Raw genomic sequence first — 72,089 nt, 5'->3', positions numbered from 1 at the left:
GTTGTTCAGAACTATACCTCCTCAGTCAGCCCCTTGTATCACTTATACCACTACTGCAACACCATGTAGCTATAATCATAGTCACTATCCATCACGTCCTCACTGCTGGGGCACGGGTCCAATGAGGGAAGGGTTTTAGGCTTAGTCCACCATGCTGGCCTAGTTCGGGTTGGTGGACAATAGCTATGAGACAATAGCCCTGTATATCTTGACCTTCGTATTTTGCTTCATAAAAGCCGATGCAGAAAGAAAGCAACTCCATACTATTATCCTAAATATCCTAACTTCCTAACTAATATTATAAATGCGAAAGTAACTGTGTCTGTCTGTCTGTCTGTCTGTCTGTTACTCTTTCACGCCAAAACTACTGAACGGATTTGAATGAAATTTGGTATACATACGGTCTAGACCCTGAGAAAGGACATAGGCTACTTTATCCCGGAATTCCCACGGGAAACCTTTTAAGGCGAAGCGAAGCGCGCGGGAACAGCTAGTAAAATTTAATTTAATGTAACGGGTTGGGGCGCTGCGAGCTGAAACACAGGTTAAAACCTAGTTTAGCAGCAGATGCTACTTACTTGCCATTTTTGTACACATTCATAAGATATTAGCTAATGAGGTAAGTTTTAAGAAATGTATCTTTTTGCAAATAATTAAATAAAAATAAACAGCAAACTTATAAGCGCTTAACTTTTCATACTTTTCCAAACCAGCGTTGATAAACGCGGGTAAAATATTCACAGTAAAGTAAGCGCTCACAAGTTTAAGTACTTTCTGTATACGGCCTAGTTTTAGGATGTCAGAATCCTAATCCTATCCTAACTAATATTATAAATGCGAAAGTAACTGTGTCTGTCGTTCTGTCTGTCTGTTACTCTTTCACGCCAATACTGAACGGATTTGAATGAAATTTGGTATACAGATGGTCTAGCTAGACCCTGAGATAGAACATAGGCTACTTTTTATCCCGGAATTCCCGCGGGAAAACTTTTTAAGGCGAAGCGAAGCTCGCGGGAACAGCTATATAAAATAATGTTTCTACTAAAAAATACATTTTATGAATACAATCTTAAGGTCAGAGTGTGAATGTGTTGGTGGATGCGGCTCGCGGCTCGGCGCGGCGCTCGCGTACCCAAACGGCTGAGAAATAAGTTATGTGCCTTTTGCAAGACTCTATAAAGTTTACAATCGACTGGACTGCAACTCAGGGCTCGCGTTGTGTGTGGGTGATGACGGATTTGTCCACGGAATGGTACGGCTCGGGTTCCGCTCGCGGTGCGTGAAGTGAATGGGGGGCTTAAGAGACGCAAAATGAAGTTTTTCAGGTTTCACAGTGCCTTCAGTATCGCTACCAATGTTACCATGCATGTCGTTTTGTCTTTGCGTATTATACAATAAAGTACAACTTCCTCCACAAATACCTACTCTTTCTGAAACAATTTACCTCAATAAAATTTAGTCATAGAGCGTATAACATTATGTTGCACAAACATAATTCATTCATAACCTCCCATGGTAGGTATTCGTGGTATATCCATCGGACTGTGTGTGGTCCGTAGCACTATCCATATAATTAGTGTGGTCATATTGTGCCGTAAACCTCCTATGTACCTCTTTTCTCCTGGTACCATTGTGTTAGAGCCAATGGCTGAATTATAGAGGAAAATTTGATTGATTATACCGAATTTGAAAGTTCTCTGTAACTTTAATGAGTTTGATGGTTTTTGTGTTATTGACAAAATGAAAGCTTATAAGGATAAATGATCAAAATGTTGTTAGATAAATCCAATGTAGGTATACCTTCCTTAGATACAAATGAAATACCTTTTACACATTTAGTTTGATGCTTAGGATACTGGCCCTTGTTTTCTGAAACTAAAATTGATAAGCATGTAAGTTTCATGTATATGTGGAATTTCACTTCTATCAAAGCATCTATATTAGCCAAATTATGCAAGTTAATGGTACTGCTAGATTAAACAAAAAAACATGTTTTAAACTGTTTTCTGCTCACCATATCCGTATTTACTTAGTTAATTAATCGTGTATATAAAAGCATAACTTCTCTCTATTGCAGCATTTTCTCAATTATAAGTAAAATTCCTAGCCGGTAAAGTAACCATTTAAAACACTTAACGTTGATATGCCTCTATAAATGAATAAAAACAATTAGTAGAAAAAGCGCAGCACACCCCGATTCGACATAAATCGATAACAATACTTATGTAGAATACGTTTTGAACATTTTTAATTACAGAGTATAAAGTTTTCTGTACTTAGTGTTTTATACTTTAAAAGTATACTTATGTAAATAATTAAGTGGGCTTATTTATTCATTTATATTCTCTTATTTCACAGTGTACAAAAGTAATTATGTACCTATAATCGGGGGGACTTCATGCTTAAAGCATTTTATACCAGTTAACCAAGCCTGGAAGCAGGAGGTGGTGGCCCAATATTATTAAAGCCTCCTAGGTCTCAAAAACTAAATTTGTGATGAGACGTACTTATGACAGGAAAAGGTAGAATGGAATAGAAGACAAGCTTTTACCCACCAGTGGGACAAAATTTCTCAAATATAATAACTAATATACTTAGCAATTTTTTCTCACATTTAATTTAATATTTTTTCAAATATTTTGACTATTTTTGACAGAATCGAGCTTTTGTCGAGTCTAGGAATTGAAGTCGAGAAACAAATGTTGTAATTTTACTGCGCCAACTAGAAAAATCATTGCAATGTGTCCAAATCATTAATGGAGTTTGTATGTTTTTTTAATTTTTTTTAAAACTATACCTCCTCCGTCCTATGTACGTCTGTTGAAATTAAAGTAAGTAATATATTATAGAAATTTAATTAAATTAGTTCAGATCCTAGCCAGCAATGCTGTAGGTAACGAAGTAAATACATAATTCAAATATGCCGAATATCAAAAGCTCCAAACCAACACGATTCCGTATCATCGATCGTTTCTGAATCGGCCCCCGTCCGGGGAGGGGTTAATACGGCGGTGAAATGCGGCGAGATCAAAGCGCGCGGCGCCTTTGATCCTCGCTGTGAGGTGCCGGCAATTAGGCCTCCTCGTAATGAGGACCAGGCGCCCCTGATCGCCGGTGGTTGTAGGTTTATGCTCTGTGGTGGACGCCGGCTTCAGGAACAATGGGGCTGAAAAAACAAGGCTTTTGAGGGCGATGGAGGGAGGACGCACGTAGTGTGTGGTTGTAGCTTTTCAGGTAACTATACTGCTTATAGTATCTCATGACATGAGATAACTATGACTATATGTTACAAAGAAAGTGTTGGAAATGAGACCTGAAGGAAGGCGTAAGGGAGGAAGACCAAAAAAGACGTGGCTTGATTGTGTGAAAGAAAATATGAGAGAGTGTGGAGTGAATGAGGATATGACAGAGGATAGGGTAAAATGGCGTGACATGACGCACAAAGCCGACCCTAAATAAGGAAAAGGCTAGCAAGAAGAAGAAGAAGATACTGCTTAATAATACCAGAGCTGGAAGAAGATACGCTTAAAGTAATACGTTATTTATTTCACACGCTCGACCACTGATTATACCCAAATAAAGCATTTAACTTACTCGAAACCTACAACTACAACTCGTACTAATAACTGTACATTAAAATCACCAACTAACCGACGCAATGCTTAACTTTGAAACCTTGTATTCCCCGACAACGAGATTAGCATAGAATAGCGCTTCATGGCTCTATACTCTCTAGTTATCCTTTCAGCGGTCTCAGAGTCTCCGACGCTACTTAAGTGTACTATCGGGAAATCGGCTGATAGCCTACCTTAAGGTATCTATCGGTATCATACGTATCGGACCAAACGGATTTTCATAAATAATGTATGGAGAGACGACGTTGTCAAAGAAGTGGACGCACTTGTCTAAATTTCTATACTTACAAAGAATGCGATGCTTCCGTTGAACGCTTACCTTTTGAGCGCTTCACAAGATTTGTCCTATATGCGATGATGCGTGTTTTGAAACTATACAAGGCCAGAACGCAGAGGTTGGGACTGCTCGCGTATATTTTCAAATTAAAATGGTGCCATGATTTACTTGAAAGTATACAAGGCCATTACGCACTAATCGCGTATATTTTCAAGTAAGTTGGGCCAAAATTATGGCTTGAAAATATACTGCAGCAGTTACCACTGCGTACTAATCGTGTATATTTTCAAGCGCCAAGCGGCAATGCGAGCACTTGAAACTATACGTGATTAGTTACCAGGTAGCCCTTTTTAATTGTTGCTCTCTCTTTCTTTCATGCGAAATAGTAATAAGTCTATTGCTTTCTAAACATTGCATCATCATTCCGCACTAGGCATTAATTTCGTAACGTGTTTTTTGTTTACACCGTAAGTTAAAAAGTAAATTGATATTAAACTGTAGAACTGTTGTTAATAGTAAAAATTATCTCATGAGAGGGTGTAGAACAATTAATAAAAGACAATTACGGTGAATTCAAAACTTGATAAAAAATATGTCTATAATAGGTCTATAGGGTAATACCTACTACACTCACGAGCAATGAATAAGTCCAAGTAGCAAAAAGTCAACACCAAATGACCCTAATTTTTTTAAACCATTAAATTTAAAATTTGATCAAAATTTACTATTTTAGTTGGTTTTAATAATATTTTGATGCGCTGTTAAATGTACTTTAATATTGCCGACGGCGTCATTAAGCTAGTCTTATCCGTTCAGGAGTGTAGTAGGTATTACTCTTAATTCATTTAAATAATAAGATATTAGTAGGTATGCTTACTTGCAAGTATGATTGCTATAAATATCAATTTGTCAATCAAATTAGAGCTTGTTCATCTTCATGTATTATCATTTTATAGGTATGACAGGCAGAACAAGTCAATTGTAGTCATTTACATTTACCGAAATAGTTAAGTAAATTAGAATCAGCATGTAGGTATAAATTATATGCGACAAGTACGCCAATCAAGCAATATGCGTAATAGCAATGTATATTTTCAAGTACGATTCAGTAAATCCCAACTTGAAAGTATACGCGATTAGTACGCACAAATCGTGTATATTTTCAAGTAAAATATTTATTTTTTTCACTTGAAACTATACAGTGCTAGTACACTATGGGTGCGTTCTGGCCTTGTATAGTTTCAAAACACGCTGCGATGATGTGAAAGAAATCCGTTCCCACCAGTGCAATGCTATGTGTGGACTAAAAATGCGATTGATATATATAAAATGCTCTATAGCAACGTAGCATAGCACGTCTCTGGTGGAAAAGCGCATTTATAGCTATATCACCGCTCTTGTTCGCATGTTATTGACAAACGGTGTATGTTTCTTGGTTTCACTCTGTAACTGCCAGTTGCAATAATGACTGGTAACTATAGAGCTTCCATTATGTCATTGTATTTTTGACGTTTCCTTATGTCTGGTAAGTAAAGTTGGTTTTCCTTAGCAGTCATCAAATATGTATGGGATTTCGAATGTCAAAAACCCAATAATATAGTGGACAGAGTATAGTTACTTTCATACGATTTTGACAGGTTGTTACTTTTGATATGTGTCAAAATATTATGAAAGTAACTAAGTACCTACCAGTCATCGGTAGATATAGTTATTGAAACGGGCAGTACATCGACGAACGAAAGAACAAGAAATGTAACACAATAGTTATGTTATATTACGCATGCTGATTGCGTGACAAGTTCGTCGATTTAGAGGGGCAGGTTTTTAAGCCAGGCCTTCAAGGATTTCCTCGATGGTACCTCTTGCCTAAGATCAAAGTCTTCAAACGACGCTTTGCAGTAAGATAATGCATTTGTTTGCATTATTATTACTGTGCATACTTTCCTAAGTGTACAGAGTGTGGAAAAATCGGTAGGTATAGTAGTTCTTATGCTGAAAAGTGATGACTATCACTCACTTCGTTCAGAAATTCTAGTTTGTTGAATGCTTTATCAAGTCTAAAATAATAATATATCTGCAGTTACTGTATTCAATATTTTTGAATAAAAAGTTAAATAACTTAAGGATGCAATATATTTGCCCATCCATATTTTATCTCTTTGGCACCACACTGCTAACGTATTACGCTAAAATATTTCCCTCTCTTTTTCAAATGTCACAGGAACATATCAAAAGGTCCAACAAACGTATTTATACTGTATAAATAACATAATCAGGGCATCCTTTTAGCGCCTCTGTATTTAGGTTTACCCTTCACTGAAAGCAGCCTGCCTGCAAAGAAAAATATCCTTTATTCAGGGGTGTATAGAGGTATTCGTTATCCACAAAAGGGTGAAGGTATAGGTAATAAGTCATAGCCGGGTGTCGCATTATAAGGTCTTTTATGGTTCACAAAAGGAGCGGCTCTGTAGAAGCGTTTACCTCACGCAAGCATCGATTTTTTCAATTTGTCTTCTCCTCGATTCCTTTGGGCTTATACAATTACTTTAAGCTGTTCCCGCGAGCTTCGCTTCGCCTTAAAAAGTTTTCCCGTGGGAATTCCGGGATAAAAAGTAGCGTATGTTCTTTCTCAGGGTCTATAATAAATAAATAAATATGTGGGGACATCTCACACACGGCCATCCGACCCCAAGCTAGGCAGAACCTGTGTCGGACAGCTGATATATCTACACAAATACATAGATAGATAGATACTAAATATAAATATCAACACCCAAGACCCGAGTACAAATATTTGTCTTTAAACAAATATCTGCCCCAGCCGGGAATCGAACCCGGGACCTTCGGCTCAGTAGTCAAGGCCAAACACTATGCCATTCGGTCGTCTATACCATTTATGGATACCAAATTTCATTCAAATCCGTTCAGTATTTTGGCGTGAAAGAGACACAAACAGAAAGACAGATACAGATACTTTCGCATTTATAATATTAGTTAGGATGAGGTAATTGTATGAATATTGACTGAACCATCTGAATCTTCCTTAAAAAAAACACACACACACACACTCACTCAACTCAACTTGTACTTCCTTTTACCTGTAAATTATCTGTTTTATTAGTTCGTTCTAGATTCTATCTTAGAATCGCAGTTCAAGTTCGTCCCGCAAGATTTAGAAAATCATATTAAAAAAAATACTTATTTCCACATGGAACGTGAATAATTCGAATTTAGAATTAAATATATAATAATGTCTACTTTCCTCTACCTTAAACTACCAACAAAATACCCGTAAAAAGCATACCATTGTTACTTTATTTTACGTATAAAAAGCAGTTAATATTCAAAGATCTTCATCACTCAATCATGACATCTATATTTGGTCGACATTTCGTCATCGACATCATTGGATTTGGATCAATCTCGACAAGTCGACAGTAAATGATCCCGTGTCTGGTCATGGGTAATTAGGGGGACATATGGTTCGATGTAGAGTGACCATGTTTATTTATTTATTTATTAAAGATACACCAACAGCATACATATTATTACAGTTTTAAAATATACGTTGAAAGAAGGTCTAGTTTTGTAGTAGAGTCAATTTAATTATTAAAAAGCCGAAAATGTACCTATTTGTCGAGCGTCAAAAGTGACCATTGAAATTATATGATGCTACTTTATCAGTGACCAAAGTCAGTTCGGGTATTAACTTGAAATACTGAGCAGCTTTCAGAATTCAGATAGACTGGTGAGTGAAACTTTATGTAAAAAAATTATAGCTTTATTTACACATTGAATCAGTGTCTAAATAGGTAGGTAGGTACATTATAATTTCTCCAATAAAAGAAACGACTACATTAAAATATTCCAATCATCATATACCTATATCTTATATAAAAGTCCCAAATTTATAACTTAAACCGTAGTCACACTCCAAACAGCAAGTTAACAATACGGGTGATTAGCTCGATCATCATGTCCCACAGACTCAATGACTTATTGTCACCGTGTCTGACGACTCAATAAAGCATTGTCACCCTATTGACGGCCTGTCACCAGCAGCTTTCCACTCCATTCGATATGCATTACCAAAACTGAATTGTATGGAGAGTAACGGTGTTAGTAGGCGCGCGTTTGACTGACTAAAATCATAAAGAAAGAAAAATAAATTGTGTGTTATGTAAGTTTGTGAAAGATACTTGAAGAAAGTATTACTCGTGTATTCTATTCTCGTGGGGTTCTGGTGCGTTAGTTCTGCACCTGGCCCGCTAGAATAAATTATTAGAATATTTCCACTCATCCTCCATTCTATTATACATAAATATAGAGATTCTACAGTATGTTTTCCCCATGACGATGTTTTGCAGCCTTAAAATAATATAAGTAAGTAGGTATTTGATATATGAGGTAAGTCTAGGTAAGTTTCATTCCATAATCCAACCCCACCAACTAAAGGTATTTTGAATTTCTAAACCCCTATTCCACAATTTCAATTGTCCATTGCCATACTATTTCTTCATTTACGTCCCAAAGTTTTTCAGTTACATTACATTGAAGGTGATTCCGACACAAAATTTCCATATCCACCCCTGTAGTTTACAAGTTAAGGTGTACATTCGTTTGGTTTGCGGTTTCAGTTGATTTACCGTTACACCTATCATTTGGAGAATATTGGTTGAGACCTGAAACACATGTAGGGCGCAATTTCAGTCAATTTGTTTAATCTATTTCACTTACACGATATTGTTAGTTATGTATAGTGCCACAATCTTATCTGTTCCGGTGGCGACTTCGCTGTGATCGAATCCAGTGATGCCATCGATTAAATTTTGCCTATTTCTGGTTTAAACGACAATGCATTTCTGCTATTACCTATTGTTATAATTAGGTACATTCATAAGTATACAGGGTGTTGCAAAAAGGGTATACTAAGCCGAAACCTACATGTGCAGCATGGTATATCTAAGCCTGAAACTGAAATCAGAATTTGAAAATTCGCGAAAAAAAATATTTCATTTTCCATAGAAACTTTGTTGGTCACGTGACTATTTACTATGTTTTTTTTTTTTTCGCGAATTTCCAAATTCTGATTTTAGTTTCGGGCTTAGATATACCATGCTGCACATGTAGGTTTCGGCTTAGTATACCAATTTTGCAACACCCTGTAGATAAATCAAAATATAGGGTCGATAGTAAATGAAAGAGGATATAATATATCAAACGACATTTGTTGTATGGAAAATTTGTCCACGGCGAACAGAAATAAAATTAGTTCAGTGCAGCGAGCATAGGATTCGATACTATTTTCGAATCTACACGAAGGGTCACATTTACCAAACGCTAAACGTATTTAATTCAAATTTTAAATACATTTTGTACTAACTGACAGATGTATGACATTCTACTAAATACGTTTAGCGTTTGGTGAAATTCCACCTAACATATGGAAAAAAACAAATGTCACTTTTGGAACTAACTTTGCCTTACATTTTGACAGTGACAGTTGACGATACGCAACGTTAGCGGAGGTTCGAAACTTGTGCTCACGACTCTGATTATGTTCTGATATAGGAGATTAAGGCCCTGTTTCACAATGTCTGGTTAGTGGCTACCTGTGAGATAAAATACATGCTGTCACTCTCTGTTACAATTTTTTTGACAGTGACAGCATGTATTTTATCTCACAGGTAGCCACTAACCAGACATTGTGGAACAAGGCCTAAATCTAGATTACAATGGTATAGGTAATATATGTGGGTCGTGGAAATAACGAGATACGACTTAAAAGAAACTATTAATTATTATTTTTGAACACTTTATTTAACATTTTTAAAGTAAATAGAAACAAGAGCATACAATTAAAAGAAATTCAGACAGTGTGCAAAGGTTAATTCATCATCATCATCATCACGACCCATCACGTCCCCACTGCTGGGGCACGGGTCTCCTTCCAAAGGCTAATTGCCAAAAAGCAATTTCTTTCAGCCAACTCTTGATAGGTTGGGAAAACAATGACATGTCATAAATCATCATTATTTCGTCTAAAATCGCTGCAGGTGCGAGAAATTCTTCTTGGTATACTGCATAAGATTTAAAGTATCATGTCATGTCCCTATCACACCTGTAATCAAAGAAAAATAAAGATTATATACTTTTCATCAAGAGTATCACGACTATTCACGACCCATCCCGTCCCCACTGCTGGGGCACGGGCCTCTCCGCTCTCGGGGAAATATTTAATAAAATTACATGGAGTATATGGGTAAAATTATTCGTCATATTTGGCAACACTAACCTGTAGCCGCTGCAACTCGTTCTTCCAATTTTTCAAACGGAATTAAAGGCGCCTGAATATGTTATTCTTCCTGCATAAAAGCCAATATATATAGTACTACTATTCTTGTATCACATTACAGCGCTTTTGGCATTATTTCACCCAGAAAATCACAAAACAAATTAAATAACGTAGCGTCAGCCTCTTCGCAGAAATTGACAACTCAAATAACGCACAGAGTATGAAATGACGTTTGACAATGACGTCTCGTTAGTTGCACATTTTGACCACCGGAACAGATAAGATTGTGGCACTATATTTCATAATTTCCTAATAGCTAGCTGTCATTATTATTGAAGGTTCACAAACTACGAGGTTTTAAAAGAAACGTATTTTGTATAGAACAATTATTTGTTAAAATGTTCTACATATAAGTATGCTGCCTGTGTCTGACTGACTGGATTTAACGTATAGTATTTAAAAAAACTTCTATTAAAATGGACCATTTTCACGGGCCGGTCTGAATGGGTATAATATTTTAGGTTTTATGTAGGATCAGAAGGTTCTTCATGATATTTTCAGTCCCATTTCCTAATTATTTATTGTAAAAGATAAAGATAAAAATAATACTCTTTATTGCACACAAACAGAAACAGAACATGAAAAGGGGTAAGTAATGTCAGTGTTAATGTAGTGAAAATACTGACCTAACGTGCATGTCAGTTGAACAATATTGTGAGGTTTCCGCGGTAGATCTAATTGACAACAACATAACTGTAGTTTGTATATATAGGACAAATTTAATCAAATCCGTTGATTTTTTGTTACACTTGGAACGTTTGCTCAACAAGATCGGCAACATGCAGTTAAACTGTATTATTGTAGGTGACATGAATGTCGATCTGTTGGTGGACTCCGCCGATAAAAAACATCTTTGCGATATACTGTCGGTTTGCGATGTGAGAAGCGAGGTGGGATTCCCTACGCGTGTGACCGCTACGTCGTCCACATGCCTAGACCATGTATACAGTACCCTGGGCGAGGGCTGCGTGTCCTGCGCGCCGGTCGTGACGCATCTCAGCGACCATCGCGCCGTACGAGCTGTAGTCACGTTTCAACCTCCGCAGACAAAGCCTAAACAGATACTGGTAAGAGAATTATCCTGCATTAACAAGTTAAATTTTATAACGTCCATTAATAGCATCGACTGGGAGGCAATCCTGGTAAGGAGTGACTTGTCGGCTGAGGCTATGGCGATGTCTATAATCAACATTATCCAGACTAAACACGGCATCTGTTTCCCACTCAAACAGAAAACAGTAAAAAGTGACAAATCATGGGTAAGCGACGAAATAAAAAATACTAAATGTTTACTATTTGAAATGAAAGAAGCAGAAGAACTATTTCCTAATAATATGTGCTTAAAATCTATAATAATAGAGCTCAACAATAAGTACGAGCAACTTGTAAAATCGACAAGAGCTAAACACTACGCAAACGTGATCGGTAAAAGTAAAAATATCTGCAAAACTATGTGGCAGGTAGTTAATAAAGAAAGAGGTAAATTAAACCAATCACGCGTCGACTTCATAGACATCGTCGTAGACTCAAACGGCGATAAATTCCCGTCCAAAAAGGCGATTGTAAATTGCATGAATAGTCGTTATGTCGGAGCCGCACTAGCGTCCCGCGCCGAAGTGCAGGCTGCGAGCGCCGGCCTGGGCGCCGCCCGCCCTGCGCCGGACCGCTCCATGCGGCTGATGCACTTCACGGCTCTAGAGGTGCACCGGATCATTAAGCTACGTATACCGCATAAGCCCACAAAAGATATATGACACATCAATGGAGTTGCTCAACGTCATTGCCGAGCCAATCGCTCCAGTATTAGCAACACTATTCAATAAATGTATCCGAGACGGTGTATATCCGGTGCCCTTGAAACAAAGCAAGGTTGCACCTATATATAAAGGTAAAGGCAGAAGAGATGACCTAGACAAATATAGACCTGTATCTGTCGTACCCGCTACCTCGAAAATATTCGAGAAAGGGATAAGTACTAGGCTCACTTCATTTCTGAGTTCGAGTTCGGCGCTGTCCCCTCGTCAGTACGCGTACCGCGAGGGCCACTCCACGGCGCAGCTGGTGCGGGAGGTGGTGGACCGCGTGCTGCGCGCGCGCGACGCTCGCCTGCAGGTGGCCGTGCTCTGCTGCGACCTGTCCAAGGCATTCGACGTCGCCGACCACGACGTCATCGCCGCCAAGCTGCGACACTACGGCATCGGTGGTATGACGTTAGCTCTCCTCTCAGACTTCCTGAGAAATAGATCACAGGTGGTTGTTGGGGATAAAGGTAAGACGAGATCAGACCCACTGAGTACGACAATAGGAGTGGCCCAAGGCTCGTCGGTGTCCAATATACTGTTCTCGCTACTGCTTAACGACCTCCCCGACGCAGTCAGCGGTGGGGAGGTGTTCATGTACGCCGACGACGTGGCGGCGGTAGCCACTGCACCCACTGTCGAGGGCCTCGAAGTGCAGCTGAATGTTACGGCATCTCAGCTGGCTCAGTGGTTCCGACTTAACGGTCTTGTTCTTAACATTGAGAAAACCCATTTCTTACACTTTGACCTATCAGGGCGACCACCGAAGCCAATACATGTCGTAGTCGGTAACTCGAACATAGATCAAGTAGATGTAACTACGTTCCTAGGTTTCGAGATGGACAGAAAACTGACATGGGGGCCGCATATTGATAAGATGTGCGGACGGCTCGGCGGCGCGTGCTTCGCCTTGCGGCGAGTGGCGCGGGCCCTGCCGCGCGAGGCGGCGCGCGCGTGCTACTTCGCGACCGTGCACTCCGTGCTGCAGTACGGCACAGAGCTGTGGGGGCGCGCTGCCGACTGGGAGCGTGCCTTCAGAATGCAAAAGAGGGCAATTAGAGCGCTAGCAGGCGTCTCGTGGGATACCTCAGCCAAGCCGCACTTTAGGTCGCTCGAAATCCTCACGTTGCCGTCGGTACTGATACTGCAGATCGCACTATATGTGAGGCAGAACCTACCCACATACAAGAAGCACAGTGACGCGCACGGATACGCGACCCGGGGCGCCGACAGACTCGCTGAACTGCCGCGAAGACTCGCCAAGTTCTCCAAGACCACTCGCATCGCGGGCCCGGCAGTGTATAACTCTCTGCCAAACGATGTTACGTCCGCCACAAACATACATTGTTTTAAGTCTAGGCTTAAGAAATGGCTTGTTGAGCAAGCGTTCTATACCTTTGATGAATTATTTACTGTATAATTATTCCAAATACCTATCTATGTACTTTGGCTATTTTAATTATTGAATTTATTTTAATCATTGAATTTATTTTAATCATTTTTAATTATTTTAATTATTGTGAGTTTGACTACGGGTACACTCTCTTTTTTTTAATCTATTGTGAACATAATGAATATTATAGTTACTTATAATAAATATAATATTTGTAACATTTTTTTTTGACGTGTAATGTAAAAACTTACCAATAAATATGTTTCAATGTTTCAATGTTTCAATGTAAGTATCGTGTGAAAACAAGAGATATTTATAAACTACAGTAGTTAATATTGTAATATGTCACTGGATTCGAACCTACTTCTCTTTTGTGGGAAGCGGGCGGTTTAGACAAACACCATAGACAACCGCGCAGGGAGAATTATAAAAACAATAATTGAGACGTGTCAGTGATGGGCAATTTCAAAATTGGAACCATTTGGGACCACACGGCTCCCGCGTAAATTATATTAACTTGACGCCCTTCGTGTGGTTTATTTCCGGTAGAAAAGTAGAAAAAAAACCAACACATTTATAAATTGAGATTTCTATTTTGTAAACTATCATCATGGCATTGTTTTTGCGGAAATATTGGATCTTCTATTCCATTTAAAAAAGCCGCTTGTAATTTTGTGTATGTGTGTGTTTATTTTCTTCATTTAATTTCTTAGCATTAAAAAGATTAAGGTTAGGTATAGAGATGTATTTATGTAACTACATAAAACACAATCGAATAAAGTGCTTTTTCGTGATTTTCAACAACAAAAACACATTATGATTCTCCGACTTCCACAGTCTTGCCGAAACAGAATTACAGCTAATAAACACACAGAGAGCCAACATAAAAATCACTCAAAAATATAGGTACACTTTACAGGTTAAGTACAAAATCATGCTCGACCATTTCGCCGTGGGCCGATATGACGAATTTCTAAAATATTTCATTCGAATTCCTAGGTCTCGAATGTTCTCGAATGGTCTCGAATAATGGCCCACCGGGTAGTTCCTCGATGATCACCGGCCACCCGCATGCCCACTTATTACAAGATGTGTTGAAACTTAATTGAGATGTGTTATAACGACTGCACCCGAAATTAGGCTCAGCCGCTGGCTTGGGGTCTGTGCCGTTGTTGTATTGATATTCGGTAATATTGGGGGTTAAAAAGTTACTTTGAATGGACAGAAAATGTTCATGATTAGTTTTAAGTTCCTCTGAAAAGCAGCAATATCATTGTTTACATGTTTTAGAAAACTAGGGCCATATAGGGCCAAATAGGCAGATCTGAAAAGGTTTCGTTTGTGTTGTATTCAATACTGTTATTCTAATAACATAAGATAGGTTGGTATGTATGGTATTTGTTAGTAAATAAGTTTAAATACCACACTTCCATTTATTATTAAAGTTGCGTGTGAAATTTATTAATGCTTTACAATAAACTGAAAAGCTTGCAGTTTTGTTTGTATCATACTAAATATCTTTACTACCACAAAAACCAGCAGGCAATGCGTTTTTTTTGTTCCAACAAAGTTCAAGTGTTCAAAACGAAATTAAACAGATATCGTAGGCTTTTGACATCGCTAAACATCTGTTAAATATGGTCTAAGTTTTTGTGGTAAGGCTCTATGATATTATATCTATCGAATTCCCAAAGCTCAAAGCCATTGTCCGCAACGCGAGTGCCCCACCCCGCGGCTTCCCCTACTAATGACACGACAAAACATATTAGTAATAATAATACGAGTATGTAATCTAATGTACGCCGCTCGTTTCCGTTATCAATTTGTAGGAGGATTCTCGGCACCTTTAACCACAGGGAAGCCGACCGAATGAGCATGCACCTTAAGGTTATGCTGATATGAATCGGCTTGGACACCTTTCAAGATTGGATTTCAAAAGTATTGTTTTTAAAAGCTAGGTATAGGTAGTGTAAAAAAATATTATAGGTATAACTTAACATTGATACATTTTTTTTATATTTTCTATTATATACCTATATATATTTTCTACTACTTACTGTATTTAATGTCTAATTGTAAAGAGTAATGTTTTTAATTGTTACTAACAAATTCTGTAACTCATTTTATGTTTTATCGTCAATGAGCTTAGTAAGCAGGTTGAGTAAGTTAGTGAATTCATGGTTGTATTGAAAATAAATAAAAAAATATTTTTGTAGATCCATTATTACTTTAAAATTAATATTCCTAATAACGCCTCAAAAGCTTAATTGGAACTTGATAAAGTTTCTGCAATGAATACCAGTAATGTAAGTTTAATATTATGGTAATTCATCAATCTCCGTATATTATTATTAATATAGGATATACCAAGGCAATAATAATATATACGCATACCTACACGCAAGGAAGTATTTAAGTAAATCACAAAAAGAGATACAGTTTGCAATATTAAAGGATGTAGGCGTTTTCACAGGAAGGAAGCTGAGAAACATAAACCTGTTAAAATAAGTAGAGCAACTGTGTGCTACATTTCACACGTAAGCCGGGTATTTTCTAATTGTCCGTCTATTCATACGTAACGTAAGTGTCATTAAGTTGTAGTTATTGTAAAACGGGAAGCAATCATGGTTCAAGAACTCGAATTTTGCATGGATTTAAAAGAAATGGCGGACCGAAGACAGACTAGTATTTAGCGTGAAGAAATATAGTTTACAAACAGTTTTTTTTTTGAAGTATAATATCTGCTTCCAATAACTCGCATATTATTAATTATTATTAATTCAAGAAGTAAGTACTTAATAATATATTATGTAATTACATGAGTGTACCTACAGCGTGTTAAAAAAGGATATACATCAGGCTATACCTAGGTACCTACGTGAGGTCACCATAAAAGGCCAGCTGAAAACCAGCGCTGTCCACAGCACATGCTGAGCTGGTGCCGTTTTGAAGCTCTGGACAGTACCTTTGTTTGTTCTGTATTTAGTTATTGATTCTTTTTTTATTTTGTTGTTATGTTTCAGTATGTCAAATAAAATCTTTCTTACTAATCTCTCTGAGCTCCTAGAAAGTCATAAATTATATTCTGTACGATCTATCAAACTTTCATGCACATCAGCTGTTTAATTGTTGATTAAAATGTCATTAATCACCATGAATAATTTCTATTTTATTTAATAATTGTTATTACCTATTGTGTAATTAATTACAATCATAGTTAGATAAAATAAATTATGAAAAGTGAAGTTAATAACAAATTTACAGTGTGTGTTCTTTTGCAATCGAATGTCTCATTGGTTATGTGTTTGTGTAGGGTGACCATGTTTTTGATTAAGGTAAAACATTCCACTTTACTTTAGACTTTAAACATAAATATTCGAGATTCTGATGTTTTTTTCTTAGAAACGTGCTTGGTTAGACTAGTACTAACCCCCATTTCCCGCTCAAACGCATTCTACTTAACACCCTGTATAGTATAATAAGCCGAAAGGGAGAAGATTCTAAGACATTCTGAAGAACTTTTGGTCTCCTTACAACTTTTTAAAATTTGCGAAAAATATTAAGTAGTTTTTACATAGTAACTTTCTGGAATATTTAGGTACTTAGATCAGGAAATTAGATAAGTAGGTACTTACCTACCATCAATGATAATTTCCATACAACCTACATATCGTTACAATGTAACACAAAAACCTAGAGAAAAACCAATATAGCGACTCCGTAATCGTCGAAATTACGACCAATAATAACGTTGTTAATAACTAAAATAATTTACCGGAAATCGACATGATTGGACGTTGTTGCGCGGGAAAATATTCAATATGGCCGACTGTGCCGCCATGCTTTTATTAGCTAATAGAAAATGGAATCGAAATTAATGATTATAGAGCAAGAGGTGAACTTGGGTAATTAGTTTTCGGATCGAATTCATGTTATTATGCGAACTGAGAGCAGATGGTTGGAGAATATGAGTAAATGAAGACTGGAATGTTAGTAGGTATTTATGAGAACCACTGATATTGATGATACCTACTTAAATAATTATCATTATATAATACCTACCTACCTACCTAAATAATAATAATAATGATGATGTTGATGTTCTACATGTTTCTACTAATTGGTTCACGTTAGACTTGGGTCTCAGGACTATCAGTCACAGTCATAAATAAATTGAAGTCCTGAAATACCTCCTTAGGTACCTACCTTATGTATATTTTTGAACTGTTAGTAAGTACAGCCTCAGATGTAGGTACACCGATGTTTTATGAATGTAGCCCAATTAAAGTGATGTATGAATTTAAAAACGAACTTTACATTAACTATCAAATCATAATTATCATCAGTAGGTAAGTTTTAAAAGTTAAATTTCAAAATGTTTACAGGGAACTTCAAAATAATAACATATGTAGGTACGTAACCACATTTATTATTGTGCTTTTGAGGTCTTACACGAGCAAACATAGGCAGTTAAAACAATTACGATTTACCCACAATGAAACCACAAAGTAAACAATACAATAATGCTTCGCAACGGTTTATCAAAGTGACAAATTAAATAAATTAACTTTTTCACATGCGAAGGCGGTAGTCGAATGTAAACAAACAATTCAAAATGGCGATCGGTACCTACAGGGACGCATTCAGGAAGTGAGGGTGGCTAATAATAGTTTAACATGGAACACCTTGCCTTACCGTCCTGTTATTTCCTTACTTAAATATACCCCATTTTGGTACCTTTGTATTCTCAAGCTATATTTTTTAGCTTGTCTGCTTGACGTTTTTTTATAGCTACAAGTAAATAAAAACGTTCTTAACTACTATGTAGTAGTAGTAGTAGGTTTCAAAATAAGTACCTACATATATAGTAGATTACATACATAGAGTTTCAAATACGTATAGTTATTTTTATTTACAAGTATGAAGCAGCTTTCCGCAGGGTCCGGCTGGATAATTCAGATTCTTATTAAACCTGAGCTTTTCCGCGCGAGCTTCAAATTAAAGGATTACCGGTAAGAATGTCAGGACAAAAATCTAAAGAAATTATCTAACACTACTTTACAGGTAGCCCTACACAAGAACGTTTGAAACTTGCGTGGAAGTGCTAGTTAGCTATAGGTACCTAATCAAGAAGGTATACCTACATAAGTTCTAACTACTTACTACAAAATTAGCAATGCAAATAGCGTGTCGATAAGCGCTTTACTAAGTATACCTTCATAAACCTTCATCAGCGACACAATTTCTAATATTCAAAAACTTTTATCGACTTACTATAAATGAAGTAAAATGGCAATTTCTCTAATGACAAACGTCGGCCTTATCGACGGTGAATAATGGAAGGCGTAGTTAGACTCGCGTCTTCATCCCGGTAATTAACTGCCTGCCCCCTCCCCTGGACCCCCCTCGACCAGCTAAATTAATCACACCACGAATCTCGCTCCCCAAACCAGAGCCGGATTAAAAAGTTTTATTGGAGCGCCAAGTGTGACAGCCCGACGCGCCTCGAGCACCTCCCATGACCAATCGCGTCGCTGCGGCAATAAACTGCCGCGCTCCGATTGGCCGAGGCGGGCCTCGCCCCGCCCTCTCCCGCCGCCCTGCCCAGGGCTGTCACCCGCCACGTCAGTTGACCGAAGCGCGTCGACCCGTCAGCCGTATCTCGCGTACCTCCCGCGTCAGTGAAACAAACGGTTCACCCGCAAACTTATCCCGTTCTGTGACTGTTTTGTGATGGATGTGAATTGAACAATGGAGGAGGAGTCGATGTCCGGACATAGTTGTTCTGAGGACGACATCAGCGTGGGGCGGCCGTCGCCGGCGCCGTCGCGCTCGTCATCGCCGCACGACTACTTCAGGCCGTTGAAGCGTTTGAAGATGGCTTCGGAGCCGCAGGAGGAGAGGCGAGGGGACGGAGTGAAGAGTTTCTCTATTCTGGACATATTGTCGCACAGTCCGCGGACGCCGCCGCGTATAGTTCGTCCGTGGGACGCGTCGGGGTTCGAGCGGCTGCAGCGGCTGCAGCGGCTGGCGGGCGCGGCGCTGCTGGACGGGGAGCGCTGGCGGCTGGCGGCGCTCGGGCTGCTGCGGCCGCGGGACCTGGCGCCGGCGGAGTGCTGCGACTCGGCGTCGGAGCGCTCCTCCTCGGCGTCCGACTGCTGCTCGGAGCCGCGCCGCCCCGCGCCCCCCCCGGGCGCGCCGCACACGCCGCTGGACGCGCTCTTCCACATGACCAGCAAGACCTTCGAGGCCAACAACCCCGACAGTCAAGGTACGTTTCTAGTTGGAATTTTGGATGAGGTTTTTGAGTTGTATATAGACAGTTTCAGTGTTTTCAGCGTGGAAAAAAAGTATATTCCATTTTACTGGCTTTGGAACTTTGGAATGGTATAGAGTAAATAAGTATTTATACTTAACGTATTCATATTTTTGACAAAATATGAAATTAGTGCTTATAGGCCAATATTTTTCACAACATAGGTACATCGGTACATTTTCTAACAGAAAACTACTTTATTCTGTATGCAAGTACCTAGTTACCTAGCGAAATACCGAAGTATTAAATACATGTAGGCACCTAGTACCTACCTACTTACTAGGTACTTAGTTATGCGCCTAATTAATGTACTCAGGTGCTATTTACCGCGAGCGATCGAATCAAATCCATCGATCAAACATAAGAAAGGTGCGTGACGTGCCACAATAGCGGATCTATCGCATAATTAAACGTTTATACTCCACTCATTAATTAATAATTGTCTCTACTATTAATGAACTGATAGATTCACTCTATAGACTCATAATAATTAGTATTTTCAACCACGCTATTTTTACTACCTACAGCCTACTGTTTTTATTTTTAATTATCAGCTAGTTAGTTTAGCATAAATTGGTATTATCACCAAGAAAGCTTTTAGTAAAAATATATACATTACTATTTGTCAATATTTATTTGTTGTCCATTAAATATTAGACGTGACATTGAATGGACACAAATTTATGGATGTATAGGTATAGGTAGGTAGGTACCTAATAGAAGCATATTAGATAAAGATATAAATCTCATGGACTAACATAACACTCTGGCGAAAAGTGGGTGCAGTAATGCACCTCTGCCTACCCCGCAAGGGAGTACATTAGAACAAAGCGTAAGTGTGTGTTTTTTTTTTGAAATTTCCTTGAAATAAAAAGCATGAATAAATATAAACATAATTTTATAATTAGGTGCATAGAATAGAGTAAAAAATCCCGGGGAGTTTATAGAGCAAGAGTAGGGGTAGTGAAGCGTCCGTAGTCGAGCGGGCCTCAGTGATCGTAACTGATCACTGAGGTTAAGCAACAACTGACACGGTCAGCCATTGGATGGGTGACCAATTTCAAGTGGTGCTTTTCTGGACGCTTCCGTGCTTCGGACGGCACGTTAAGCCGTGGGTCCCGGTTGCTGCTTCGGCAGCAGTCGTTAAGCCTAGTCAGAGGCCTTCGGTCGGCTTGAAAACATCTGACAGTCGGGTTGCCCACTTACCCGACAACTCTCTCAGCACAAGCTTGCTTGTGTTGGGGTCCACCAACCCGCACTTGGCCAGCGTGGTGGACTAGGCCTAAACCCTTCCTTCATTGGAAGGAGACCCGTGCCCCAGCAGTGGGGACGTAATGGGTCGTGATGATGAGGGGTAGTTACCTACTCTAGCTTACAAAATAGATTGCTCATCACAACTCTAATGCTAAGGATACACCAGTGTGGTAACGTATGGCCGTGTATTCTTAGCATAACAGCATTTTATAGAGCTTCCACTATGTTATTGTATTTTAGACGTTTCCTTATTTCTGGTAGGTAAGTAAAGTTAGTTTTCCTTTGCAGTCATCAAATATGTATGGGATTTCGAATGTCAAAAAACCAATAATATAATGGACAGAGTATAACGAATCGATTGCATGACAGCGTTCATCCGTTCGTTTTATTGTCAATCTAGAATAACCCCCTGTACCTACAAAGTTGGCACAGAAACGGCTAAACATCAATCTACGCCTGCACGTATTGTTTGTATGAATTAATTACATTAATTAGAAGCAATTCGTTGTCAATTGAGCGGAGCCGATGGCTAAGACTTGGAGCCTTATTATCTAGCGTTCAAATCTATAGTAATCACTTTTAGACTGGCAGAAGATTTGTATAGCGAAAAGGATTTTATCTGCTGCTTACAATTTATTTATTATTTAATCCTTTATTGCACAAATATAAAAATAAGTGTACAAAGGGTGGACTTAATGCTACAAGCATTTTCTACCAGTCAACCCACAGGAGGATTTATTGATATACGATTTAAAATAAGCGTGATAATAATGGGTGCAAGGGCCTTATAACTTTGGAGGTCTAGATTTTAATTGAGTACAATCATATGATAAATATGTACCTAATTATGCTGATGTCTCGTGCTAATATTGTTGTTAGTGTTTTGTTTGTCAGCTGACAGCTTTATTTATGGACAACTTACGTGCGTGTTGAAAGAGTAATTACTAATTGTTAAAGCACAACTGGACATGGTCTAATCTGTTCTTCTGTTAGTTACATACACACACACACATCTGTTATCTATCTGTAATACACATCTCATTCTCCTTATGACTAAAAAAAACTCATTATTAACCTGTTTGCTGTCCTAGCGCGGATCCTTCTAAGACATAATACAATTTCAATCACCTATGTCTAATTTACGGCATACCTACAAGCAGTTAGATGAATTTTCTAATAGTTACTTATATCTGAAGTTCAAAATTAACGTACATATATGGGTATTTATATATTTATAAAGGCCTTACTACAGTATAGTTCAGACTACTAAATTGGCCTAATGGCACCATAGTACCTATGAATAAAATAGTCTATTTTTAAGTTCCCTGAAAATATTTATTAAATTTATATTATATTTGTTCATGGTAACAAGTAAGAAAAATAAATTAAGTCATTTGTCATAATTAAATTGAATTGAAAATTTACTGGTTAAGTACCTAATAAAACTAAACTAAACTCAATCGAATTCAAACTCGTGATGTACGGTTCTGATCATTTTGTTTGTAGCCATTATTTCGCAATAGTAATACCTGCCTATATCTAATATGAATTTGATTATTTCTGTTAGAACCTCAAGTAGGTGTTAACTTATTGTGCAATATTTGTTGGAGTGTATGTTAAGTCAGATACATTTATGTTTTTGTTAAGTACATAACATAATATATTGTGAATAGATACCTAATGTGTTTTAAATAGCAGCTTTATTATAGATTAGAGATATATATTATAATGTTTTGACTTAATGTTATTTACCTATTTATTATTTACTTATTAAGATAATAAGCGAATTGCAATGTAACCGTAGATCGTCATGCTAAAATTAGTAGCACTTGTAAATACTTACTAAATAAAATAACACTAACCTTTTTACGGGACCCACTGCAGACGTAGATAAGACATCACTTTATCGCTATTCGCCATCGCAACGGACCCATGCCGCGGAGCCAGAACTTATGTTTCGCTTTCGTTGCTGTGTTTGGCATTGTCATTTTGCGGGACTAGTTTAATGTTTTTAGATTTACTCAAGTGAAACGCAGGGCCTTAGTGTTCACTTATTTTGTATAAAACGGGGCAGGTGTAGGTGACTGCTACAATGCACAAACGTAGGCACTTGTTGGTATTACGTTTATTGACTACGTATTACGCAAGCACCTGTCAATCAGTCAAAACGTAAATGACATTAGCATTGCCCGAAGCAATCACCGATATGCGAATGCCACTTTTGAAAATGCCCGTAATTATCCTACTCTGTTATTGGTCAACTCTTAATGCGGAGGTATTGGTTAATGGCCAAATATCAGTGATTTGTCTGGCGATTACTGCGTTTGCGTGTAGATTACAGGGCGGCGCGCCATTTTGAAATTGAATGATTTGATGCGAGCAAGATGCGCGGGCTTGTAATTTGTACGCTCACCTTTCGGGTGGTCGGTAGATTAGGTAGATTGGGTAGATAAGTTAGGTAGATTGTTTTTAATCTAATTAAAGTAACTAGTGGTTGGATGAGGAAGGCCGAGGACCGAGTGTTGTGGCGCTCCTTACGGACATATATGTCCAGCAGTGGATGATTATTGGCTGATGATGATGAAAGTAACTACACTCGCTTGCAATGAAACTAGTTTCACAAATTACTAGGTTATGGCGTCGTCTGCAACATGGAAGTAGGTACATTTAGTTGCGCATCAGAATATTACCAACTAAAAACGTCAATAAATTATGTTAAAATTTTAAATTAAATTCATGTCCCTATAGTAAAGTCAATTAGGTACATACAACTTATTACGAATAACCTTTCTACGTAGATAGAGTTTAATCTTTTAATAGGTTTAAATTATTATTCTGAGGGCTCCACCCATAAATATGTCCATTGTGCCAAGGTGCCACTTCGAGCCCCCAACACATTTCAAATTAATATCCATTAAGAAAATAATGAACCGCATTCATAAAATAAACCACTTAATAAACGTAACAGAGCAAATCAATGAGCCCTAAACACCCCTAAAATACACGCAGTCATTCACTCCAGTCCCTTTGCCGAAAAAAAAATGACTCTATGAGTGTAATTTACACGGACATTGCAAAAAACCATTGTTGCTGGCATAAAAGAAGACATCATCGGCGCTAACAAATGTGTTCCAAATTCAAAACTTGACAGATGAAGAAAGACACGTAACCGAGAGCGGTGAGGTTCCAATCAACGTTCTCTTTAGGCCCTAATGGTTGGAGTTAGTGGCAAAATTGGCTTGTCTAATGATTTTGGCTTTATGAAACTCATTTTTAGTCTATGCTCCATATGCTAGAAGATTAACACGTTCGTGTAGTCATTTGTCATACCGGCTAGCTTGATTGAGGAAGTTATTTATTGAGAATTTCTAAACGGAAATCACATTTTTTTCCACATCCCCCCGCGTATATGTAACTCTACGGGACATTAGACGGTTAGAACTCATTGTTGGGAGAAATATCTATATCATTATTTCACATGCATTAGATAAATGACTATTCTGAATGTATTAAATATGCTATGGGGTTATGTTTGAGTCATTATGGTATTTATGATACAGGGTGATATTAACATATGGAAGTAATGGTTGAATTGAACGATGAAAATAATGTGATGTACCTACTTATGAATAACATAAGAATAGTCACAAATACGATATTTCCTTGTACATATGTTGGGTGAATGTATGTAAAGAAGTAGGTAGCTTATTGAATATTTTCTCAAAATATTTAAGTATTTTACTGAAAACATAAACTTTGACAAGGTATAATTTTAATACGTAGTTACTTATATCAAAACATAATATTGCATATGACATTAAATATAATATATTCATCAACATATTACGCGTCCTATTCATCCATCATGCACACGATACGATCTAAAATTACTAACTCATTCTAACGACTCCACTTTAAATAATGACTCCATGAAACGTACATAAAAACTCTATGGTTGGACTATTTGGCTGTATGTCCCTACAGTCCATGCCTCGATGACAATAGAATATTAATTATACCATAGACTACTGCGGGAGAGCAGTAGAGTGCGGGGAAGTATACAATTGAGTGTAGAGTAGCTTTACATAAAAAGTTCCAAAAAGTCCGCTACTTACCGAAAATATACTATGCTAGTTAAGTAAGTCAAAATTTGTGTCTTAAATACTTACTCATTTAGAATTAAATATATTTGTATGTACCTAAGTACTTAGGTATAACTACGGTTAAGTACATATAATTCGTCAGTTTTAACATAAAAATGTAACCTAAACCTATTCGTAAAACCTTTGATTAACAACTACCATAGTTTCTTAATGATAACAGCTATAATATAGACACTGTTTCATCCTTGCATTAAATATTTATTACGTTTTATTGCACCGCAAAAGCGCGCCCCGTTTTATAACTGTGTGGGGTCCTTTAAGGTGTCAGTGCCGGCACCTTTTATATTGCCTTTGCCTCTATTATGAAGGAAAAAAAAGAAAAAACAGGCAAAGGCTGCTGCTGCCATTATGCCGCAAAAGGATGCTTTTATAGAAATAAAATTAGAGTTTATAGATGAAATCGCACACTAATTGATTTTATTGGGGCGTTGTTACATTAGGGACTTTAATAGGGTTTTTTTCTATTAGATTAGATTCTCTATGTAATTTTACACGGATTGAAATATTCTAGTAAGATAAGCCTACGTGTAGACAGCTTTTACCAAGTAATAAATTTTCGGTATTTTTTATATTATTTTATTGTGAAATACAAAATAAATTAATTAATCTTTACAACTAACGTTATAATGTATAATGTATCCCAACATGAAGAAATGTTATTTATGTAATTCAGGCCAAATATTAAATGTGTAAACTATACGTTAATTATGAAAAACAACACTTTTACCCAACTTTAATAAACAAAAGATGCCGCATATCAATATCAAAAAGCCATTATAATTACAACCCATCAATTCACACAGAACTGTGACCTCTATATTAGTCCACACAAGGTGGATTTATGTTTCCCTTACTCTTTCTTAAAGTGATATCTTTCATCTCTTTCTAAAAGCCAGGTGATGGCGAGGTGACCTCTGTAATTTAATTACATTTCTTGGATACACCTTCGTTGGTTATCGAGACCATCTGTATTATCTATGGTATACTTCGATTATAGGCCGTTCGATTAGACAGGGTGCGAATTTTGAGGACTTTACATTCTTGCAAAGCTTTTGTCTAAACCGTTTAAAGTTTAGTTTCTTCAGTCGCTATAGCTAGCTAGCTTTCTTGTAAGGAAATATTTGGTATTTATAAGTATATCGTCATAAATTACGAAATATTAATTAAGTTATAAGTACATTTAATGTGATACTTATGACTGAGTGAAGTTAACTAAGCTAACAAATATTAAATAAGTAGTGTATTTAAAATCTAAGTATTAAATAAGTACTTAATTCAGTTTCACTTTAATAACAAATATGGTAACCTGCAGGCTGCAATTTTATTCTACCCACACCTTTCTCGATCGTACAAAAAGTATGATACAAAAGCGGCGGCACTCATTATTTAATAACCCCGAATTAGGCCGGACACCCCGAGAGCCGATTTGGGCCCTGTTTTTGTAAATAAACCGCTGGCTGGAAGAATATAAAAAAGAAGAAAAAAATAGATTATTACTTGCAGAATTGATGTTTGAATAGAATAGAAATGTCTGGCTTTAGGAAATAATTCTATTTTAGTCTACAAGCACTTTGGATAAAATAAAACATGTCTTGTTATACAGTTTATAGTGAATAACACCATAAAATCGAATTCTTACACACCAACTTTACAAACACAGCAAAAAAAATGCAACCAAAATTTAAATTGAAGAGCGCAATCTATGCAATTGAAAATTTTGCATTTGTGTTCACAAAACCGGCGGTTGTACCTACAATGAAGTGGAAAATGATAGCGGAACCACACTCTGAGTATATAGTGCATGCATCGTTGAATAGTGCTTTTAGGGCATAAGGGGGGTCACTCTATATGGGGAAAAACTAAGTTTTGGAGAGCAGCCGCGCGAGCCACGAGCGACTCTATCTCGTTGTATTGAACGTGCCGATTGCACGACAGCTCTCGTTCATTAGTTTTTCGTCAGTATAGAGTAACCCTCCAGGTGTTTCGCCTTTGGCATTCAGCTCGTGTCTTTTGTTACATCTTTCAACGCAAAATGTGATATTTTTTTGTAAAATTCGCAGTTACATGCTACATGCGTCCGACCACCCATGTTTGTGGATTTTTTTACCAGAAAATTCAGGATTTCTTTGTTGTACCACCAAAGTGTAATGACTTGTTTAAGTTAATGTGACGAAAATAAAACATACTTGAGATAAATCCACGTGCAAAGTTGTATGCGTGTTTTGGATTAAAAATACAAACACACATACAATTCATATACAATATAACTGCTTACACCGAGTTTCTACCTGCTGGTCTCAAAGGGGCTATTTAATTTAATACCTATATTATATTGAATAATATTTAAAGGAATTACGTTCTGAACATCTGCCTAGGTAAAAGGGCGTTACCCTGATCATATCGATTGCAGATAAGGTATATATAATCGATTAGGGGTCTATCTTTCAATATGTTATTTTTTTTGCTATCCATTTTTAGGGGTTGATTATGTGCTTAAAGGGCATGGGTGGGGGTCTATTACCGTTTTTATAGAGTCAGGTGTGAGGATCTCTCTTAATTGTTTTAATGTACCTAGTATTTTAAAATACATTCTGTGAAATGACATGAAATAAAATAAAACTTGGTATTGTAAAGCATTTTCTTTACGGAAAAACAGCTATTTAAAAAAAAAAATTGTTTCATGTTCTGGTTTTACTAAATGTTGAGAGCACCATATGGCATACCTATAAATTTTATTAAAATACTATTTATTCATTCCCAATGGCGTATTTCCTCCTTTCGTAGCCTTAATTAGTTATACGATAATGACCTTATATTTCATACGATATTAGTAAAATTATCTCTATAAACCACACCAATTAATAAGCTCCATAATAACTGCCAATTTAAGACCGTATAATATCAAAATTCGAAATAAAAATATTCCTTAAAAGAGGTCTAATTGCACCTTCACTCTTTATTTAAGTTATAAAAGAGCATTAAATGAATACCTATCGAAATTAAAAATAATCTGCACTTGCCAAAAGCATCCTTTATTGCTGCGTCACGACTTTGCCGTCACTTATAAAAACACGCAAACCGCGGTTTTATTCATAAATTTAAAGAAACGAAACATTCATAAGCCGTATCATACATCCCTATTAATTGTTTCATTCGAATAATAAAGAATCGAGGAATCGAATGCACCGATGAAAGACGTGCGAATTTCGAATATCGAACAAAAGGTGAATTGAATTGACCGGCAAAATATGAATTATAATAAATTGAATGTAGAGTTCATTCAAGGTATTGTGAGGCATTGCTCTCTCTTCTCTTTGTTTGACTGTTCGTCACACGCGATGTTATTAAATTATTTCACCACCTACCTACCTATTATTGATTGGAATAAGTGTACTGCGCAACCGCAAATAACTTTAGGAATATTAAACAATAATTTTCGTTTTTTTTATAAATTTTATTTTCACTAAAATAATAATTATGATGTAGTCATCATGTCCTTTTTCCAGAGTTTTTCTCCTTTTTTCAATGCTAATTAAAGAAGGATTCATTAATAATGTCATAATTTGAAATTCGAAAAATTTAAATTATGCTCGCGGCTTCCTTGTCACAAATTGTCTGTGGTTTCCGAAGGCGCAAATGGCGGCAATTTTGACGCAATGAACGGCTGTAGCGAGCCCTTTCTTTTTTAGAAGGTGCCACCACGGGTGTTGCAATAGATAAACACTTTTGCAGCTAGAATTGCCTGTTGAAATCGGCGAATGCGTAATTTCTGAATTCTTCTGTTCACAGTTTTGCTTCATTGTTGTACATTTAATAAGTTTACAGCATTACTTTAATTAGGTACTATGTACTTATTGCAGGCAGTTTGTAAATGGGCACTTATGTCGTATATAGGTATTTAGGAAAAGTTTTAAAAATATATTAATTGTATTGTTTGAGATAATTATAAAATCAATGATACCTACATATAACTACATAGTCAGGTAGTAGGTATAAAATGTATATTAGGTACTTACAATTACAATACTTTGCGATAATGATAACAATCTTTTAATATAACGATTTAAGTAATTACATAATCGATTTAAGTAATAATTAACTTCGACGCCATGATTTACAATTCTTAGCTGGCAAAAAGCTCCATCTCATACCAAAAAGAAAGTTGGTTATGTAAACCTTAAACAAAATTCTTTATTACTGGCTTATTAAGCCTCCGGGGATAAGAAACAGATTATGTTATTGAATATTGCTCATAAAAAAAACAAACAAACACTCACACCTTGTACTAATGTACTCCCTTGCGGGGAAGGCAGAGGTGCATTATCAATTTCTTTTTAAAACTTTTTATTTTGAATTTGTATCGTCACTATTCTTGTTCAAGCTCGTATGAAAAGAGAGCGTTCAATATTGTACGATTGTGCTCTACGGACCCACAAATAGTCTGCGTCTACGATTGAGCAAATAATACATTCTTAGGCACAATAAAGGGTCGATTTGCTCTATAAAGCCACGCTTCAACGCCGGCTACCGACTTGCGGTATTAATAGACCTATTGTTCACAATCTAATGCGTTCATATAGCCACATGTAGTGTTCATGTATTTTACTATTGACTAATCGACTTGTAGAATAACGACGTTATTTGTTAATAATTTGTTTTTTTAGTTTTATTTACAATTTACATTGTTTTCATCGTACAGACAGAGTAGAGCGTGTAGGTATCAAGAAAATACAATTGAGATACTTAGGTATACATATCATGCAAATTTAGATGATTTTATAACAATGTCTAACTATGCAAATCCCAGCCCTTGTCAGACATGCCAGGTCCTAATAACAGATTAAGCCATTCCCGTTTTATCCGAATTTAAACAGTCGTAAAAGAAGCCCAGTTCTCACATGGCGCGCTTAGGCCTTGTAAACCCGAATCAGCTATAACCAAACGCCTCAAACCAATTCTAACCGTAACCCATTACATATAAATGTATTTTCGCCTGAAGGCATCGAGTGATAAGAAGGTACGATGAATTTAATTCGTACAATTAGCCCGCAATGGACCACCGGAGGCGCGCGGCATATGTTCTGATGAAACCGGTCCCTGATGAGTAAAAACATGACGCCTCTTTATGTAGCCTCGTTCGCGGCCGCCGGGTGTCGATGGCCAGTACCTTTTGAAAAAAGAATATTGATACCAATGAGGTAAGTCCATGTAGTACAGTAGCAAAGAGGTCACCTACTGTTGAGTATGTTCTGAGGATTCATCCAATAAGAATACCTTTAAGGTGATGTGTGGTTGGAAGTAAGCCAAAAACATTGTGATTTGTATTAAAGATACATAATTGCATAAAATATATGCGGTAGGTATTCTATTCACTATGCTTGCTTTCTGTTGATGAGAGTGTAATCTATTTTAAAAATCTTAAAGAAGAATTTTATTATAACCAGTTAACCATAATATAAAAATAACCACACGTAACATGAAAGATAAAAACGTCTAAATCACACGATGTAAAACATTATAATTGCCAATACAGGTTAGTTCACTAACAAACAAGCGTTGCAATATCTAGAAGTAACAACAAAAATAGTTATTAGTAGTAAATTTAAAACGATGAAACATCGAGTAACACCGAGAAGCGATTCTTTATCGATTCTAAACACCATTGCGAGCGAATCGATCCCGGATTAAAGACCACCGCCGCGAAGAATATTACGTTCTTTTTTTAAATTAAATTTATCGTTCCACAGATGAACAGTAGCTCATAAATTAATTATCATAGATTAGAATTCTATCGACGGATTTGAAACTACACTATTAGAAATATCGAATGCGATGTAGTTTTAGTAACGATCTTTTGCGAAATCTAATTATTGTGCGAATTTATGTTTTTGAAAGTACAAAATGGCTGTATTCGTATGTTATTAGCATCTACTAATGTGGTAACTATAATTTGTGATAAAAAACAGGCAGACTTCTTACTAAGAATATACTTTTTTCCTTAATAAATTTCTGTATATTTCAAATTAAAATAAACCAACATTACGCTAAAGATATTCCTACTAGTACTTAATACTTTTATTATGAAATAGACGCTTACTACAGTAGTAAGTAGCTTATGTAAATAAATATACAGAATGACGTTTCTCAGGAAGGTACATATCGCGTAGTAACTATTATCTCCAGCATTATCTAGGAATTTCCTATCTTCACGGACAACACTCGTGGCCACAATCGATGAAGATTGAGCCATTTCATCGACGCCCGAGGTCCGATGTTATCTGGACCGATCGATATAAACGGAACATCTCCGTTGCACACAATGAAGATCATATCGGAAAGCAATAAAGATCAAAATCCAATGACAGAACCTCTCCAATAACTTTGCAAAACGTTTTGTTCATTCGTTACGCTTCTTTTTGTTTTCGTATTAAGGTGTTGCAACCACTCATTATGAATTAGAAGCACCCGCGATTAAAAATAGAATGCTCATGTTCCAATTTTGAATTCCTTGCATTTTTCTGTTCAAAAAGTTTAATGTCTTCTTAAAGTTTTGTTGTGTGTGTGCCACTGGCTGGAAACATGTGTCCATAGATGAACCAGCAGACTCAACATAGCAAGAAGGTTCAACCAAGGAGTTTGAAGGTCGTTCCAATTTGCGCTCCCCGTGGCTCCATGCACCCACGTCAAACAACTTTATCACCTCATGCTTTCCTAATCCTTTGAAACCTTCTGTTCCTCAAACCCCAAACCTTTGTTAATCTTCACCGGATTTTATCAAACGGCCCGAAAGAGCCCCGTGTCGAACGATCAAACGCGTTTGCATGACCATAATGATCGTAATCCAACTCTATGTCTCAGATCATAAGATTCAGACGGAATGCACAGCTAATTTGGCACGTCAAGACATGAGAGAAGCCGTTACGAATGTGTACGAAATCGGACTTAGTGTCAACACTTCACGCATAAACGAGGACATAGGGTAACAATGAGGCGGCCTCTTTGTTGTTTTACATCGACGATGTTCGGACGTTTTGCTAATCAATTAATGAGTAGACCTGTTTAGTTCACAAAGAGGATGAGAAAGAAAAATGAGAAGAAACTCTTTTTAAGTGAAGCCAGGTGAAAGTGCAAGTCTTTGTAGTGTAGAGTAAGATAATAAATTAGTATCGTAAACTGTTTCAGGGTATTACTATACTCTTTCAGCGTGGTTCATCACGACCCATCACGTCCCCACTGCTGGGGCACGGGTCTCCTTCCAATGAAGGAAGGGTTTAGGCCTAGTCCACCACGCTGGCCTAGTGCGGGTTGGTGGACTAGTCAGCGTGCGTGGTTATTAAGTTATTAATTTATATTATATATCTTGTAATAGATTTATCCCCCCATTTTATATTTTTAATACACTCGCAAGCAATGAAAAAGTTCCAAAGCCTAAGGCTAGGCTAGCTTAATGACGCCGTCTGTAAAATTTAAGTGCATTTAATGTATATTTTACAAACTTATAATAGTACTTACATACTAATGACGGTTCTAACTAATTAAAACTCCGTTTTACTATAAGTATTTATTAGCATAATCTCTAAAACATATTAAAAAGTCATTACAATAGTGAATTGACCATTAAAAGTATGTTCAATAAACCGGGGACCTGGCTAAGTGCAGTCTCAATGGAATTAATCATCAAAAAGTTGCGCAGGAGTGTCGGAGCCCGTCTAGTATTAATGAGGTATAGTGCTGTTACTGTTAGATCAGGTAAATAAGAAAAACTTAAAATATTAGGACCTTAAAAAGGTAAATAAGTAAAAAGGTGTGATTTAGCGGGTAATTCTGAAACTGTTTGGTTCTACGACTCTTAAAATTTATCGTAATCCTTATTATTTATTTTTTATCACGGCCATGTCGTTTGTGCGTGCATCATACGAGTTGATAGTATTATATAACTACACAGATACAAAATATAGGAATAACATGTATGAAAGAAAAGTCGTTAAACTTGACAACAAAATACCTAAACATGTTACTGTATAGAACTATACATGCACTTCCAACAAAAGCTGAAACAAATGACTACATTCGCAACAACCGCAAGAAAGCTTCAACAAAAAAGACATCACCAATACAACGAGCTTTCCCGCTTTTCCAGGCTCCCCGACTGGCCCTCCTCTACACTGATACCTGCCTAATATAAACGTTGTAAGCGGCGGGCGCGCTTTGATCTGCCGCGCTCTCCAATTAGCGCGCGCGCCGACGCCTTTGGCGTTTGCCGCGGCTTTGATCTCGCCGCCGCGGTCGCGCGCTCTCGCTCACTCCTCTCTCCGTCTCGCTCCCACGTCCCTCCTCCGAAGCCTCTGGATGCCATATTTTGCGGTGGGAAGGCACTAGTATTTTTGTTTCGTATGATTTGTTGTGATTGTGCTGAGAGACCTGAGAGTCCTGTTTTAATGGAAATAGAAAGGGTTGTCGTTGGACTGCGTGGGATGTTTGCGTTTGATTAGATACAGGTTTTAGGTGGATTTGAAAGTTAACTGTAACGTGTCCTGTAAATTCCTGTAAATTTGACTGTCAGTCAATTGGATGGTATTGAAGACTTTTAATATTACTACAGAATAATTAATTACTAAGCAAAGCAAGTTTTATAAAAAGTACTTACACAAATAAAATACAATATTTTATAATACCTAGGTATTTGATTTCGAAACCTATATGTACCTACTGCAAAAAACAGTCCTTTCAATATTAAAACCACTTCAACGATTACAGTAGTTTATCCAAACTAGTACAAATAGAAGGATTATTTAAAAGATTCCTATGGTTAAAGTGAAAAGCCCTAGCATTTAGGCCTATTCCTTCCTACGGAGGCAAAACATTCACTGCAGCGTTAAGAAATAAGCGAAATAATTATTATGCGATGAATAGTTCATAAACTGTAACTAAACAAAACTAAAGTAATAAATATTATAAGATTTTAAACCTACTTTATAGGTACTTAAATTATAATATACATGTTACAACCAAATTTCCCGACGGAAAAATCATTAAAATAACGTTTTTGCGGGTTTTTGCATCAATAATAAACAAAAATAATTAAATAAATCTACTTAGGAAAAGTCTCAAAAGTTGACATTTTAAATTCTCATTAAAAAGACATCAACGCGCGCAATTAAAAAGAAAGTTCTTCCAGTTTTGAGGTTTATAACTGTAATATTAAACATGTTATTTACAAATCTTCTTCTTTTTCCAGTCTTGTTATTTCCATATGAATATTACGGTTACAAATAAATACCTTAAAATGATTAGGTACCATCACTAGTACAATTAAAGTATGAACTTCGGTTACACCGTTTCTTACCTTCATTTTCATTTTGCATATAAATAAAAACTAAATTATTAAAAGCCCTTTGCACCGTCCAGTAGCCGACAATAATATTGTAGCTAATAACAAGAATAAAAAAGCATCATAAATGGTGGGAGGAAAAAGAAAAAAGGTTTTATATCAAAGAGGTCACGTAACGAGCCGGAGGGTTACTCTACACTGACGAAAAAAGATCCAACGAGAGCTGTCGTGCAATCGGCACGTTTAATACAACGGGATAGAGTCGTAGATCCTCCAAAACATAGTTTTTCGTCACATTTATAGCGTGACCCCCCAGGCCAGTTACACGGCGGGTCGCCAGGGAAATTAAAAGTAAAACTTGGGTAGGAAATTACTCACACATTAAAAATAAAATAGCAGGAAGAGGTCTGTGTCAAGCTGTGCGTGATTATTGACTGATGATGATGATGATGATGATGAAACTGTCATTGTATACTCCCTTGCGAGGGTGGGTGCCTCCCCAAGTGACGTAACAACTGCACACAGACAGTCAGTGTCTGACGCTAATCTGACTGACTAATCCTGTCACTATGGTGACAAAACCTAGTCCAGGTCTAGTGCTGGTCACCAACACTCTATGAAAATGTACTGTCTTTCGAGGCAGACAAATTGTATTGAAGCACTCACTTTTCACCAGTGCTATAATAGAAACAATTGTATTTTGTATTTTTTAATAACCCTGTAACTGCACTAGGCGGAAGAATAAAGGTCTTAGGAGGAAGAATAATAGAAACAAAAGCCAAATTAACTGGGAACTGTTGTAAACTTAACATAGAAGGTTATTTTTATGATGATTGTTAATTCACTAAGCAGACAAGTAATACTCGTAAGGAGGCCAAATCCAGTAGCAGTTGAGAAAAACAACCATCTAACTAACAATATTTTATACACCTACCTTCTAATAAGTTAACACAATCAGAAAATCTCATTAGGCATAAATATCGAACTGATATTCTCTAACAATAAGATTAATTTAAAGAAAGATTTAAATGTCGCAAATTTAAATAATCTTAGCTATCAACTTGATTTAACATAAATTTTACAATTTCTTAATCCGATAAGCCTTATTAAAATAGGACCTTATAGCTTTATAAAAACTGCAATATTAATTATGCTTTACCACTCCATGAAATTTTATTAAGGCCAAGTTATTCATAGAGTTTGTAATGTCTTGAATTATTTAAGCAGGTACTATACTTAAATGATTATATGGATTTTTATACTTACATATATTATATTACTTTAATGGGATAAAATTTTATTACGTTTTAAATAGATTTCTACGACTCGCAAGCAGTACCTAATTGACACTGCATTTTTCACATACACTATATTGTTTCTTTATCATACTGCATATACCTATACCTACCTTTCTTTAGATTTATCAAGTTTTTTAAAATTAAAATGCCCAGTAGCAACAAAATCTTCATCGCCACTTTAGCAATATTTGTTATATTTTACTATAAATCTCACTAAAGTAATGACAAAACAAATTTTTGGAGCTCGCCAAAACTATCAAACTTCCCCTTAACAAATTCTCAGCGAGATCACCCACAATGTTCCCTCATTCATAACCCGGCCGGGAGTTCCGACATATTACACAATGGCAGAGAACATCTCCTTTGTGGGCCGCCGCGGCTATTAAACTCCGATTACAGCCGACGCTTCGACTCGCGAGACCATTCGGCTCCCACTTTCGGTTTCGAGTGTTCCAACTTCGAATTTCGAATGATGGATGGCTTGTCTCCTTGCGCGCCTGCTGCCCTGGTATTTTTGCGAAGAGCTTCTTGTATTTATTATTGAATACATTTTTATTTATTCGGGTTTTTAATGTATGTTGTAATTATCGGGCGAGGACTGTTAAGGGTTATTTGGCGGTTTTCAGGTAGCATTAGCATGATACGAATAAAAATATATTGGTCAGCCAACAGACGCCCGGGGAGAACTCAGCAATCGATGATTTTTGCATAAGCACATTTATACTTATAAAGGTCATTTATTATAGAGTCAGAGCTGACTGTAGTCGTCTTCTGAGATCAGATACTTTTGCATGTATTTGAACAAAATCATTCATGCGGTTCCAAATCAAGTAGACAGACATTATTAAAACATAAAATGATTGGCGTCTAGTTAGAAATTCATTGCGTGTGCATCATAAAGTGAGATTTCGAGGCAAATTCAATTACCTATTAAACATCGAATCAACAGTGAGGCAATCTCATCAGATACTTAACCTATTCGCTCAACGAGCCATTACCTGACAATAATCACTAAGTGAGAACCTATCATCATCATTGATAGCCATGAAGCGAGCCATTGGGAAAGCACGCGAAACACTACTTTCTATAACACTACCAATTGAGATATTAACACCAACAACCACCAATTATGTTGGAAAAAAATTACGCGGATAAGTTGAACAGGTTTGATGTTCTCGCTTGATCGCGCCCGCGCTATGGTCATCTGAAAATGGGCGGATTTTACGACTTCCTTGATTCTGGGTACAGGTTACCAGCCGCCGGCTAAAAACTAAATTATCGTTTTTAAACTAGCCTCAATCATTCGTAATGTGTTTTAAATATGTGAAGGCGTTAGTTCATTACTAGCGGTGCTCTTTGATCGCGTTCTGGGAGCGTTTCGGAGCATTGTTTTGGGTTGATGTCATTTTTTGGGGCATCTTGAAGTCTCAGAGTCAATGGGTTGGGTTTCCATTCATATGAGCTCACGCTTTAATCTCACGATTATGCATTCGGATCAGGGATCGGGTCGGATAATTATTAGGATTCGTTAGTCATGGTGGGGTCGATCGAAGACATTTTGGTTACCTATATAGAGGTACGTACTATAGTAATATTGAGTCAAACGGAAACAAGATAACTTCGTCAATAACAATAATAAACAGTAAAAGTTTTTTTGCTCTATTTTTCGGCTTTGTTTTATTAAAATCGGTGATCAACTATTTTTATTCCTGAAAATTCTGATAGAATATTTTTAATAAGAAGGTTGCATGATAATGTACAAAGATATGACGATAATGTTAATAAATACATAATTCTTATCTAATTAATCAGAAATATGCACGTAAATTCTTATAATTATTGTATTCCTTTAAATTGCAAACATTAAACACTTTTCCCTTTTACAAGCTTAAAATTAACACGGTTTTACATTAAACGGTACCATTTTAATTTAAATGAAGAGTTTCATTAATTAAATTATTATTAATATGTGCCATAAAGGATATCCCAAATTCTCGTCGTAAAATGTATGATAATGAAAACGAGGTTCGCATTGACATAATTGGTACAGTCAGCTTAGTTTATAAGTTTTGATACAAGGATTCTTATTGCTGATTATTAAGGTTCAAAATAATAAACGAGTAAATTAGGTATGCTTGAAATTCCCTGACTGTACTTAGCTGTAGTGGTCGGCACTTTTGAATATTATAATCAAGCATATTTTAAGATACAGTTGCAATCACAATGCAATTTGAATTTGCCCTTTTATTTTGCAGATACATTATGTTCTCCTTATTAAGCCTCAATTATTTTTTCGATATTTCCAGATTTTAGGTTTACAGGTACCAGACACATTTATAAAAAAAAGTCTTGCAATTATTAAGAACGGCACGAAGACAAATTGAAACGATATCCATAAAAAAATGCAAGTATATACCCACTTTGCAACACCCTGTATAAATGCATATTGATAGCACAATTATTCAATATAGAATAAGTTACCAGGCTTTCATATCTTCAGAGATGTGGTGCCTATACTGCCTATGCTATGAGCACGTATTTTGAACTCTCACAAGACTCAGTACTGCTATAATAATAGAGGTCGTTTAGTGATGAGACATCTCGAGGCCACATCGCATGCTCCCCTGGTGTTTGTCACTTAACCAGTCACTGCTCCAACTGACATGTGTCTTATTATTAACAGGACAGAGCACATAATTGGTTGTGTAGGCCGCTTGTGCTGGCTAGGGTTGCCAGATTGAACCGATTTTACTTCCAATGATATACGTTTGTCGTTAATTATTATGATTGTATAATATATTGATTATGGCAAATTATTTGAAGAATTAGTAGATATGTCTGAGATACTCCCAAAGAACTAAAGTAACTATCCATAATTTGTATTGCATCTACCATAGAGTTAAATATCCGTAGAGTTATGGTAATTTTAGAACGTGTTTTTCCTACATTAAGTATTTTTTAGGGTTCCGTAGCCAAAATGGCAAAATCGGAACCCTTATAGTTTCGTCATGTCCGTCTGTCCGTCTGTCCGTCTGTCACAGCCGATTTACTCGGAAACTATAAGTACTACAGTGATGAAATTTGATGGGAATATGTGTTGTATGAACCGCTACAAAAATATGACACTAACTAGCAAAAAAAAAAATTGGGGGTGGGGCCCCCCATACATGTAACTGAGGGATGAAATTTTTTTTTTCGATGTACATACCCGTGTGGGGTATCAATGGAAAGGTCTTTTAAAATGATATAAAGTTTTCTAAAAAACATTTTTCTTAAAGTGAACGGTTTTTGAGATATCAGCTCTCAAAGTCGTAAAAAGTATGTCCCCCCCCCCTCTATTTTTATAACTACGGGGTATAAAATTCTAAAAAAAATTGAGGTGATGCATGCTAATTAACTCTTTCAACGATTTTTGGTTTGATCAAAGTATCTCTTATAGTTTTTGAGATAGGTTGATTTAATTGCTGCTACGGAACCCTTTGTGCGCGAGCCCGACTCGCACTTGGCCGGTTTTTGTAAGTAGGTATACTAATTAAAGCACAGTATTTTGCATCTTAGTTCATGCTTTATGATATAGGTAACTTACATTATCGTTAAAAATATAAGTACCTACTTACGAATTTTATAGTAATTACTATTTATATGCATTTAATTATTGTAAATGCAATAAAATGTTATGCTTAAACAGCTATAATATTTTTCCTAGTATACTAATTCAATCAATAAAATTCTATTATACTGACAAGACATAACTTTTAAGCATGATCTGGCAATCTATCAGAAGTCCAATTATAGTATTTGATCATAAACAGTTAAGTACACAGTTCGTAATAAACAAGAATATAAAATTTTGCCAGAAGATTCGTACTTAAAAAAGAACTGTCAAACAATTGTAAATTTGCTAACTTCCAATTTAATTTCATAATATTGTAATGTGATCATGGTCAATGTACTTACTAATTTAAATTATTCTAAGGTGTTTAAATAAATATTTTTGATTTGATTTTATTTTATCTGTAAATTCGTACCCAGTTCATAAGTCTATGGGTGGTAATTTAGCTGTCGCATGTGTTTGGGCCGTAATTCGTTCATAATATTGCTCGGTGAGGCCAGTTTTTATTAATTTATTCCATATTTATGGTAGGCGGCTGTCGCCCTGTGTTGGTCACAGGGTCGTCCATTCATATTTTTATTTTGCACTTTTGGGTTCAGCGACTTACGTTTGGTATATTCGACAGCTATAGATTGGCTTCGATTTCAAGAACGTCCTAAGTACGTACAGTGTTCGATCTTGTGTTATACGATCAATCGGCATTAGATTTCAATTAGGGAACCCCCTATATAATTATGTATAAGACATATCAATATGTATAATTATGTATAAGACATTGAAGGCTAAAATCTTCAATGTTAGTTTTCATCTGTCGACGGAATGGGCACAACGTTCCCATCCTGAATACTCAGTCTAAAAATTAGTTCTGACACAGATATTTGTGTGTGCCTGTGAGTTCTGATTAGGCAATACTCTCATATATCGTATAAACGTATAATGTAATTTTCAACTTCTGGTGAATTCGTCCAAACATCACGTTACACGAGAATAACTATACCGGAATTAAAATTATACGCGAGTAAATATCTAGGATAAGTACATTTGCATTCTACCAAGTTATACCATGATTAAATTGAATGAACGAGGAACAAAACTGTAATGCAACTAAAATAAAAATAGCTGCGTTTCAAAGCATGCAATAGAAATGACATGCCAACTTAGTTTGAATGGATTATAAAAGTATGAAATTGTTTATGTTTTAATATTTTATTCGCTGTTGTTATTCTGAGAATTTGCCTTTTAACGTACTTTTGTTTATGTTTTGACAGATGTGTTTATATGTCATTATGACGGTTTTCTAATCAGCTGATGTGCTGCCGCCATTACAAAATTACTCTCGGATAAGCTCGTTACACGGTCAATTTTGGCGGTATAACATTTTATTCTTGGGATAAGCTAGTTATCTTGGTTTCAGGTTTGGTAGAATGCAAAATCTGCTTACTCGCGAGTAACTGGTACTTTACTCGTGAGTAAAAATTTACTCGACGTTGGTCGAATCCGCCCTTAGAATACAAGGTCTTACACTTACGATCAAGTCACAATACTTACCATTATCGATTACTGCGTAATTTCATGTGACAGGCACCGGCACCGCTTCAAGAGTTCAGCCTTTCCAGTAAAGTTCAGTGTATTAAATACATAATCATGAATTTACTGACAAGTCTCGCATTTATATCGACTAATTATCCGTTCGTACGTAAATTACGCCGTAAGCAGCCACGTCATATTATAATTATACGTTATTAACAGTTGTTTTCATGAAAAGAGACTGGCCTGATGGTTATTTCATCACATTATATTGGTATTTACGATCAATAACTTAGTGGAGGGGCTAATAAATAATTTATTGGTTATCATGAACACAGGGTAAGCATGTTCATTAATATTTATTTTATTAAGGTAACTTTAGGTACCTACCTGCTCACCGTTTACTAAATAGGCATTTACTAAATAAATTATTTTGTTTAATCACCGGACTAACCTACATACTACTAAGTACTAAAGTACTGAATTATATCATAAGTATACCAACATCCGGCAAAATTATTCATATTTAAGCCGCAATTTTCCAGAAAATGAAAGTGAATACTTTTCTTACCCCAAAAGGAGCATTAACTTAACCCAATTTAAAATTTCTAATTTAACTCTAACGATGCAAGTTCACCCTTACTTTCTCATGAAGGTTGCCGTGTATCCCATATCCTATCGCCAGTAACTTGCGAATGGTTGGTGGTCCAAGATAATAATTTTATGCAACTTCTATTTGATTTTATTGCGACATTTATCGTTGTAAATGTTTTTTTTTTTCATTTTTACAGTATTACAATAGTTACTCTTCATTACACTTTACTACTTTTCAATCAGAAAATGTTGCCTCAAGTCACTTTCTCCATAAGTGATTTTATAAGGTTAGTTAACCTATATTTTAAATTTTCAGTAATAACTTTATTTATAATTTGTATCGGTGGAATTTATTATCTAGCGACTTTTCTAGTTTTTCTTCAGACTTTAAGAAGAAAAAAATAATAATATTGAAGCAATCTAACTCTGTTTCCATCCACCTTGTACCAGGAGCGCAGAAATCGGCAGCGACTCATTACGGAGCGAGGCAGGTGAACCCGATCGCATACCTCCGCTCACTACACACGTCCTAATTGTTGCGCACTTTTCTTGCTCTACATTTCACATTGAGCTACGAAGGATAATCTGGTTATGAGCGATTCGGCACACTTGATGACATATAAATATGTATACTTAACTAGAAATATTAAACACAGCAACCAGAATGTTTGTATTCCAATATTACCTATCAATTATATATTTTTTCCTGTAAAACATGCTTATATTATTACGTGACCTATTTTGTTTTCACAGTTTTAATAGCCAACAAACCATTGCCTACCATTAATATTATATCATGCTTCTAATTAGTTTTTCATCGTCCCAGCATCAAAACAATAATAGTTCCTGCTAAGAAATTATGTTTGTACTCTCACATAGAATTTGGCTCAAATTAATTATATATTAATATTAATAAATTAATTAATTAAGTTATTCTTACTTTTTAGTGATTTTTAATGTCCGTTTTTTATCTTATTTTATTTACAAAAATAATAATAACGGCATATCCGCCTGTTAGCACATCCCGAACGCAAGGCGCCCTCCACACACGGGGTCACGCGGTCCGATTACCAATTTGCAACTCTGTAACGAGATCCCAGCTCCGACTCATTAGTCTACACGTTTCTGAACGGATTTCTTATTATAATGCGCGGCTTCAGGTGAGATAGCGTTTTTGAACGAGCAAGGTTTTTAGTTTTAAATAAAATGGAATGGATCCGAACGGATGGCGTTCTGTTTTTGAATCTTGTAATGTGATGAAGAAAATAAGAATTGTATGTGTGGATCGCCTGGATATTTTCAGACTTTAGAGTAGGTAAAAAGGAAAATAGGTGTACTTAATTAACTTTTTTTTGTAATATGTTTAACTTTTTTCAGTAACAGACCTCACTCGAAGTTTGATCATGTTAGCAGCAATATTATGAACAATAGACTCTGAATGAGACAAAAAAAACTGAAATCTTACTGTGTGGTCCAAGGGTCCAACTTGTCTTAAGTTTTAAAAATAAACATCGTTTAAAGAGACACTGTATTGTGCAATATTGTTTACAAAGATGTCTATTGCTAGTATCCGGTGCGTTTTTGTCCAATTTTGGTCAGTATTTATGGGTTGCATATGGAAGCAATTAATATTGTAGGGTTTTCTTGACACATAGGAACAAAATGTTTGAAACACTAAGTGCTATAGTAATCTGAAAAAGTTCAACTCTGTGAAAAACTATATGTAACCCTATAGAGCTTTTTTTTTCTCACCAATTGAACTACTACTACTACTTAGTTATCGGTAGATCAGGGTTGAAACTGCATGGTCATATGGATAATACTTATGACTTTATTCACTTATACATAAATACTAAATATATAATATATAGTGTTATGGCCTGTTGGATTATGAAAATTTGTTTCAAATCTTTTTATCAATACTTACCTAATTAGGTAGGTACTCACAAAAATAAATAATACGAATGGTCGATACTTACCCGCTGCGGTAGAGCAAATCTAGGTGCCTTGCCTTAAGATAGGTAGGTATGGGTTCACAAAAGCACTTAGGTACGAATATAAGAAAATTAATAAATTATCCATCGACCCCATTACCTAATACTAAATCAGTCTTATGTTCGGCACCCCAAAAAGGTTTCTTATCTTACCGCCCACTTAGCAGAATGTCATAATATTGAAACATATTGGGGCGTCTGTTCAGTGTTACAGAAGAACTTCGGATATGTTTAAACTTTAAACAAACATGGCGCCAAAATTTAAGCAAAAAGTTTTTTTAAAATATTTGGCTTTTTTTAAATGCTGTGAAAGTTACATGCCGCCGGCAGCTTTTAAATAGCTTCATTTACAAAAAGAACTTACGTATAATCATTCTAGAAAGAAACAACTTAATTAAAGCCTTTGAATTCATAAGCAGTCTCTACCTCCCCACTTGATTTCTCTAGATTTATTACGCCATTAAAATATGAGCTACCTACTATACTGTGTAGCTATTTCGAGGCTTGGTCTGCTAATAACTCCGTTGCTTCATTATACAATCCCCATAATTCCGCCAACTCATGCGTCCGGTTTTGTTCCGATTTTCTAAACATCATCGTTATGAAAATTACTTTTTTTTATTAATTATCCAAAGCAAACAAGATTTGAAAATTAACGTCGACTCACTGTCGCGATAGTTAAAAAATAAATTAAAAACCCCGTTCTCTTTTCAAACTTGTTCCCCGATTAAGATTTACCGTATATCCGTCCTTGTTTCGTATTTGTTTAGAATCATTAATTATTCCATTTTTAAATTAGGTGCGTTCGGTGGCACCGGGCTCTGTCTGTCTCAGCTTGCCCGTGAGTGGAGTGTATGTTTGTCTCTGTCGCGCGTGTGTCGCGTTCGTTTGTTTTGTCCGTGACGCGCCACGCCCACTGAGTTTTTTCGCGGCGGGCGGCAGAAGTTAGCTTTGACCGGTAGCCGAGCACTCGTTATCATCAAGTTTTTTTTTGGCGGCGGCTTTCTGTCCAGCCAGCCAGCGGCCTAATAAATTTAATAGAGATACCACGAATATTCGGCAAGTATTCGGTATTCGGCCTATTCGGCCAGTTTTTTCAGTATTCGGTATTCGGCCGAATAGTAAGTAGTATTCGGCCGAATACCGAATACTTAAAAAGTTGCAAATATCTTACAAAAGGGAATAAGAAACCAATTTAATCGAAACATTTAACTATCAAACAATCATTAATTGCGAAAAACCTGAATACAACGTCATTATTTTTAATATTTAAAATTAATTTAAGGCAAATTGTTATGAATAGTAAATGACAAGTTTGTCGGCATTTGTTCGTAAGAGACGATTGCGCTTTTTTTCATAAAATATACAATACCTGCTGAGACACAGTTTTTTTTTTAACAAAATATAAAGGTCTGGCTACTGATTCGAGTTGGTTGACCACCATTTGTACGGATCTGCCGTAAGATTAAGAAGAACACTCTTTAAATAAAACTTCCACTTATTGAATTATACTGGATCACCTGCCGAATATTCGGTGGCCGAATATTCGGTATTCGGCTGAGAGCGCCGGCCGAATATTCGGTATTCGGTATTCGGCCAAATCACTATTCGTGGCAACACTAAAATTTAACATATAAAAACAGTTTGTATAGGAGGTGCACAAAGGTCTGTTGTTTCGTTTATTGCTGGCCATACACTGCCGTGCACTAATTACGCTAATACGTCGAGTAAATTTATTTAGGGCTGTAAGTGTGGGCGGACAGATGGGCGCCCGCCATCTTGAATTTTTGTTGACCTTTGACTTGACAGTATTAATTGACTAAGTACAACGAGACGTACGTAGGTTTTAAAAGCAAATTACTGTATATTTTCCATGGCTTAACTTCTAAATTTTACAATCATATGAAACACTGTAACATTTTCTTAGCCAATTAGCATTAAACAAACATAAGGGGGGTCGGTAGGCCCCTCCTCGCAGGGAGGGGTCTAGCTCCAGTGATGGCCGTCTTGTCTAGACAGGGATAACTAGTGTCGTAAAATCTAGATTATTCTAGACTGATACGGGCATTCAAGTAAGAATAAGCACTTATAGGTCAACGAGGCTGTAACACTCTACTAGCGAACTACTTAGTTATTCTGTGCTGCGTTTACCCATTAGCATTTTTGAGTGGTACTTAACTATAAACTTACTATAACTATAAATAAGCGCAAACATAAGTACCAACAGAAAAATAACCTAATAAGCCGGCAGTAATTTACTGAAAGTAGTCACGAGACGCAAATCAACCCATTTTGTTCTCGTTTCAGTGGTAGTTTCAGGTGAAATACAGTTGCTAATGAGGCGGGGCAGTAGTTATAGTGATTTGTCGCAAGATGTCGCGTGCGACGGCGACCGATCGCCGGGCGATAGACACGCGAGCTCTACTCGGTGAAAGGTCACCTTTGTTAAAAACCCTGGGCAGGCTTTATGGTTCAGGGGTTTTTATTTCCTATATCGCTCGAAAATAAGATTTGTGAAGATTGTCATAGCCAGTTGTGTACATCATTAAGTACATAGGTATTAGGTAGGTAAGTATTTAAGTACTTATATATTATTTAGGTACTCAGCGCGAGTACCACTAGGTAGCGATGAGTGCTATGACGCTCCCGCGTCATTCGCGTTTAGTCGCCACTACTCGGCTTAAAACTCGCACTCCGCAAGCAGTGTTTAGTGCCACAAAGTAACGTAAATGACAAAAACAACAAACATGTAAAAAAAACGCTTAGCGCTTTTATAAATAACACACATGACACATACCAACCCAGTAGTTTTCAAAGGCATTTCAAATTGTACAAACATTACACTGTCGCTAATGTTAATGTCCACATTATGCGACTCAGAAGGAGAGAGTTAATGTAAAGGGTGTTTAAGCGAAATTGCAGTTAAACCGTAAAGATAATATTGCAGGGGATCAGAGTAAACAAAGCCCCTAATCTCTGCTAATGTTTTATGGGGCTATAGTGCGGAATGGGGTGATTCGTCGCGCTTTCGCCCGATTGTGCTTTTGAACAAATTTAATTTGACACTTGGATTGGTAAGAATAATCATCCGCTTTTTTTCGCTCAGCCCTTTAATTACTTTGGCCGTTACGTGAGAAATGGTAATGAGAAAGATTTACTTAAGGTACCTATATAATCAAAAACTGTGCTGCGTTACGCAATAAAAAATACGTAAGTATACTGCAACTGCATGGATCAATCAATCCATGTTGACTGTTTATATATCAAAGTTCAGAAAGAACATTCAAAATAAACAACATCAAATATCAAAACAGAGCTACCGACGGCGGATCTTCGAGGGGCAACTACGACAAAAGAGCAATATGTCCGAGCATTGGGTCGGAAAATCACAGAATAACACAGTGTTGCCAACACAAAGAGCGCATTGTGCCGGCGCGGTGGCTCGTCTAAATGCGGCTTCGATATGTGGCGGCTATAACGTTTTATGTGGCGTTATTGAGCCACTGAACCTCTGTTATTGAGGCTTAAAAATAGAATGCCTATATTGCCGACTCAAAAAAAGAATTGGGGTATTATTATTGGGCTGGTGCTGAAAGAGGGAGAAAGATGAAGTTGATTAAACGGTTAACTTTGGCATTTATTATTTTCGGCCATAAATATATATTTCAAAAATATTGTTGATGTTAAAAAAACACCTGTGTAACCCCTCTTATAGTTATCAATTTGTTTTGGACACTTGCTGCGAGAAGTCAATCGTGTGATTTGATTCGACTCCCATGTCTTGTGCAAGGGGGCACTTGTTTGTCCTTTGTAAATATCATATTGAGCGGATTGAGATGTGTACGAGTAATTAACTATTGCAAGTGGTGGAACAAAATACTCCATGGATTGTGCAGTGAATTACCTATGTACGTACAATGTACAAACAGTATATTAAGTAGATTATGACATAGAAGTAGGTATTATTTTCACGCCTTATAAGTATTTACTTTGAGCAGGTGTATTTTTATAAATAGATCCCTATTTACTTCATCTTTTGGATTGTTGGATGTTCGTTCTATTCTGAATAAAGGATTTCCTGATCTCCAACAGTAAATTAATGAAGTCAAACATTGTACACGACAAGTTGCACAGACAGCATCAAACTAAGCAGATAGCATCGTCTCCGTCTAAATTGGTCTCGTTTTCGACTAACGACAGTTTTAACCCGCGCTGATCTGATCATATCTCTACAGAACTTGGCAGGGCTACTATGATTTTTGAAATACAGAGTTACAAGCCACAGGAATAACGGCTTTATTAAGTCGCTCTGAAGGAAGCGATGAGATGGCAGGATTCGGATGTTTTGCATTCGTGAAGTCGGAGTAGGGGCCCTGGCTCGATGCCACGGGGTGCAAATGGGCCGCGAACGGGGCCTGTTTAATTAGTGTCGTTGTGAACGTTTTTTATTCCCGTGGAGTTGGTACAAATGTTGGATCGTATCAGTCTGTTTACATTTTCTTGTTAGGTGTTATTATTGTTATTAGGTATATTTTTGAGCTGGAAAAATCTAAATTTAATAGTAAATTAAATAGGCGTTTTCTAACCAATACCTACGCAACAAAATAGGTTGGTATTGTAGGGCCATCGATTTTTTTGTATCGCAATTCGCAATAGTACCTATGTAGGTATATCATAGGAGTTTATATGTCAGTGAACGCATAAGTAGCATAATATTCAATAAAATTCTCATAAAAACTCCGAAAATTATAAGTAAAAATCTATTAAAATTTTCCATCTTTACAGCCAACATTTGATCCAACTTCTGTCGTTCTAGAATCGGTCCGTATGACAGTTGCAAATTTATATCTCCTCTCCCCGTCACACTCGTTGGAATCGCGATCTCCTCTCCCCGTCACACCCGTTGGAACCGAGGAGCGCGGGCTAAATGTACCCATCTTTAATTATACAACAAATAGCATCAATTATTTTGTCTTCCATTTACTAATTGGTTATTAGCAATCCTGTGATACAAGTGTCGCGCGATTTGCGCTCGTCATTCAGTTTTGTCTGAAATAACCCGATACTCAATTTGATGTCCTTGTATGCGATGGAAACCGGCGAATGCCAGTTACAGTTAATTTGTTAATCCTCTGGCTGTACCGACTTTAGACAGAGAATTGAGGCGTTCCTTGAGATACCTATGTCCAGCTAGTCTAGCACGGGGCGCTCGTCAAGTCGTGACAAAAGTTCTTTCAATTTGCGTTTTAGCTAGAGAAAAAAAAACATTTTTGTCAGACTGTAACCCCAATTCAGCTGTAAAGAAACATTGCTACCTAATAGGTAGCAATAGCCTAGGTACTCCTATACCTATGTATCAACAGTGGTACCACCAGTACACTAGTATAATTTTCAATGATAAACGGCCTTGTTCGTCAACCTACATCTGTCATAGTTAAACTGACATTACAATAGTGGTTGTGACATTATAAGTAAGATAGACGTGGGCGACTGATTGCCCGAAGCCCTAGGTTAATACACATAGTAGTATAAGCACTAGGTATAATGAACCACCTTAAACAGACAGATAAAGCAGATATAAACAAAGAAAACAATAATTAATCAAAAAATATTCTGAAAAATATACATTTAAAATGACTGCTGAATAACCTACCATTTTCGTCATGATAAATTACATCAAAGACAAATATGGTATGGAAACCCTAGACATACCAACATACCAAAAGAAACTTATAAACATATTTATTATTTAACCTAATCTCCATTCCTTGATGACACCTAAGCCTAAGCTAATTATAAATAAAACGGACCAACGAGAAACACCAACCAATAATCGTTTTCTAAATGCAGAATCGCGCTCCAGCGTCTCGACCGTGGAATGACAAATGTGCGACATCTCGCGGCCACTTAGAACAACATACGTTTGGAAACATTAAAGAATCAGTTGGGTAATTTGATTAATTGGACAATTCCGGTCGTTGTCATTTTGGCGGCGAGAAGTTATTACTTCTTTGAAATGAACGATTGAAATATTTTCAGTAAACTGTATTTTTATTTGGCTAAATATTTTCCTGTAGTTAAAGGTTAAGAGTTGACAGGGAGACCCGTGTACTGGTATACCAATGTATAGTAGAGCCATAGTATGTATATAGGTATTATTGGTCTGTGGTAGAGTTAAGGCTTTCAGCTGAAAAGTCGTATCAGAACATATGGCAATATACTTCTTCAGTAATTACCTCGACGAAAAACTGATGACTACTCTTCTTACCATTAAAATAAAGATACTTTTACGTTACTGATGTGATAAAACTACGTAGTGGGAAGCCGCTGTAACGTTTTAAATAGTAATGTAGGTTCCTGTTTAAAATTATATACATAAAAACTTCTTAATCGGACTGTGATTGGTCGTGCCGTGTATTTCCATTACAAATAGATCAATCGAGTCAGTAAGAAATCGGTTAAAAAAAATAAGTAACACTTTATGTAACTGGCATCTTGTTCCCAAAACTAGCAGCCAAGCGTAAATAAAATTCCAAATGCAAACGATCCAATGCTAAGCCGTTACGAATCGGGTGCATTCCAATTTTGATTTTTGAATTGTCATAGCTTCCACCTGCCGGTTGGCACTTGTCACGGGAATCGGTTCGGAATCCCCACCGGGCGTCAGATCGATCCCGCTGTCATCGGCAATCATAATCTGTGAACGCAATAGCTTGAGGAAAAAGCCGCTGACTAAAAATAAAAACAAGTTGAGGTTTACGATTGACAACAATGAGATAATCTTTTTTGTGGTAAATGTAACAAGTTGGTTCGCCTCTAATATTTTACTCATTTATTGAGTTGTTTTTAAAATATTGTTGAGTTAGTTATAGTTTAAATTATAATTTCAGAAGTTGTAAAATAAAAAAAATATGATGCGTTAAAATGTACCAAAAATGTCTTAGGGACACAACAAAAGAATCAATCACTAAAAAGACGGCAGCACACACTCTCACTCTCACACAGGAGTGTTAAATCGAGTCAATTTGTCAGAACCTTTGACTTCCGAATGTCCCCTTCAGCTGAGGGTGCATACAAAGACAGAATAGATCAGCAACATTGTTATGGCGCGAATTCAGACTGCCTGAAGGGTGTGGGTTGTGACAGTTATGACACGACAGGGCGTGTCCGCGACTGCGCCCTTGCTTCATTTGTCGAGCCATTTGCTCGCTGGAATGCAGTGTCATCAGCGGCCAGCCAAGCGTGAAATGGAATACGCCCCTCGGTGACATACCTCCCCTCTCCCCTCCTCACCCCCAGCCCTTAACGCGCGCTAACGAAACTCGTGAATTTGAAAGACGTTCCAAGTTTGAAACCGAGCTTGATATGTCCAAGGAGGCGGTTAGTGTTGATTGTTTCGAGTTTAGTGCTCGAGACGTTCCAAATTTAAAGCGTGACATTTTGTTTGTCGAATTACATTTTAGGTTGATTGCAGAAGTTTCGTCGCAAATAGAAGAGATTCGTTCAAGTAATTTGCTGTCAGGAAGTACGAGGGTTTGTTTCATGCGAAATGCTGACTCATTATACTGGTACTGAATTAGTGAAGGTAGTGATTCGACCTGAAGTGGAGGTAATATTTTTAATTGAATTTAACTATTCAAATTAGATTTCTTGAGTTCAAATACAATCTTAATGAATATTTTATACGGAAAATGTTATGAGTAAATTTTATTACCATATCAACCACATGCTAGTAAAAAGTTATCATAGTAATTATTGTAAAATGAACCACGTAAAGTGACTACAAGTAAAGAATACTATATCTGTATTACATCATCTATGATTATTAGACCCTCAAAAACAGAAACAATTCCCTTAATACTGGCCGACCGAAACGGGCAACCAAACCGAATAAAGATTAAACGCCGTAGTGACGACGACGCCACCCTAATAAATCAAGGGGGCTTCTAAATTTCCTTCAACGAACACCCAGCCGTTTGGCGTAATTGAAACAAATTGCGCCCTGTATCCTCTATTCCCTACACCTCTTGAGCGCGTCACGTTATCTTTTTAAATTGGCAGGATTATACCTAAGTATCTACTTTGTAACCCGGTTGTGTTATTGGTTATTGGGCAAAGGTAATGTTGGAGTTTTATTTATTTGAATAAAGTTGTTTGTGATATTTATTTATTATGTATTAATTACTTTTGTATAGGTATTGTGCAATGAAATTATGTTTTTAATTACGAGTGTTGGCCTTGGGAGAGGCCTATGTCCAGCAGTGGATGATTATTGGCTGACGATGATGATGATGATTATGATATTTATAAAACCTCACTCATAAGATAAAAGAAAGATCTAACTTTGCTGTATTAAAGACAAGTTATGATTGAATTTTACAAGTGTACCTGAGTAAAAGCTAATTTCGAAAGATTTGAGGAAATTTCTCAGTTTTCTCAGTAGATGATGTGGTGTAATTTCGAGCATCTCATTTACACCCTGTATAATCATGGCCATATTTAACACAGACTCAGTTTGGCCAAACATTTTCCTCCGAAATCCGTTTCCGTTAGTCTCAGGGGACGATTTGTTTACTAAGGGACCGGGACGTGACCCGCGTGGAAGTCACCAGAAGATATATTAGCAGTTGGCAGCACTGTTTATTGCCAACCACACGGATTTTATACTGCGTTTAAATAGACACCCGTACCAATTGTCACGTTTTTTGAAAACGAACAACAACAAAAGTTGTTCTGAAATCAGAATGACCCCGAAGTCACCCCCTTTCAGCCTTCTATAAGTAGGTACCACCTGTATTTTTGATATGACTTGAATATAATTTTTCCAATAAGTATAAGATATTTCTTAATAACTTTGGATTATTAGTAGCACTTACAACTTTGTTCGTATTTTTAACATCAATTTTATAATTATAGCTACACAAAACGGCTTTTCAAATGGAAATAATAAAAACACCAACGCCCCGTTTACTTTACTTTAATTTGACATGTTTCGTTCATTCTTTAGATGCATTTTGTTTTACCGCAAATGACACTATCAGGTATAAAGAAGGTGCTAAAACACTGCCCTGGGGGACCACACGTTATTGAGTATCTTTTAAATGCGGTTAACATGTTTTTAAGGACAAAAATAAATCTAAAAAATTTATTAAGTTGTTTTACAAAGAAATTGTAAATCGCTTGGTAAAAAAATATAGTGTGTAAAATTATCTAGATAGCTAGCCTGATCTTATACCTAACTCTATTTAAAATAGATACTCCTTATTCGCGCTATTTTGTCTTCGGACTTTTGACATTAACCAAATTTCGATTAACAGATGCATCGACACAGCCGTAGTTAGTGATTGTATTGTATCGATTGCAGTAAATCGTCTAAATGCCTCGTGACAAATGACAATCTGACATTGATCTAATACAATTGTTGGGGCGGTTATTGATCTAACAATCGGTGGTGAGCTATTCTGTTTGTTAAAAGGAAAAGGTAGAAATCATTCATTTATTGAAACAGTACTATATTCAGTAGATTAGTTTTTCTATTCATAGTCAACCATGTAACCGATACATTTGTTAGTTACCTTAAATTATTGTCTATAATTATTATTATTTCTGGACTCATGCAGAAGCCATACCTCTATTTCATTTCAGTATGTAACGCATCTGTATTAGTTACGCATTGGATAAAATGTCATAGAGGTTAGTTATTAATAATAATTCAGTAATCAACAAAGGTACCAAACCCAATTAATATTTTAAAACAAATATTTGTGTGTAACAGATTACCAGAAATCAGACAAATTGCGGGTAAACATTGTGGGTAGACCACACACTGGACCCAGACATATTGAAGAAATACCACCCTGTAGAGAAGACGCCGGTGGGTCGTCGATATTTATATCAACGCAAACTAACACATGGGAGCATGCTGTATCGAGTATTGACAAGTGATAGGGGCAAGATTGTTGAGACATTCAACTCAAGAAGGTTCTTGTGCAAAACTCACACTTAGTGTACAAAATAACAAAGTTTAAAATTATATTTCTTCGAGCCACTAAAATTTCAAATACTTATACATATACCTATTGAAAGATTCGTAACTCTTGAATGAAGTGCAAAGATTTGTAACTTTCGAATGTTCCGACTTTTGTGTCGAGTCGGTAAGGTTTATTTTTGTGTGCTTTTTTTTTAAAATGAACAAGCTTTTGTCGCTAAATATATCTGTCAATAAAGCGTTTTGTTCCGAATGTTGTGACAGCATGTGGTCTTAATTTGTAAGCTTCGACCGCACACAAAACGTTACAAATGTGTCTATTACACGAAGACACATTTATTGCTTTTGTAAATATTTTAAAGTAAGTATTTATTTGACGACAACTTTGGCGCTTGAATATATATGTTGTACATTAATTAACTACAGTCCATGTATGAAGTCATGAAAACGGAAATGAATCCTTTCTGTATAACTATAAAAAAACAAGTACGTGATTAAATCTAAATTTGACACATTTAGAAGGCGTTTGATAGCCAATTGACAGCATTTAGCATGTGTCTTACTTTTTATGGTCAGGACCTAGTGTTTAAGCCGGTATTAACCGATGTATAACCAGTATTTAAGTACAAGTATAAAATAATTAAAAATGATAATAAGTCTTCATTATCGCCCTATTTATTTTCACTCTATAGATCTAGACTTTTATATATTTTAATAATTGTCCGAATTAAAGTTCGGAGCACTAATGAAACGTTTTAACCAGAAGTAAGCGAAACAATTTATTTAAAAAAGGTCTTTTCCCTCCAACATGAATTACGAGAAAATAGCAAAAATTGCGGGCAAAGATTAGACAGGGCCGCCAATCAATAGATGTACTGTTATCTTTGATTAACCAGATCCAATCTTCTCATAAGCAATAAAGCATCTCAAATGGCCGTTGTAAGCGTAAAATTAGTTCTTTATCTCAATTACTCGGCTCAAGTAGACCCCACACATCCAGCCTTGTGTCTTAATTATAAACCGACGTACAAATAATCATAACTACACCTTTATTGAAATAGATGTAAAATATAAATAAACCCATGTGATCTATGTATTTATTATGTAATTACTAGGTAATTACTGCTCACTAAAATTCTTACCTGCATTCCTAATGATCTTTCAAGTAAATTCGGTAGATATTTTGCGCTGCAGTCATGGAAAACCTATAACATAATAATATACTTACGTACTTATATTGTGTCGAACTGTCGACATTAAAATGTTCACACTTTAGTACTTTACTGTTGAAATGCAAGCAATCGTATTTCAATAATAATTGATTCATTAACACTCTTTAGGGCTTTTTGAAAACTCTAAAATATAAGTACACTGACTAACTTTAAATGTTAACGAATCATCTGTCATTTTAAGTAAGTACCGGCCATACATCACGCTCTGTCTCGCTCGCACGCAAATAAAACAATCGCCAGACAAGAAGCCGACAAATCTTCTGTCTCCCACAGCAATATGTCTTTATTCCCATCTAATAACAATTTAGGCAATTATGTGACAGAAGGAAGCGTTTTCGTCGCACCATTTCTCTTCGAGGTCCCTTCTGCTTTGATACAACATCTTTGCCGGTGATTTTTGTAGCTTTTTTTACGTTGACAGTAGACTGCGTATAAATATTTACTAACATGTAGTATACTGTAAGAATCTACTACTTATTATATTTATTCTATCAGCTATAAGGTAGTGAAATGATTTCGATTAAATATAACAAAAAAATACAAGCAATTACAACATCGGGTATAGTCATCGCTTCCTGCGCTTCGCTTAACCCAGACAAACACACTGACCTACAGATCCACCTAAGCACAGATACTGTCAGATACGCAACAAACTTATAACACCCCACACACCCACCCCAGATAGGACACGTCCGGCGGGTAGCAATAGATCTTATTAATGTTTCTCTATCTTGAAAAACTTCAAACGAAAGTCATACAATCGGTACATTTAATACAACGAGGTAGAGTTGCGGCTTGCTCTCCGAAGTTTAGTTTTTCGTAAGGTAGAATGACCCTTTCCTAATGTCCCGGGGGGCTAACTAAACCCACATTATTGCCCGGCCGTGATTTATACGTCATCGGGTCTATTACCACTTGTAAGGGAGTATTTAAGCGACTCGCTTCGTCTCCACCAGACGGATTTATAGGGTGGATCTTGATTCGTGTATTTTGGGGATTTTTAGTGCGGACTTGACTTGTGTGAGTCGTTTGGAGTTATTTTGTTCTTTGGTTTTTAATTTTGGACCGAAAATTGTGTTCTTTCTTAACTTTCGGCAACGTTAGCTGTATAGGCGGGTAACTATTCTTGAAATAAAGTTTTCCAAATGGAATAACTAGCTATATCGTTACATCTTAGATAAAGTGAGATTTCAAACTAAACATTCTCATTTCATGAAAAATAAAAACTGACTTCAAGCTTTGGTTTTTTTACAGTTGATGTTTTTGATTGACATCCAATCTTTCTTAAACAGACAAAGTTCAATAAATAAGCAATATAATCAATAGCCGATAAACTCGAGTGGCACCCTTAAGAGATTTTTATGGTTTGTTGTGACTACCAAAAACACTGAAGGAGGAATAATAAAAAATGATCAGCCACTCAATGATTTGTAGCGTGCGCTTAACCGACGCATACCTGTCCTTGTTTAACACGAGTCTTTCAGTGATGTTGCATCTCTTTCTATCGAGGTTTCAGTAAAGTGCGCTGTAAGGATCAAAGACAAGTGTTTTTATCCACCGATGGAAAAAGAGGGGTGTTTAAGATTGACGTTTTGTTTTTGTAGGGTGATTGGATACTCCGAGTGTTCAATATTAACGATTTTAAAATTATAACTTTATCGAATGTAATTAATATTTATTGATAATATTGAATATAGCACCTATATTGGGTGTAGGAACAACTTTCAATTCTCATCGATCGATGAATCAAGGTGGTCTAAGTTTATTAGCTACGGATATAAACTACACGTTGATTGCAATTGTAAATCAAATTTTATCTCGAGTAGAATGTCTAAACTTCAATCAAATCTAGTTTAGACGTTTCAAATCTTTTATTTTGCACTTAATATTAGGTAGCGTATTTGAACATATTTTTATTTAATTAGGCATGCCTTGGAGGAAATCTAGTTATTTCTAACATAATATATATAAAAATAAAAATACGAATTCATTTCAAAATACCTACATAACTATCATGATTTTTAAAAACCTGTCTGATTAAACAAATAACATAATTATCTAAAAAATACGTTAACAAACATGTTCACAGCAACCTCAATTTGTTTTTAACTACAGCGATCGTGGTTGAAATGTGGCAACAATGTAACAAATATCTAGGAGCCGTATTTGAGGAAACTATGCATTTCCAAAGCGATTGTGCAGCTGCATGGGAGTGCAATATTGTTTTCACATTTAAAGAGACTATCTTTACCTGTGGCTATCCAATTGATCTACATGTTATTACAAAATACTATAAACTCAATACTTGAGCATCAATATACTTACTTACTTGAATAAGCCATCTCTCAAATTTGTGCAATAAAGTATAAAATTAATAATTAAATATATCAGTGCCACGACCGCCACATGAGTCGCTTTTATGGAGGTGTCCCACTTACCCAGATCCTACTGTAATGCTGCTATTCGTATTTGCCAAAACTTTCATGTGCTTGGCAAATATATATAGCCAATGGTAGTTTTGGCAAATACGAATAGCCAAGTGAATTCACTATCGCTACAAAATCGCAAATCTTACCCAGAATAGGTGAACAGTTTCAACGATTGCCAACATACAGACATAGCACCAACGAGCGGACATTAGTATTGGAACCGCCATTTTCCCACCGAGATATACATCTAAATGTGTGTTCGTGCACACTAAGTACTGATGTGTACACAAGACACTGTAGTTACCGACAAATTACGTACGGGGACAGAGTGTGGATGAGTTACTTACTTATTTGTAATTATTTATAATTTTGAGGTTATGCACATTGAAGTTAAGTAATGTTTAATTTGTAGTTATATCGTACCTATTGTATATTTTTACGGAAAAACTTAGTAAATTTCGGTTGCTATTATGTCATTCAGATAGGAATATAGATTTAAGGTCGACCGTAGTTAATAAATAACTAATAACCTTCAAAATACACTTAAAATTAAAACTGCACGAGATAATTTTGATTACTTTTTACATGATAATTACGCTGTTAAGAAAAAATTGTTACGATACATACTTCAATTAATCCATAATGTAAGTTATAAGTATTGTACGTTCTCTAAACTCATTTTATAGCAAGATGTACTAATGGAACCGCAACGATGACACCGGCCAATCAGAGGGCTCCATTATTATCTAGGTAATAGCACTCTCAAAGTACGACAAACTACGTAATTGCAACAAGATAATGCACCGACGACACGTCGAGCTAAATGCTCACAGATACACATCTGTTGTACAGTCAGCTTCGTAAGTAAGTAAATATAGCTGAAAATTCAAAAAATATATATTTATATGTGTTATGTATACACGTTTGGAACGAACTCACAAACCGCCTTTAATTCATTCAAACACCATACTTAGTGAATAAAAAAATATGGTGAATAAAATTCGTTTTCTCTACAAAACCAACAAATTACGAATAAAATATGTGGATGAGAACAATACAATATACTTACCTATCTACCTATATGAATAACAAATATATGTATGGCTGTCAACAGCTGCCGTTAGGCCTAATGCTATATTTTAAAAGTATAGTTTTTCCCGCGATCTTCGCTTCGCCTTAAAAGGTGTTCCCGTGGGAATTCCGGGATAAATAGTAGGATTGACTTACGAAGCTTCCGAAGCTGACCGTACCCTAGCTTATTTCTCTACGTTATGGAGAAAGCACCCACCATAATTTATAAAGCTGTTTTGTTACCAATTTTGAAGATCTTAACGGTGTTTGCAAGTGTTTTATTGCCATTTTACTCTTTTTATGACAAAAGCTTCTATAGTTACGAGTACGAGGTAGATAGGTGTGTTCTTAATTACTTAGATGCATTTAATTGGTCTCTGATGCGCTTGGAAACAGCGCACCTGAGCATTTTACTACTAGACTTTTTAATCCAATGCCAGTCACTCTGTGTGTAATTTAGGCGCTCCCGGCGCCATCGAAGCCGATACTTATCCTGCGCAATAAATACTCCTCGCGAGTAACCTTTTTTGTCGAAATCCGCGCGCTTTTTGTACGAGAGCGCGCCCGTTTTTGTTGGCGCCGTTGATTTATTCCAGCTCTAGAGCCAGTTTATGAATATTTTGTTTCTGTTGGCATTTTGGCGCCTGCTTTTGGCCCGCTTTGACAGATACTGCTAATGACTTTTTTTCTAGTCATCAAGTACTTTGCAAGAAAGCCACTTCTCGTTGTGATTACAGGTCACGAGACACGGGTCTTGGGACAAGTCAATTTATGCCGCTTCGTATTGAAAATCAGTCGCGCCGTAACTGTCATGGCGTCGCGTTAGAAACAATTAAAGGTTTACAATGCTAATTTATTAGTTGGAATTATAAATTATTCTAATTTCGAGCGGGTCCGCCAACGCGCTACATCTGTGCTAAGTTTAATTTATTCCATACTAATTGCTTCTAATGAGACATTATGACATTCCTGGCTAAGTCCCAACTTGCTCTGACCTTAATATTAAGACTTTGTCAAACGTCCAACTCTAGATTAAATGTTTAATTAATTCTTATAATTAATTTAAATTAACCCACGAGATAATAATTAACCAGCGCTTAGATTTGTCTCCTTACTCCAAATTTCAGAATCCTCTATCTTCTAGCGGGCAAAAAGTTAAAATATCTCCAATCGAGTCACGTCAACGTCACGATTTCATTGACAGCCATTGCCTCACAAATCTGTCACCGACAAGGCGGCATAAACCGCGGAAGCGTAGACAGAGGTGCACCCGCAATCGTAAAATAAGCGATCCCAGCGGGGCGCAGCCGCCGACCAAACTCACAAAATAAACGAGAACACCTCAATAGAGATGTAATTTATAAAGTTATAAAAAACAATCTAATATCGCGCCGCGGCCAACGACGCGTAAAACCAGTAGACTTCGTGAAAGATCGGTGTTAGCGGTCAGGCCACTGTGTGAACGCTGCCCGTGAGAATGTGGTCATTGCTTTAAATTGTTATTGTTTCTATCTTATCTATTGCTTATTCCCGAATACTATTTGCATCTGGCTGGATTCTGAGAGCATTGGTTAAAAAAAAGTTAATAATTGTAGAGCTATCACCAATTTGCACCTACGAAAATCGTTTGGCAAGAATCGAATGGCAATAAAAGCGAATCGCCTGTGACCGTCGCGATTCGTTTCGTTTCGATTTGAATTAGGAACTAGGACGTGATTGGTCGTTAATATGTCAATTTGACAGTTGCCTTGTTTTATTACTTTTGCGGCACGTTCTTTATCCGTTAGAAAATTAATTTAAAAAGTTGTTGCATATGCTAAAGTTTGCTCGGGGAGAGCATTATAAAGTAGCATTGCTTTTGCTGTAAAAGAATGGCCATAAAAGTGTGTATGTATTGTGCGAGGCATTTGAAGTCGCAGATTCTGAGCGGACCAAAGAGTTCTATCAATCAATATATAATATCAATCTCTCTTTTAAAACCAAAACTGTAAGTAAGTATATCTAATACCCGCAACCAGAATCTCTTGATAACCGCAAAGATAATGGCTTAAAACTTAAAACACGAGTTCGGCCAAGCCGCTTCAGCGTTTCAGCTGAACGGGTGGATTGACTGCGCGCCTCGGTGCCGCCACATGCCCAACTTTCATTAATAAGGGGACAGACAGACAGACACACAAACAAACACACTTTGTGCCGGCACCGACACATAATGGTCCGTGACAGTTCTTGCTTCTTAATTAGGAATAAGCATGCTGTTAAGTGCTCTTTGATGATGTACCTACTTTTTTTTTACTCAATTTTTATCCGGCTGTGTCTAATGGTGACGTGGAATAAATTGGTATTTATGTTTGTATGTATTTGTAAAATACTACTAGGGAACTAATTGGTTCATAGTAGGTACAATACCAATGAAGATTTCCTGTTCAACATCTTCATTTATTAAATTCTCAAAACACGGGAAAAATATCTACTAAAACTAAACCCACACAAAACACCTGAAATTTATTCCAAATTATCCCCGTACTCTACAAACTCAAGTAACTAGTAATTTCATACGAGTGTTATGATAAATGATATTTAAATTAGCTACTGTTAGACAAGTGTGGAGTAACAAAGAAATATTCGTTTTTAAAAACGGAAAAATAATTCGTTTTCTGCTCACTAAGTGTGACGGTTGCCATTCGAATTATAATTTGAATTCTTAAATCTGATTGGCCAGCTTTAACGAAAAACTGACTGTTGCTGTATAGTAATAAGCAGGAAAAATAAGGGGCAAACACTATAATTCATACCGCTATATTTAAATTTGTTACGTCATCAAATCATCTTCAATGTGTTTTTGTTTACCTCATTATTTTATCATCCAATCACATGTCAGGTATTTAGCGACCACGCCAACGGCTCCAATATTGCCAACATAGTTGTTTGATTATCATAGCATTATCGATCTATACTCAAACATCAACAATATTACCAACAAATGGCCGCCGCGCCGTACAGTGCCACAAACTTATAAGTTCCGATCACAGCTCACTTGACTATATGTCTAATATTTCTTCGTTCTTTTTTAGAGTATAAAAGTTTCCCCATTGAAGCATTTCGGTTAATGGTAAATCCATTTCATCTATAACACTACCTCTACATAATTCATTAGTATTTGTGGCACTGTACCTATAACCTACCAATGGCAGCCGCCGCCGCCGCCGCCGCCGTACGTAGGCCGGCGGCAAAATGGCGGACCGGAAACGTAGCCATATTGGACTCCTACCGACGGAAATATACAACTTGCTACACATTCTTAGGTTAATGCCACGTAATTAGGGACTCTTACGTGGAATCTTGAAATAAATGTATGGAGATTAAAGGGTTCCATATTTACAATTGTTTAGTGGGAATCTTTGCAGCAAAACATCGGTTGCTTATAAATTAGGTACTTTCATATAAATATTTTAAGACAATTGTACGTACCAGCACGGAAACTATTTGAAATACCTTAATATGAATATAGTTTTAATGTTAGAGGACGTTATTTCAAATATTTTATTGTTGCACAGTCGGCATGAATAAAAGCTAAGTATTAGTAAAACCAGAGTAAAACAAAGACTTGGAAGCGGGACTGTTAGTCGTTTAGTTGATCACTGTGCTCATTTCTATGCACGCAATCAAAGCCCCGCGCACTAAATACTAACTTACATTTTATTTTTTCAAATATCTTGAAACGCACATGCTTATTAGCAGCCAGTCATTAACCATTTCTACTTCAGATTTCAATTTACGATAAAATGGGCATTATGAGCACAAATTATTTGGCCGTAGAGAATTGGCGTGAACTTTTCAATAGTTCGTAAGGCTGGCCGGTTAGAAAACTATCAATCAATTGAAAAAAAAACAATAGAACACGCGCATCTGAGGTTTGAATTTCGCCACGCTGCGAGCGAGATGTGAGAAAAAGACTGTTTTTAGGACATTCCTTGGCAGTTGGCTGGCATAACAAGGTGTCGGTTTAAAAAAAAACTGGAGTGAACTTTCAATTAGATGGTGGGTCATGTTCTTTGTGCGAGTGTCACGAGCGGGAGAGCCGTGGCAAACGCTTGGTACGGCCGGTGCAGTATTCTGAGATCACAAAATTTGTTCCCTGTTTAAAATCTGAAAAGTCTTCACAATAAAAAAGAAGATGGCAATCTTTCACACTTACATAAGTAGGTACGTTAGTTAGTCAATGATCTTACGTCAATGGTTTTCAGTGTTATTTTTTATGATCTTCATACTTAATATATAAAATGCAGTTGGTTCAACGATTAAATCTGCATCAACAATTAATTATGTTTTTATTTGTGTTAAAACTTAACTAAACCAACTGGCAAAACTCATTACACGTTAACAGTTAACAGCTCTCAATGACATCATACCAACCACCACCCAAGAAAAGCGTCAATGGACTTAAAAGCGTTCTGTAGCAAAATGCTCGTCAAGTTTATTGTGACATTGAAGCTTGGCGTTTTTCAAATAAGGGACGAACGTGAATCCATTGAAGATTTAATTATGAAGCAGACGGGTTACATTCCCGCACGATTCTAACAACAATACTAGAAAGAATTTCAGAGATAGAGGATCTTATTAAGAAACGGAAGTTGGACGTAGCAATAGCAATAGAATACTAGGTATACAAACGTAGTGTGGGACGCCCTCCGGCTAGATGGGGTGACGACTTTCGAAAGGTGGCTGCTTTTGATTGGATGCGGAAAGCTAAAGATCGCATCCAGTGGCGTGCTTTGGGAGAGGCTTACGTCCAGCAGTGGACTGCTATAGGCTAATGATGATGATGATGATGAAACAAAACACAAAATCAACAATTTTATACTGTAGAAATTACACAATAGGAGGCGTTATCCCTTTAAGCGATCTCTTCGAGGCAACCTTTGGGTAGAGAAATGACAATATGTATCAAATAAAAACTACCTAGGTATACTTCAAGCAAAATCTCCTAAAAATTAAGTAAAATATAAATTTAAAGCAAATCTTGGCAATTATATCAAGTAAACATCGTGAATGCTTGCTTATCTTAATTATTTCATAAAAATCATACATTAATAATTACTTATTCCTTCCCATCAAGTCAGAACACTAACTACAGCAAAAACTTAAATTGCTGAATATTTTGAGTAAAAATTCAAATAATAAAAACTCATTTAATTACATTTGCTACGCTACAAACAATTATGTCTGAAATTATCAAAAATTTTGCATCATGTTTAGTTATCTGACCGAGGCGTGACTGATTGGTATATTTTTTGTTGGTAATAAGTTATACCTAACTGTTATAAGTTATAACGATGTCAGAGCAATCTTGAACAAGTAAGGTCCAAAACCTTACTTGTTCAAGATTACTCTGGATTCAGCGATATAGTGAACGCTAAACCGGACAGGCATATTGAGGGATTATTAAGCCTCGTTAGGTTTAAATACAGTCATCATTTACTAAAGCAGTTATTCCACAATTAGACGACCGAATGGTAAAGTGGATATGCCTGCCATTCCGAAGGTCCCAGTTTCATCTTGTTATTATAAGACACTAAATGTTATCTGACCCCTTAGCATGAATTTTCATCGTGAGTGTGACGTGAAATTACTCGATGAATTTTGTAGGGAATTTTTTGTTCTGCTACCGACCGCCACGGGCGCTGTTCATATTTTCATACAAAATTATTCGATGAATTTTACTTCACGTTCGCGATGAAAATTCATGCTAAGGTGTCAGACCAACAAATTTAAAATATTATGATTGACCAGAATATAGCGCGTACCTACCCGTTTTATTTATTGTAATTGCGGTGGATTCGCTAAGGATGCGATTTAGCCTGTCATTAATAATGCAATTCTTATTTGACGTAAACGCCGAAGACGACCGGTCTCTCCAGTTAGAATGAATAAAAAATATCTTATAGTAGAGTCAATTTAAGAGCACAAGCGACGTACGTTTGTTGAAGTCTCGAATCGATGTATCACGTACTCTACTTACTCTTCTACCATGTACATTTTTACGTTTGTCCGACTATACTAAAACTTTATGACACCTACGATGCTGTAGTTATTGAAAAATGAAATCTTATAAACTTTCAGAGACATAAATATGAAATGAAGAAGGATTTAAAAAATATATATTTCATCCTAGGCACAGACCTAACTAAGTTCCGACAGACCGTAAGTTTGTAAATAAAATGTAAACATATTTTTGAAATAACCTTAACTTTTAAAAACTTATCACCTAATTGTTATATCTTACCGGAGAACCAAAGATACGATAGCAGAATTTTATCTTGACTTGATTCATATAAAATAAATGGTAAATTTTGATAATTTGCCCTTTTATTTCTGGAATTAAGTGTGACGACTGCACACTGGAATTTCTGATCATAATAAAGATGCCGGATTCTGTTCAAAATAAGAGGAAAACGGTTCTTGCCGACATCAAAAATTATGTTTGATTTTTCACAAGTATCGTCAAAAATGGCATCACAATCTTTTAATTTAACAACAGCTTTAGTTTGTATCCTTTGAATCATCCGGCATTACTCAACCACTTAAGTGACCATTAAAATTTGGTTAAAACATTTCGAAGAAGAAAGAGATTTTAACGTCTGAAATATGTATGGCATCAATTCGTGAATTTTTTCTCCAAACCATCACTCTTTTGTAGGTTAATAATAATAATAATATAATAATATGTGGGGACATCTCACACACGGCCATCCGACCCCAAGCTAGGCAGAACCTGTGTTATGGGTGTCGGACAGCTGATATATCTACACAAATACATAGATAGATAGATACTAAATATAAATATCAACACCCAAGACCTGAGTACAAATATCTGTCTTTAAACAAATATCTGCCCCAGCCGGGAATCGAACCCGGGACCTTCGGCATAGCAGTCAGGGCCACTAACCACTACGCCATTCGACCGTCGGTTAGCTTTAATATTGTACTTACCGTGAATTCTGAAGGTCTTCTGAATCGACATAATTGTTAGTACGTACATTATAATTGGGATAGGAATTTTACATTTAACCATCATCGCAATAGCATGGCGTAATATGATTACTAACCTACCTCTGCCAATATCCAACCGTGGAAAAAATAATATGATACTATCAAATAGAATAGAGCAACATGGTTGTGGCATCATCATAAAGCCATTGTTACATTGTTTTTAGTATATTTCCGTCAGTTATTTACACAAATCCACATTTACTGTATAGGCATGATCATCATGATCTAAAGCCGAATCTTTATGCCATTGTTGCAACATTCTTCTTGCATAGACCAACATGCCACATAATGTAGGTACATTGTAATATGAAAAAACGATGATTGCGAATGATTCAGAAGGTGCCTAAAACCAAAGAGGCGATCTCATTTAGAACGAAGAGCCCGTATTACTTATACAGTCTCGTTAAAACTCCACTGAACGAGTTTGGTGACTTTTTATTGAGTTTTTTACGACAGAAAACCAACATTTTAGCGCTGCGGGCTATGTACTTTTATAGCAGTGTCATAGGCCCGAGTGATGTTTTAGTGCCCGATAACAAGTTAAAAGAGCACCTTTATCTTTATTTGCACCCATATTGGACCCACTTTTACTTAAAAACCAGGTTTTTTTCACAGCAACAGCAATAAAATCACTCTACCGATGCGTCTATCTTATGTTTTATTTGACTAGAGATTATGCTTCTGGGCTGTAAAACCCTACGCTAATCAATGCGTTGTCCACAGGCAGACACCCGATTAAGCTATCTGCCGTCCTAAATAACCGTTTTTTTTACCTAACTAATTTGAACCCTTTCATTGTTGCAGACGGGCAGTCCAACCACTTGAACCTGTTCAACAACCGGCCGCAGCCAAAGAAGAAGCGGAAATCGCGTACCGCCTTCACGAACCACCAGATCTTCGAGCTGGAGAAGCGGTTCCTCTACCAGAAGTACCTGTCGCCCGCCGACCGCGACGAGATCGCCAGCTCGCTCGGCCTCTCCAACGCGCAGGTCATCACCTGGTTCCAGAACCGACGGGCGAAGCTCAAGCGAGACATGGAGGAGCTGAAGAAAGACGTCGAAAGCGCCAAAGTCTTGTCAGCGCACAAGACGTTTCTAGAAAACGTTACCGACTTGGGCATACTGAAGAAGAAGGCGATGAGCATAGGTGCGAGTGAAGAGGCGGCGACGAACCTGGTGGTGAACGCGTCCAAATGAAACGAGGCCCGGGCGGTGATCGCGCCCGACGTCACGTATGGAAGACGAGTGATCGATTTTTGAATTTCAAATATCGAATCCAAAAGACGATTAAATTAGTGTGAGTTTATCGAGTTTATGGACTTAGTGACACGGTAGAGTTTAGATGTCCGTGTAGTCAGCCTCCTTGCTACGACTGTACATAGGTTAACTCTGAACTGAATTCGTTAGTTTCACGTGTACAAATAACTCCCGATGAATCTTCTTACGAATATGAATGTGATAGTTGATTTTATTATTTAAGTACTTAATAGTTTAAAGAGTTAATTCTGAATTATTTATTGTGCTGGAGACTTCATTTACTGGCGTATGCAGATCGCTGAGTTGTAGTTTAATTTATTAGTATTTATATGTATCGTGTATTCCGTATTTGTCTGCAAGAAATGCCACTAAACTGTGCAATAAATGTTGAAATGAATCTGTATGCCAGTGAGTCTCGGTAGAATTGTTGTTTTATATAATAATTATAACTATGATACATTTTGTAAATATTACTACTTGTATAGAGCTAGTGTAGCTTCGGTATAGTTAAATTAAAACTTTTAGCTATAAGGTTACAAACAAAATTGTGCTTAGAACATCACATGTTTTATTGTATTTATAATATTTTTTTAAGGGGTAGACCTTCATACAATACCGTCATTTAATACCAAAACTATTGCTATTAAATTAGAGTATTTCCGATGTATCTGATGTTGTTATTTTTATTAAGAGGTTATCTAGCCCTGAATAAAAATACCGACATAAGATATAACATATTAGAAACTCCTTTTATACATTAAATTTGGTATTATTTGCATGGGTCGCTTGCTACCCTTATAAAAACAAAAGATACACATGCAGGAGTTACGTTACAAAATATATTTATAACTAGAGAGTTAGCAGTCTCAAGATTAACTTGAAACGTTTCTATGTATTCTGTCAGTTAGTATTATAAAGGTTACCTACTAAACTGTATATAAATGATTGAGTTTCACTTTAAAGTTCAGCATTTTTATTAATCTGCACTACATATAGTGACTAATGCAACGTAATATTTATATTTAGGACTTTCGATCTTCTTATCTCGGATCTCATAAGATATAAATGGATACAAATTAAAATGTTACGTTTGTGTTGTCTTCACTAAACAATAAACATAACTGAAGGATCATTCTTGTGTCATAAACACATTCAAATGTAATTTATTTTGACAGGATTCTTTCCCACGAAGTTATCAAAAACAGTTTTTAAAACGCCATAATGAACAATATCGAATATAAATATTGTATAAAAAGCGTTGTCTTTCGAACATCAACTAGTGAACGCATTATAGTCTCACTATAATCTTATTTTTGTGGTCCAAAAATACAATAAAAATTTGTCACTGTGAATTGAATGTCTTTAAATGTCGAGAATGAGCTCTCTATATTTATGTAGTAACTGGAAATGTAGATAACTTCTAGAAAAAACTTGTATAAAGATAACCTCTGTTCCTACTTTATTTACTTATGAATTTTGTAACTTTTTTTACAGTAGTAACGCATTCCGCGCTCCTTAGTATGTGGATATTGATGTACATAGTAAATAAAGCATTATGTGTTCTAATTTGTTGTGTAATTCTTTCCCTGAATATAATCTAATCAAAGACGATAGTAGAGTACATTTTAAACGGTGATCCCATGCATTTCTATGCCAAAATCGCTTAAATACATTAAAATTAAACATCTCTTATTTATTTATTTTATTTATTTGATACTTTATTGCACAAATATGAAATATAAGTGTACAAAAGGTGGACTTAATGCTAAAATCATTTACTACCAGCCAACCTACAGGAGGTACAGAAAAACTAGTAGAAAGGTGCAACAAAAAAACAAAGTAGTTACTAAATTGAAAAAGGCAAAACAAAATAAAGTCACTTGATAATTAACTTAATAGATATACATAAAATATACATAATATACTATAAATTCAATAAATAATACATACAAAATTATAATATTCAAAGAGGTACAAGAAAATGCTACTTATCTAACTTGCTGAGATAATGAGCACGGGTTAGTCGCTTGAAGACATTGCGGGAAGGAGCTTTCCTAATGTCCTCGGGAAGATTATTCCATAGGCGCACAGCGGTGACAGCGAAAGAGTCTGACATGAAACCTGAATGGAAGGAGGGTAGTGCTAATAGATGATTATGGGAGGAACGGAGATGACGAGTGTGAGTGTCAGAAAAAAAGTTGAATTTATTCTTCTTTAAGTGAGCAATCAGTATTTTACAAAAATTTACATGTTCGACATTGATATGTATCTAATGCGGTATATCAAATTTACATACTAACCTATATATACTCTCTACATAAGTCTCTACATATTTATCGTAGAAACCTTAGGTAATAATGTTTAAATAACACTTTTATAAATAAAAAAATGAAGTTTTACCAACCGATACTTTTTACTATGGAAATGGAACTGTATCAGACCATCCATCAAGTAAGCTTCCAATATAAATAAATCAATACAGTTCCAACCCCTCTGTGAGCATAGATGTAACACACTCTACGGTGACTGAAAACATATGGAAACCTGCGCATGACAATGTAGGTAAGTACGTAAGTATACTGTTCATATTTTGTAAAGAAACTCATCCTTATAAAGGTGATACCACTCGCATCCTGTCACATGGGAAATTATGTGGCTTGTTTACGCTGAGTTGCATAAAGAGACTATAAGCTAAGCTAAATTCAACCAAAATGTATCGCTGCCTTGCTATGACAGTGTACGACATTAGCTTAAAATCCTTTTGTGTAACGAGGCATCACGAAGTCCAGTTTATAATCGTATCGTACTTTTCCTTAACAATTAAAATCTTATATTTGGCTATGACGATTTGGCAAAAGAGTCCTATTAAGGAACACATGTGAAATTAGAGTGTGCCTCGACCAACCCCTTGTTTTTTAACACTGATGTGTCTTTCTAATAATGCTTAGGTACTTATGTATTTCCATCGTTTTTCATAATCTAGGCAGGGCTGCAGTCACTTATCGCTTTTGTAATGTTACTACCAATGCAATATTTAGAACCAGCACCCTTGAGCAAATTTTATGTCTTTAAACTACAAATGCCCCTGTCGGGAATTGAACCCAGAAGTCCCAGGACCCTGGCTGCTCAGGTACAGTCACTAACAACTGTACCATCCGGTCGTCTTGATTTTCATTTGATTGTTTTACGATTCCAACCGCATCAGTTGGGGTCCATTCCACCGCTAGTTTAAAACTGATACACGACTTGAAACAAAACACGTAATTAAAAATATTCCACACAAGCATTGTCTATGGCTATTTCAAAGGTTACAGTCGAATTCTGTGAAATCGATTCGTTGCAGTTACAATAGCGTTTTGTTTGAAAGCAGTGTTGCCAACTTTCGGAATTGTAGTTGTTCACAATGTTTGAAACTTTAAATGCATACCTACATCCTACTTCTTATAATTTAAGGTAGCGCTACGCTTATTGGGACAAGTTTAAGCAATGGACGATTTTATTTATATCAGAGGTTTCGATTTTCATCATCAGGAAAGTAGACCACAGATCAGATTGAGGAGTTTAGAATATATCTTTATTTGTCACCAAAATAACATACCAGTTAAAAAAACCTCTTCGTTTTTGCAACGCGTTGAACTCTTTTGTATGATGATTTGTGTTTCTAGCAACATTATAATACTAGGTACATCACAAATGTAACCTACAGTTAAAGAAGTTGCTTTCAACATTTTTATTTGAAGCTGTCAACACTGTAGGTACTTACACAAGTTTTTTTTATTTATTTCGGCCACAAAATCCTCGTCGCGTGCGCGGCTCGGCTCAACATAAACAATCTAATGAGACGTAACAATCGGTAATCACTTATTGGTTAAACTTTATATTTAAATTGCCGCGAATCAAATAGAAAAGTAAACGAGAAATAACAACATAGATATGAAGATTTAATTTTAATATTATGATTGAATAAGTAACTAATACTTATTATAAATGCGAAAGTAACTGTGTCTGTCTGTCTGTTACTCGTTCACGCCAAAACTGCTGAATGGACTTGCATGAAATTTGGTATACTCGTAGGTACATATGGTTTAGACCCTTAAAAAGAACATAGGTTACTTTTTATCCCGGAATTCCCACGGAAAAACGGTGAAAAGCGAAGCTCGCGGGAACAGCTAGTAAGTAAATAAAACGTTTCTGGCTCAATTAATTATTTGTACACGTCACCATCTTTAGCCAATAAATAACGGATGACTTCTGGTAGGAGTGTAAAGCACTTCAGGAAAGCTTCTACCACCTACACCAATACATTTGGATCACCATAAAATACGTATGTATTAATTAAATAAATTTCAAGTCTAGTTATGCCTGTCTAGCCAAGTAGGTTTGCTACGTACCTATATTTTTTTAATGAAAAACTCCGAGATCAAAGTAGGTAATGTTTTCGGAGACGTTTTTCTTTTGTAGCTTTAATGTAGGGGGCAGAAACTGCTATAGTGGGGAAAGGTAAGCTTCTTAACCAGAGCTTCGTTCTAGTCTAGTATCCAACAAAGCTAAATCCCGCTATCTGTACCTATATGCTTATCCTAAAATATTTAAAATATATCCTAGTTTTTAACGCGTTTAAAAAAAATGCTAAGTTCCGAGACCATATTTAGCATTTCAAACACTTACCTACCTACCTTATTTTATACATGGTGCTGCGAAAAGGGTATACTAAGCCAAAAAGGGGTGGCTAAGGGGGCTATTCGGAACAACTTTTCTTCTAAGAGTTTTCGAAATTCACGAAAATAAAAATCCTTTTTTCATAGAAACTTTGTTGGTCATGTCACTTTCGAACGAATATTTTTTTTCGCGAATTTCCAAAACTCTTAGAACAAAAGTTGTTCAGAATTACCTCCTGAGTCACCACCTTTCGGCTTAGTAGGTATACCCTTTTTGCAAAACCCTGTATTTCACCTTGCCAATAATGGCTTACAGCCGTATAAGATGTATTTTTAATTACAGATCATAACCTCTACCTCTAATCTAACTATCTTAGTCATTTGTTCATCTTCTATTCTATAACGGGCAGGCTATAAACCGCTTTAGTGTTTATCTTAATAACCAATTCTGGTAAAGAAGCAATCATTTTAATCATCAATGTTTATTTTATTTGAACTTCGATTAACGATTAATAATCTTTAAAGTTTTTAAATCCAGTATTTGCCGTAGAAAATTGGTTAGGTTTATGAAATAAATGTCTTTTCTTTCTTACTTTTTATTCTCTTATTTTGAATCTATGGGTTTATAATTGCACATTCTCAAGTGGGAAACTGACTCAGGGCTGATCTTTCAATGGTTATATAGATAAAAGTTATCTGGGAATTAAAATAGTTGCTGTCACTGTCTAATACAAACATTCAGATGCCACAGCAACATAATTATCAGCCCTTAGTATCATATTCTAAATAAATCAAAAAAAATATTCAATTATTTTAACAGTACCACCCATAATAAGAGCAGAGGCCATCACAAGGA

At 36.3% G+C, this 72,089-nt stretch overlaps 1 protein-coding gene across 1 annotated transcript; it reads left to right on the top strand.

The window, feature by feature from the left end:
- The first annotated feature begins 19,092 nt into the window (after nucleotides 1–19,092).
- On the top strand, nucleotides 19,093–68,141 carry LOC105389759 (homeobox protein BarH-like 1b). The gene is made up of 2 exons (XM_038111571.2): nucleotides 19,093–19,730; nucleotides 66,124–68,141. Exons 1-2 carry the CDS (start codon nucleotides 19,211–19,213, stop codon nucleotides 66,513–66,515), a joined length of 912 nt encoding a protein of 303 aa, XP_037967499.1. The 5' UTR covers nucleotides 19,093–19,210; the 3' UTR covers nucleotides 66,516–68,141.
- Nucleotides 68,142–72,089: the final 3,948 nt, after the last annotated feature.

The sequence above is a fragment of the Plutella xylostella genome, chromosome 26 (genome assembly GCF_932276165.1).
Source record: "Plutella xylostella chromosome 26, ilPluXylo3.1, whole genome shotgun sequence".
In the NCBI taxonomy this organism is placed as follows: Eukaryota; Metazoa; Arthropoda; class Insecta; order Lepidoptera; family Plutellidae; genus Plutella; species Plutella xylostella.
Note: the sequence above shows the minus strand (reverse complement) of the source record. Positions and strands in the feature narration are given on the sequence as shown.

Excerpts from the sequence above, each read along its gene's own strand:
- LOC105389759 (XM_038111571.2), top strand. The coding sequence starts at position 19,211 with ATGGAGGAGGAGTCGATGTCCGGACATAGTTGTTCTGAGGACGACATC. Across the intron at positions 19,731-66,123 it reads CAACAACCCCGACAGTCAAG|ACGGGCAGTCCAACCACTTG; the intron begins GTACGTTTCTAG and ends TCATTGTTGCAG.